Here is a 72,089-nt window from a genome sequence, read left to right as displayed (position 1 = left end):
CCTTAAAGGATGAGCTATATGTAGAGAATGCATAGTTTTCCATTGAAACACAATTATTTTCTTATGGACTTTCCCACCTCAGATCAAAAATAATCTCAAAAGAATATTCTTGATCATAAAATAAGAAGGATGTCATTAAACTTGGCCTCATTATTTACATCTGTGCAGCATATAGGCCATCTTAAGTTTGCTTTGTTGAAAGTTTTCATAAGGAATTTCAGATTGGACTTTTAAAAGACTCATTATTTGCTACCCTTATTATTTACTTGTTCAGAAGCCAAGAACTTGCCACCAGATTTCACCTGCAGTACCTATAAATTTGAGTGAATACCTCTCTTCTCAAGATCCCCCAAATATTTTCAGTTTCCTGGGCCTACTAGAAAGTGTCCTTCCACATTCACCTATAAGGGCTAGGAACCCTGCAAGCTAGGTATCAGGACAGTTTTTAGGCGATTGCTTTGTAAGTCTCCATAAGGTCAACCTTACTTTCTTAAAAATGTGTGGTTACATCTGATCAAATGATAATCATTTTCAAATATGACATTTTAGGCAAAGCCTTAGTTGCATAATCACTATTTCTGATTATGTTCCAGTGAAAAGGAGGACAGATTCTTTATAGAACTTATGCAAATATTTATATTGCCATGAAAATAAGAATACCCAATAAGAGTTTTCCCAATTCTGGAGGGGTCAGGTAGGGACAATAAGACATTTACAAAGGTTTTGTTTTAGTTTACAATAGCAAAGCCTACTAAATTGTTTTGAGTAGACTGCTTATAAGATAGATAGTTCAAGAGGAGAGAGAAAGGGCTTCTTTATATTTCCAGAAAATAGAACATTAAGTAAGTTCACGCAATCCTGTGAGGTTAATTCTTGTCCTACTAGATCTTAAGTTATCAGTTGTAAAGGTAAATGAAAATGATATTCTCTATTTATATAAGGTAAAGTGCTCACCCCCCTACCCCCTTCATAGAGTATGTTCTTGGAGATATAGTGAGTCTGAGTCCTTACTCTAATCTTCAGAATAGAGATAAGTATTTTTATTAAAAAATTAAACTCAGTCTATAGTTTTATCAATGTAGGCCTATTTCTAAGGTTGTGGACAAAATAAACTTTAGATATGTATAAATGTACCCCTAGATCAGCTCAGGGGTGTCTCACATATGTGTGAGAGATTGCCATGAGGAGCAGTTCTTGACTTCTTCAGGAGTTAAGAGAAGTTATTGTTTTTTTCTTCAGTTTTTCTACATGAGTGAGATTTTGTTCTAATTTTGTCATCACTTTTGGGCTTCCTTATAAATACCGTATGTAAATCTGATAATGCTTACTCAATATAATGTCTTCTTTCTTCTATTGACATGGAAGGATCTTTTTATTGGCAGGACTGTTTTCTTTCCTCACAACAGTCGCATGAATCCATTTGTTTATTGACAAGCATTCTGGAAATGCTGGCTTAGTAAACACTTTAAAGTTGTTTAGGGATGCCATCAGAAGCCTCTACCCAAAATACCTGGCATAGTCTTTTTTCATGAGGCTTTAGTCCTTTGTTGAAGACGAAGCACTCTGGCCTGTAGCTGATTGCAAGGGATTTCAGGTAAGTATCAAAGTAAAACAAAAGAGATGACAAAAAATTTAAAATACTTGTAGTTAATTTATTATTTATAATTTTCAAAAGCAAAAGATCTGATGAGAGTTTGTGGCAAGAATAATGACACTTACTAAGGGATTTTGGTTTTTCTGTGGCATGTAAAACAAGATAATGAAGCCAATCCAAAATAAACTTTAGACAAAATATAATAGTTATGAATATGGTGATTAACCATATTTTCAAAGAAGATAGTAAACACTGCATTTAATTTATAAAAGTGGCTGAACATAATCTTTTTTTTTTTTTTTTGAGACAGAGTCTCACTCTGTTGCCAGGGCTAGAGTGCCGTGGCATCAGCCTAGCTCCCAGCAACCTCAAACTCCTGGGTTCAAGCGATCCTACTGCCTCAGCCTCCCGAGTAGCTGGGACTACAGGCATGTGCCACCATGCCCGGCTAATTTTTTTCTATATATTTTTAGTTGGCCAATTAATTTGTTTCTATTTTTAGTAGAGGCGGGTCTTGCTCTTGCTCAGGCTGGTCTCGAACTCCTGAGCACAAATGATCCGCCCACCTAGGCCTCCCAGAGTGCTAGGATTACAGGAGTTATCCACTGCGCCAAGCCTGAACATAATCTTTATATCGAAATAATTCTTGAGATATAACAATTCTGTAACATAATATACCACAAACATATAAACTATATAATAAGAATATGTCAAGAATATATCAGGCCGGGCGCTGTGGCTCACGCCTGTAATCCTAGCTCTTGGGAGGCCAAGGCGGGCGGATTGCTCAAGGTCAGGAGTTCAAAACCAGCCTGAGCAAGAGCGAGACCCCGTCTCTACTATAAATAGAAAGAAATTAATTGGCCAACTGATATATATAAAAAAAAAATTAGCTGGGCATGGTGGCGCATGCCTGTAGTCCCAGCTACCCGGGAGGCTGAGGCAGAAGGATCACTCGAGCCCAGGAGTTTGAGGTTGCTGTGAGCTAGGCTGATGCCACGGCACTCACTCTAGCCTGGGCAACAAAGCGAGACTCTGTCTCAAAAAAAAAAAAAAAAAAAAAAAAAGAATATATCAATAATGTCAAGTAGAGTGATTCAGTAAGTCTAGAGTAGGTCTCACACATTTTTATATTAATAAAACTCCATATGTAAGTAACATAAATCCCCAATGTAAACTACTAGCCTAGAAGATTCTAATTCAAATTAAAAAAGCAAAATTGTGACTAAGTTAATATTTAGAAAAAATGACTGAAATTATAACTTATTACACTCTACTGCTGTTGTCTAATATCAGGAAAAGTCTAATATCAGGATTATGATAAATAGAAACATGTCATGGACAGTAAGAATAGTGATAAATCTCTAGGAAGTTCCTATTCAGTATATAATTTCTGGAATATTTATATTAGAGTAATAACATTTTAACCATGCAAATTTATCCTAAAGAAGACTAAGCATTTCTCCCCCTCCTTCTCCTTTTCGTCTTTCTTCTCTTCCTCCTTTTGGCATCTTTTCTAATTTGATAACTCTTCTATGCAACTCATTGGTAGTAATATATCAAATAGGCCTAATTCTTCCTAGCACTTCTCTTTTTATAAAGTGAAAAAAGAAATCTTTATGATTTTCTGGAGGCCTTCTGGGAAATATTAAAGACACTTTTAGGTGCAAAAGATATCCTGAGTGTTTTATTTTACATTTAGGATTTGATTTGTGGAATGCAAATATTAAAATATATCAGGACTTTGGAACACTGATCACTGAAATTGGATCATGGATGCTTGAGAAAATACTTGGCCACTTCAAAGTGACAATAAAACATTAAAAAATAACATAGAAGTTAACATGATTGTAAAGAACTTTAGCTTATTCCTGAGAATCATTTGCTTTCTTAAATAATCAAGGACATCATAAAGTCTGCATAAACCATAAAAGATTATTCTGTTAAAACACAGAATATTTGATATGTAAGCAGATTACATAGGCAAAAAATAAACAGATACCTTTTATATTGTGGGTGAGGACAATAAACAGTGAGCCCAGAAAACAGGTTTATCAAAATTGAGTAAATTTCCCTATATTTTAACATATTTCATAGCTTTTCAAACCCAGATATTATAAACAAAGGTAAATACAATTCATTTCTAAATTTTGATCTTCATTAAGCTCTTTCACATTTTGGAACAATCTGACACTTTACTATTGCTCTCAAGAGTCCACAAGGTCAGAACTAATCCCCCCCCCTTTTTTTCTATTTTTTTTCTTTTTGGAGATAGGGTCTTGCTCTGTTGCCCAGGCTGGAGTACAGTAGCATGATCATAGCTCACTGAAGCCTTTAACTCCTGAGCTCAAGGTCAGAACTGATTTCATACTGTTACTAAGATGTATATCCCAATTACCTTGATTTGATCATTACATATTATATACATATAACAAAATATCACAAGTACCCTCAAATATGCATAAATATTATATATCAAATAAAAAATTTAAAAAATTATTAACATGTAATATATTCATTATTGTTATGTTCAAATAAATTAGTAAGTATTTAAAAAGTTTGTGTTGGAATTGTTCACTAACAGAACACGCATTCCAAGTTTGTATTTCTAGATACTTAAATCGTGAGGATATAATTTAATCAATCACTTATGCTTTTCAACAGCAGCATTCTAATTCAGAGTCCTTTAAATACCAGTCTTATGACAACTGAATTCTTGGGTCCATAGGAGAATTAAAGCAAGGAGCAGGAAGCTCTTGAGATGAAATGGTCTATTTGAAGAATGTTCTGCCTGTTCTAGTGTGCAAAAAAATTTTTGTCATTAAAAAATATTTCAAGATCTGACTTATAAATCCATCTCTTTAAAAACAAAGCAACTGCTAGTAAACTGTCAGACCTTTCATTTTTAAATGTTTTCCCTTTTGCTTTGTTTCCTTTGTTTATTTTGGTTTGTCCATCTTGCTTTCTTGAATTTGTTTTAATCATTATCTAAGAACATTTTTTTTTTTTCTTTTTTGAGACAGAGTCTCACTTTGTTGCCCAGGCTAGAGTGAGTGCCGTGGCATCAGCCTAGCTCACAGCAACCTCAAACTCCTGGGCTCAAGCGATCCTCCTGCCTCAGCCTCTCGAGTGGCTGGGACTACAGGCATGCACCACCATGCCCGGCTTAATTTTTTCTACATATATTAGTTGACCAATTAATTTTTTTCTATTTATAGTAGAGACGGGGGTCTCGCTCTTCCTCAGGCTGGTTTCGAACTCCTGACCTCGAGCAATACTCCTGCCTCGGCCTCCCAGAGTGCTAGGATTACAGGCGTGAGCCACTACACCCAGCCTATCTAAGAACATTTCATATCACTTGTCTATAAAAATTCTTCACCGAATCCCTGTTATTTTGCAAAACTTGAAATAATGTTGACACCATGTATTCTGTCTCATCTTCTGTCATTCCTATTAATTTACTTCTCCTTTCTTTCCTAAATATAAAAAGAGAGGAGGGAGGATTCCACTTCCTCATCCTTCAACCAGGCTGTGAGGTAGTCTATGAATATATTAATAATGGAGGAAGCCTCCCTTCAATGCAGGCTGAGTTTGGGGTAACAGGTTAGTTAGGAAATCAGAGTTTGGCTCTTGATTTATGTTTCACACAGGGATCATTTGGTGCCACTTAACTGACATGTACCCAAGAACACATATGTCCCTCTCTGACTGAATTTTTTATAAATATAGGGCAGAAATTACACTTTAATATAATATGTAAATCTAGGGATATTTTCAGCCTTCACTGGATTTAGTTTGCAAGAAGGAGAGAGTATTACAGTATTAAAGTTTGCTTACATTCCTCTGGAAATAAAGGTGGAGAATTGCTATGAATAAAATGAAGAAGCAGAAATCAGGTTTACTTTGCAGTATAAGCAGGATTTCAGGCATAGTGCAGGGCTACCTTTAATGAAGTGAAAAGACAATGACTGGTGGAACTCCAATCATAACCTTTGAAATCTCTTTAGATAAAACTAAGAAGCCTGATGTATAGGCCAGCACTATACAGAGTACACTTTACTTTGTGGACTACATTGCCACTTAATAGTCAAGAAAGTGATAATCTATTTGTGATTTATTTCCTCAAAATATCATTGAGCTCCATTTTCTCCCCCTCACACTTATTAGATTCTAGTGATACATACATATTACAATTCTTAGGGTTATACAAAACTGAAATGGTAAGAATCTAAATTTTACCAGTGTTCTCTTACTTGTTCTCAAAAATAAAAATGAATCTGACTCCAAACCACATGCCATGGCTTATTAATTCTCTATCTGACATTGTTCATCAAAATCTATCATTTAGCTGAAGATATTAACTATCACAGGTTAAAAGATGGGAGACCTGGCCAGGCGCTGTGGCTCACACCTGTAATCCTAGCACTCTGGGAGGCCAAGGCAGGGGGATTGCTCCAGGTCAGGAGTTTGAAACCAGTCTGAGCAAGAGCGAGACCTACTAAAAATAGAAATAAATTAATTGGCCAACTAATATATATAGAAAAAATTCCTAGCTACTCGGGAGGCTGAGGTAGAAGGATTGCTTGAGCCCAGGAGTTTGAGGTTGCTGTGAGCTAGGCTGATGCCACAGCACTCTAGCCTGGGCAACAAAGTGAGACTCTGTCTCAAAAAAAAAAAAAAGAGAGATTGGAGACTTAACTTCTAAGACAGAATTTGAAGTGTTATTGTGCACTACAAACCACAAGATAAGTTTTTATACAACTCATATATCCCAATTTAGCAGTCATAAGCAAACTCATTGTTTTCTACCAATTACAGAAACCGTATACATTTTCCCCTTCATCCTAACCCTTATAGTGATGCAATTTTCTGGCAAGAGACTCTCTGTAATTGAAATAATGACTAATATAGAGTCCGCCCCTATAAATTGCTCAGTGCATCTTCAACGTATTTATTGATAACACACTGTTGAAAATGCAAAATTCAACAAGCAAGGCCCCGCTGGGATTCGAACCCAGGATCTCCTGTTTACTAGACAGGCGCTTTGACCAGCTAAGCCACAGGGCCCCTGTTAGACATGTGCTCAGATATATCATATTTATAACTTTTTGTGAAATGTAGTAATTTGCCAGAAGCTCACTTGTTTTTGTGACAAAGAAAACACATCTGTGTTTCTGAATTTGTAATAAAGCAGGAACTATAACATTGAAAAAATACTTTTACTGCAAGGTTTTAAAATTGATTTCAAATTAAAAATGAATTATATTTCTATTTCATGGTGACTACCTCCCCCTAGAGGAAATATTGGATATTGCAACATATTTTTAATTTATTTCTCTGTTAATTCATTTTGTCTGCAAATGTTGAGTCACTACTGTGTTTCAGGTCCTTTTCTAGCTATTGGAGATAGAACAGTGAACAAAACAGCAGAAATTTCTTCCATTACAGAATTTCTATTCCATAGGGAGATAAAAAAGCAAGTTTTAAAATTTGCTAAAACAAAAAACCAATCATGCTTTATTCCATTTTGTCCATCCTGGCACAAGAAAGCAAGCCCAGATGAGGACACACTGACACAGAGGAGACTCATGGTCCCCCAGTTTCCCACTATCACAAACCAGGTACGGTGAGACCTTTTCTTTCAAAGATATTATTAATAGCTTTGGCCTCAACAGGAGATTTGCTGTTAGAAGCAACGAGTTAGGTGTTCACAGAGAGCTCAGCAGGATGTATATTTTCGCTTCTGTCACAGTCTTGTTCTGCTCATTGGCCTGTTGGCCAATTTGATTCCTCTCCTCCTAGACTACAAAACTGAGTAGGGGATACAGAGACGTATGGATACAGAGGCAAAAGTAGAGTACAATGTGATATCAACATAGGATGCTGGGAACCTCTAACTTGGGCATGAGGGAGTCACATGACCTCTTGCCTCAGGCTTCAGGTCAGTTTGACCATGTAGAAGGGGTTGTAGCATGTTTACCTGAATACAGCTTCGCATAGGGAAAAGCAGAAGCGACCAAAATCCTGAAATGTTTAAAGAACTGCTTTGTGCTTTATGGGGAGGGATGAGGGTGTATGCGTTCACTGAGCACCCACTAAATGAAAGGCCATGGAGAGATAAGAAATCATTTAGATTGAGGTTGAGTTTTTATTTCTTAACCAAGGGTGGGGTTGCTTCTGATTTATTTCAATGTGGGCCATAGATTTCTACTTACTAGGCCAGGATTTATAAATTTTTCAGCTCTCTTGGCTGAGGTTCTTTGTAAAGTTTAGTTATTATCTGAATTCTGTTTCTCCCTGGCAACAAAATGTTTCAAAAGTTTTGCTAAGGCCTAAGGCCCTAGAGGAAAAGCCCTCTGCTTCTCCTTTTGGAAAGCTTCCCAAGATATGAGTAGACATTTTAAAATAAAGTAGGGGCTAGGGTGTTGTGGCTTTAGACAGGTTGCTGTACACTTGAGAGAAATTAACACTCCCAACTCCCTTCATACAACACTCCATCTGGGTTTCTGCTGCTATTAGAAGTAAAGTTCTTTTCCCGATTCTCAATTCCACAATTCGATGACTGTTGGGGCCGTTCTTCCTAGGATCTACCTTTCTCTCCACAACCTCTGTACCTTTCCTCAATTTTATGGCCTATTATAGCAAACATTTTGGCCAACATCAGCCTTATAACAAGCCTAGCTCAAATCTTCAAATAAACCTGAGGACAGACAAAACCCTTCCTGTCATGGTTGGAATTATCCTAGCTTTCTTATCAACATCAAAAAAACAGAGGGTTGCAGTCAATTTAAAAAGATGTTGAGGCTGGTACCAGTGTTTGCAATATCACCACTGCATAAAAGCCTTCTGTCTCCTAAGTAACAATGCTATTTATTTATTTAATAATAAAAATGGCTTAATTTGTTTTTAGTTTGTACCTCACTGAGTTAGTGTCATCATACGTTTAATATCCTTAAATCTTTAGAACAACTGTGGAAGGTGGTAATGCTTATTAACTTCCATTGAGAGATGAGGATGACAAGGCAAAGAAATGTTAAAAATCCAGTTCAAGACCATGAGTGCCATAGATAGAGTTAGGCAATTTTCTTTCTGCAAATGTAGTTAGCAGGTTGTGTAAGATGTTCCCACTTCTTCATAAAAGAACACCTGGAAAATGCAAACTTTTTATCTCATAATGCCCCTGTTTAGTTTGTACAAGATTTCTAGTAACACCTACTCAAAGCTATGAAACAGTATTGTGAACCAGAGAACCTGACATATTTAATACTAACACATACTTTGTACCAAGTACCATATGGACCTTGCCAAGCAAGCTCCCTACTTTTTGAGCAAATCACATAGCATGGGTCTTATTTATCCCTATTACTCTCCTGGCACTACAAGTTGATTCTGTGCCAGATCTAGTATCCTAGCTTTCTCCCTGAGAGGTAGCCTCTGAGCCAGATTACATGAATTTCTTCTACTCAGGCCAGTAACACCTGGAGAAAATGTATTCTAGAGAATTGCAAGATCAAGGTGTTTGTCTTTGCCCTAATTCTGAATTTCATCATTCATTTGTGGCACAAGAATAGACAAGAGCAGGTCCTTTGGGGTCAATACATAGTTGGACCCTGTCCTCACTCATGTAAAACTGAGTAGAGATAAGATGCAGAAAAGAGAAAATTGAGGTAGACTATGGTATAAGTGAACATGGATAACCGCTGTGAATGATGTTCGATTACTAGCAGGAAGCCTTGAACCTGGGCTGCTGGAAGGAAGACATCCTAAAGTAAAAGACATTTCAGCTCAGTTATAATATCTTTTAAGCTTTGTTAGTATGAATTTCAGGTGGATAGTTAGAGAAGCAATGGGGTGCATTTTAGCCCCAAGAAGGAAAGGCTCAAGAAGGAAATAAAAAGAAGATACTCTTATGCTGAAACTTTTAACAAACTTCTGATAAGCTGCTAAAAATATGCATAAGGAGACAGAAAGTATTTTTTGAGCACTAACAATTCAGGAGAGCCAGGAGAGATGAGGTTCCATTTGTGTGTTCTCAGAGTGCTGTGCTACTCATGAGAACCGAGCTCATGGAATCTCCTCCAGGTATCTACTTGTCTCCAGTCACCTGGCACGGGTTCCCTAGGTAGCATCAAGTACTTTTTCTTTCCTGCCAGATCCCCATCTCAGATCAACTCTTCTCCACTTCTACCTCTCTCCATCTACTTGTCTTTTCACTCTGGAAACTGGATGGTCTAGAGCAGGGGTCCTCAAACTTTTTAAACAGGGGGCCAGTTCACTGTCCCTCAGACCATTGGAGGGCCTTTAGAGAGTCCACATGCGCACTGTGAGCTGCTAAACAGGACAGGCAGCAAAAACACCCAGAGGGCCAGATAAATGTCCTTAGCTGGCCACATGTGGCCCGCAGGCCATAGTTTGAGGATGCCTTGTCTAGAGATAGGGGCTATTCTTTTGGTCCATGATTTTTTTCTCCCTCAAATTCTTCCAGTGTTCTCCAGATTATCAAAGTTTACAGTTTCTCAGCATTGGCCCAGACAAGATATTTAGAAATTTAGATTTGAACTGAGGCTACGACGCAGAGTACTAACTGTTATACAATTATTTCATGGCACCGAAGGCCACCAAATGCAGGTTTCTTCCTTCAGTCATTTCTCAGGAATATCTATACAGTTTTTGGTTGTCTAAAGAAACTTGCACTTTGTCTTTGTCAGGACGGCCTTGAATCTCCTAATTTTCTAATAACAGCTAAAAATCAATCTTGAGCTCTCCTACTCTCTTTGGTGATTCTCTCCCAAGGTAGCAGGCAATCTGCTGGGAAAGACAATGACATCTGCTTGCCAGTCTTTCCAATTTTTAATTTTTTTCCTTTCTCATACCTTGCCCTTCCTTTTCTTACATGTATATATATAATAAAAAGGGTGGAATGTTAGGCTTAAAGAATTCATCTTCCCCAAACTTCCATCCAAATCTCCTATAAAACCCACCCCTCTCCCCTTCCTAGGGGTGTATTAGCCTTTGCCAGGCCCCTAGGGAGATAAAGGACTGAAATGCAAAAGGGTAACTTACTTTCCTTATCCCTCCCTCTTGTTCCTCAGGGAGATAAAGAGTTAAAGGAATGGAATGGAAGAGGGGAACTCCCTTATACCCTCCCAGTTGTTTGAAAAGCATTTATTTATTTATTTATTTATTTATTTATTTATTTATTTATTTATTTATTTATTTATTTTTGAGACAGAGTCTCGCTTTGTTGCCCGGGCTAGAGTGAGTGCCGTGGCGTCAGCCTAGCTCACAGCAACCTCAAACTCCTGGGCTCGAGTGATCCTTCTGCCTCAGCCTCCCGGGTAGCTGGGACTACAGGCATGCGCCACCATGCCCGGCTAATTTTTTATATATATATATCAGTTGGCCAATTAATTTCTTTCTATTTATAGTAGAGACGGGGTCTCGCTCTTGCTCAGGCTGGTTTTGAACTCCTGACCTCGAGCAATCCGCCCGCCTCGGCCTCCCAAGAGCTAGGATTACAGGTGTGAGCCACAGCGCCCGGCCTGAAAAGCATTTATTTACTCCCCCAAGAAAAAACATCTGTAAAACATGAGGCTCTCCCCTTTTCTTTCACAGATGGTTTTTTTGGCCTCCACCCAACTGCACCCAGATGCTCAAAATAAACGGCATTTTGTTACACATGAGGCTTTCTCTCTCTCTCTCTCTTCCAGACCTAACAGTCTTCCGTCCTCATTTAGAATGACCTATCTAGTTTATTCCTTTAACCATGCCCCGTCCCTGATAGTTTGCTTATGGCAAACCAAAGGAAATGGAAATTAGGGTTGGTACTTCCTCAGTTTTAAAAGTGTGGTCCACAGACCTTTGGCAACAAAAGGGAGAGGACACTGCTTTGAAGGGGACCTGCTTGGATGGCATTTTCAGCCAACCTGGTCAGAATCTCCAGGTGGCATCTAGCATCTCAACAGGTGCTGAGAGTGAGTCTCTAGTTCCCTGGAAACTACGTGGCCTCACTCTGACCCACCAGGAAGGCATGCCCCAGACTCAGCTTGGAACCTGTGACCTCAAGGCCACATGTGGCCCCTCAGCTCAACCCAAACTTCACAGAACAAATCCTATAAGGCTGGTGGCGGCCCCCTCCCTTCCCTAGATCTAAAAAGAAAAGGCTCAGGAGACCAGACCTGCCAAGGACAAACTTCTAGGCCTTGCTGAGAGGAGCCACACCCAGATGTTCATCCTGATGAGAACTTTTCTGCTTCTGGATTCCACAAATACTTCCAGCCCCTCCTATTTCTCAACGACCACCCAAGGTCACAATGGAAAATCCCAGCTCTTCCCGCCAAAAGTCCCTAGCCAGGTCCAAAGGGTATAAAAGGCCTCAGCCCCTTCAAACAGAGGCGACTTCTGGGGCCCCCTTCTCTTGGGGCCCCAGAACCTCGTCCAGAAGTGTATAATAAAGCCACATGGTTTGGCCCCCACTCTTTCTCTCTTTCTGTTTCTTTTCTCCACCACCGAAAAACCTTACAAGTTCCTTTATTAAAAGGACTTGTTCTGTAAAATACAGATTTAGTCAAAAGGCTGCACTTGAGGATCCAGAAGGTCACATGTGACCCCGAGGCTGCAGGTTCCCCACCCCTGCAGCTATCAGAAAATGCTCAGTGTCTTGGGGCACTCAGACTTCATAGTGAAACTTCTTTCTTCCTATCTACCTAGGTTACTAGAAGGGGGACGCAACAACATGCTTCTTGTGTGGCTCTAAAGCTCTATGGGACTTCCCTTCCTCCCTGGTTGATGTTCTACAAACATGCCTTCTACAGTCAAGGTCCTAGATGTGCTTTTCCCTTGACATGGAATGATATCTTCTCTGTACCTGGTTAAATTTGATTCATGCTTCAGCTGCAATAATCAGGGAAGTGTTTCCTGACCTCCCTCCCCTCTCCACATAACATATTCCTCCCAGTCTAGGTCAAATTTCATTGTTCTCTCTGTTCCTTGATTCTTTTTTACTTTTCCTTCAGAGCCCCTATATCAGTTTATGATGATGTACAAGTTACTAGAGTTATTTCATTAATGTCAGTCTCTCTTCTTGTACAGTATACTCCAAGAGGAAGTATTTTGTTCAATAGTCTATCATGAGGGCTCCCCATTTAGTAGGTTCTTTATCAATATTGTTTGATTGCAGAATGAATGAATGGGTAGAGATTATAATCCAATGCTCTATGAAAGCAACTTCCCCCAACGGCATCTGACCTGGCAGGATAGGCATGGCTTTATTATGAGTAGAGGCTGATACTCACATTTGGATGTTTGGTGGGAAAGAACTGATAAAAATCTAAAGAAAGGAGCTCAAAATTATCCCAGCAACTGTCCATAATAAAGCTTCTCAGCAGAGCCAAAGCAATGTTTTAAATTTTCTGAGATTTTCTTCATCTCCTTTCCTCTAGATTATACAAAACCATCCAAATTATTAGCAGGTTTGGTCAATGAAGAATTATCTGCTTCCCAACATTAATTCTTTTGATCAGGGAAGAGACCTGAAGGCTTTCTCAGTCTCAAGGGCATGAGCTCAAAGAAAGGAAATGCAACCAGTAAGCAGGCTGCCCCTCTCAGTCTCAGGTCTCTTTAAATTGGATATCTCCTTCCTCTCCTTTCCTTAGGGACTTCCCCGACTCAGTTTAGAAAGCTGCTGTGAATGGAAGTGCTTTTCAGCATTTTCTGCTGTGGTGTTTTTGGCATTAGGGTTTATCTGAATACAATTCTCTATAAGGAGAGGCAAAAGCTGTGTCTTTGGTGTCATAGGCAGGGTGGTTCTTGCAATCCCAGCATTTTGGGAGGCCAAGGTGGGAAGATAACTTGAGCCAGGAGTTCAAGATTAGCCTAGGCAATGCAGTGAGACCCCCACCAACCTCCACCAACTCTACAAAAAAAAAAAAAAAATTACAAAATTAATGGGGCATGGTGGTGCATGCCTGTAGTCCTAGCTATGCAGGAGGATTACTTGAGCCCAGGACTTTGACATTACAGTGAACTATGATCCAGCCACTGCATTATAGGCTAGGTGACAGATGGAGACTTTGTCTCTAAAATAAATAAAGCCTCTTTTCTTGTGCATTCTGGGGATTTTGTCTGACACATTAACTACAGTGACTCGGAGAAAGATAAGAGACAGGCTGGCATACTGTGACCTATCAACTCTACATTTACCAATGTCATGCACTCTTCTGTTACCAGGCCAAATCAGAGGAACAAGGACAAGTGATTTGGGGAGGAGGAAAGATAAGTTTTATAGCCTTGCCGCCAAAGGAGGAAAAATGGTAGACCTTCTCATCTCAAAATCCAAATTTTCTGAACATTCACAGAGATACAGAGCTTTTAAAGGATGGGGCCTCAGCTTCTGGCAATTACTGTTCAACTACTGCTGCTGATTCCGATCATCCCATCTCAGCTGAAGACAATCTCCTGACCTCTGCCCAGGACTTCCCTTTATCAGGTGAGGGTGGGTCATCTCCTGTTGCACAAATAAACTAAAGACTTACCATGCCCCTCCCAACCCCTGGCCTGAGGCAGGGATACAGGCTTTAGTTCTCGAAAAGGAGTGGAGAATGTTTTAAAGAGAGAAAACATTTTTGCCATTATTTTCCAGGCCATTACCTCTGTTACGTATTCTCCACTCTCAATATTTCTCTTCCATATCTATAGGAGGAGGGGTGACTACTCTGTTACACTTCCACTTCTGAATTTCTAAATTTTCTATAAGAAATAAATTAAAAACTCTCTCTCCTACTCAGGGGCGTAATTCCAGCAATATTTTTCTCTTTCTCCTGTGTAATAAAAAACCTTATTTCACCTCTATAGGATCTTTCTTATCAGCATCCAGCTTTTATTTCTTCCATCTGAAATGTTCTCTTGCTTTTATTTTTTTCCTTCAGCTACTGATAGTTCTGCCCTTCATTTTGCAGCTATATTTCTCCCAAGTGTCATCAAACTCATATTTCTTTCATCTCATTCCTTTAATCTCCTTCATCTTGCCTTCTCAAACACTCCACTTAAACTGATCTTTTAAATTTCACTCATTGAAATGGCTATATCTAATATTTGTTAGTCCTCATCTTACATGACTTCTCAGCAGCATTTGACACAGTTGATCTCTCCTTCCTCTTGAAAATTGTTATGGTCTAAATATGTTCCCCCAAATCCATGTTGATACTTAATTACCACTGTGATGGTATTAAAAAGTATTATTAATAAAACAGTTACCAAAATATTGTTAGGGACCGACCTTCCACAGCCCCACCGGACAGAAAAGCAGAGACATTGAGGATGCAATCACACAAGAGGAGGTTTATTTTCTGGCTAGCCAGGGTCCAAGCCCCAGAGAACCAACGCAGTGGCCACTCTCGCAGGCAAGGACCCCGACCGGAAAAACGACATGCCTTTTATCCCCATGGTGCACAAGCCGCGCACATGCCTACTACGCATGGATCATGCGTTGACCTTTAAAGTGATTGATTGCCCACTATTGCCTTTTGAAATAATTGGCGGGTTGGTTGCCCTCTATTGCCTGATGGGCCAGTCGCCTGTGCTTCAATGACCTCACCCCATAATTCCCCTTACAGCGGTGTAGCAAGCAAGCAATGACCAGAAGCAAAGGTTTGCGGTTAGCTCATTGCCCCACCCAAGTAAATTCCCGACAATTGGAAAAACTCCTCTGCCCTTCCTCTGTCCTACAAATTCCTCCGCCCTACAATATAAAGACATATCCCCCATATCCAGAATGCACATATCTGTGAATCAAAGAGTAGAGGTGGGAATAACTCTTCTCATATTACTCAGTAATCCATTTGGAGAATTTTATATCTTATCCTTTTGACCTTAATCTCTGAGAGATTGAGGGTTCTTGTGCCCATTGGACAAATGTTTCCACTAGGAAGCATTGCCACCTTTTAAATCAATTGAAATTTGAGAACTGCTTTTGGTCATTTTAGTCCTTTCATGCCACTGAACCAATAGGCAGAGAAAAATGTCCTTCTCGCTGGAATGATGGGTCCCAGTATCCAGGAGATAATTGAGTGTCTGCTGTCTAGTAGAAGTAAACATACTACTAACCCAGGGAAGCCTCTAAATATTTTTGCCCACAAGCCCTGGTCAATTAAAAGTTGTAGCAAAACCATCAAGAAAAGATCACAAGGACAGATACCATAGGAATAAAGGCATACTTTATATTGTCATGTAAAGAATCCTGACAAAGATCAGGATAATGAGGAATGAATTTTAGGAGGAGGAAACTGTGATTACTTTTTTTCTTTTTCAAACAGTCTCACTTTGTCACCCAGGCTGGAATGCAACTGCAGTTGTGTGATCATAGCTGACTGCAACCTGGAACTTCAGGGTTCAAACCATCCTCCCACCTTGGCTTTTCCCAAGTGCTGGGAGTATAGGCATGGGCCACCATGCCCAGTTTGCGATTACTAATTTAAACCTCATGATAATCTACAGAAGAATTCATAGCAGCTTGTTGCATTGCTAACTAATTATACCTTACTTTGTATCTGAGTACCTTCTAAGAGGGTGATAACATTTTAGGTTTAACGTAGGATTATGAACAAACTGATATAACCCTATGAGCTGGCTGTGATTTCACACATGCTATGCTGGAATATAGATTTTTGACTTGAGCAATGTCAAAGGACAAAAGGAATGGACCGTGCCAGGGATTTACTGTTGGTCTAGATTTTCTCTCCCCTTGCTTTACCCCATGTCCCCAGGACACTGACCTATATATGAATTTAGTCCTTGCCTTTTGGCTTCAAGTTGGATTTGGCCAATGGCCAATTTTCCTACTAATTGAGAATTGGATTGGATAAGTAATAACACCATACTTTCTTTTCTAAATTTGAATCCACCTCAGAGAGTTGTGAGAATTGAACACATTCATGTTACATAGTAGTCCATAAGTGGTGGGACAAAATATCTCTTTCGTGTTTCCTCTAAAGGTTCACTCTGTTTCTTTGGGCCTCACATATTCATTTTGAAGCTTCCATATTATGGGGCAAAGCTGGATTATTTCCCAGTATTGGAAAAATGAAAGGATTTGTTCGATCTGGAGGAAAAACTCTCGCATATACGCATATACCTTATAATTGTTTTATATTACCTTCTATTTGCAATGACTGAGGCATTTAAAACTCTTACTGGAGTATGTCAAATTAATAGATTTTGTAGACAGTCCAAATTTTCTCATTTCTCTAAAAATAAAATGCATCTCCCTTGAATTCCATGATGAAAGTAAAACAATACCAGCTATGTATTCTAAAGTTAGTCTCACAGACACCATCATAGACATTACTCAACAGTGGTATTTACAATTATGTTACAGTATGTCATAGACATGGAAATGCATTGCCCAGGTCCTCCTTCAAGGAAGGACTTGCTGTCAAACTGCAGAGAGCAGAGTTAGTAGATAGGCACCAGCTGTCAGCTCCTGCAGTGTGTGCCTCAGTTGCAGAGTTCCACCCTATGTAAGGCCATACCCTTCTCCAGGGCAGTCCTCTTCCAGTGGAGCAATGTGGGGATAAGAAGCATGGTCCAAAAAAAACCAAACATTTATCGGGTGTTGGGCAGGTGGGAGGGGGATGGAGGGAATGGGTATATACTTACATGAATGCTGTGTGCACCATCTGGAGGGTGGACACGCTTAAAGCTGACTCAAGGGGAGAGGGGAGGCAAGGGCAATATATGTAACCATAACATTTGTACCCCCATAATGAAATGGGGGTACAAATGATGAAATAAAAATGAAATAAAAATTAATTAAAAAAAAAAAAAAGAAGCTTGGGCCAGAGCCCTGTTGGCCAAAAGTGGGGCAACTCTCCCTGGCAGTATTGGCTTTAGAGCTCTCCATTGAGTTGGTTGAGCATTTATCTGGTCTGTACCGTTGGACATTGTCCTCTGCCCAATCCTAGTTCTTCTGCCTTTCACAGATGTTGATCCCTAATAAACACCTTGTACTCCAAGATATAATCATCTCTCTCAGCATCTGCATATCAAGAACCCAATATGTGTCACCATATCGTAAATTTTTCTTTCTGGATCTCTTCCATTTTATCATTTTTCTATACAATGCTTCTTCAGGCAAAGATGGGGTAAGCAAATCTGTATTGAATTATAAACTGTCCTCTTAAATCTTTTAAGTTTGTGAACCATACAAAATTATATTTTTATGCTGTCTTTTTTAAAAAAGTGGCTTAGGTTCCACAGCTTTTTCTACCTAGCTACTTTGTGTTATCAAGCTTATCTCAGATCAGGATTGCTATTGCTTTTGATTACTTTTTCACATTAATTTACATATCCTACAAAGCCCTATTATTATGGTTTTTCTCCTCCCCATTCCCCTAAAACTCCCCCTTCCCCTCATGTATTACTTGCTTTTACTTAGCCTCATAGGCCTTCTGGTTATTCTCACAAAATGCCAAACATTTTGTCTTAAGGCCTTTGCACTTCCAGTTGCCTTTTCATGAGAGCTGTCTCATTTTCTAAATTCAAGTAAGCTCTCTGATCAAGTAACACTTTCAAAGAGGTTATTTTTGCTAATCTCTATCTAAAATAGTTCCCATTATGTGTTAGTTTACCTCCTTAGTATTTTTGCTCATAGGATATATATTACTTGACATATTACATATATATTACTTGACATATTTTCTAATAGGATATATATCACATATTACACGTTTACATGCTTGTTTCTCCAATCTAGAAGTAACTTACGTGGTGGTAGATTTTCTAGGTGACATTCACTGTTGTATCCTAAGTTACTGGAAGAGTGCATTAAGTGAATACATGTGTTTCAAATAAATAGGGCCAAAGATTTAACGAGATCCAAGAAGTTCTGCATATTTTTAACCAATTTAACCAACAAATCAAATTCTCGTAACTGCTATTAGAAACCAATCCTAAGGAACGGAAATGGTTACTAAGAGTATTTTAAGAATTCCATCACCTGTGACTCTTTTTGAGACAGTCTCGCCTTGTTGCCCAGGCTAGAGTGAGTGTCATGGTATCAGCCTAGCTCACAGCAACCCCAAACTCCTGGGCTCAAGTGATCCTCCTGCCTCAGCCTCCCGAGTAGCTAGGACTACAGGCACGCGCCACCATGCCCGGCTAATTTCCCCTATGTATATTAGTTGGCCAATTAATTTGTTTCTATTTATAGTAGAGACGGGTCTCGCTCGGGCTGGTTTCAAACTCCTGACCTGGAGCAATCCGTCCGCCTCGGCATCCCAGTGTTAGAATTACAGGCGTGAGCCACCGCGCCCGGCCCACCTGTGACTCTGGTTTATTCCTGTGGACTCGACCAGTGTAGTACCCAAAAGCGCCAAAGTTGCTTTTGAAGGGTCATCGGTCTATTGCACTCAGGGTTACTAACATTATTAGGCAAGAACTAAAAAGCAGGTTTCACAGATTGGCGGTTAACTTCACCTGTTATTCCTACTAAGCCTCAACATACTAACCCTGTCAGCCCCTACTGCCTTCTAGTAGACCCATTTATGTACACTTAAGAATTGCTTCACTTCCCTCGCCTTGAGAAGGAACATTTTACAATGTGACAGTCAAAATCGTTATAACAGAAGGTGTGTTCAGCTTCTTCTAAGATAATTTAAGTGGCTCTGAAAAGAGCCTTTGTTTTTCGGTTTTCCTAACCTCGCTCCTCACTTGGCTTTGTGGTGGCTCTCGGTCTTCTTGGGCAGCAGCACGGCCTGGATGTTGGGCAGGACGCCGCCCTGAGCGATGGTGACTTTGCCCAGCAGCTTGTTGAGCTCCTCGTCGTTGCGGATGGCCAGCTGCAGGTGGCGCGGGATGATGCGCGTCTTCTTGTTGTCGCGAGCCGCGTTGCCCGCCAGCTCCAGGATCTCGGCGGTCAGGTACTCCAGCACCGCCGCCAGGTACACCGGGGCGCCGGCTCCGACCCGCTCGGCATAGTTGCCCTTGCGGAGCAGACGGTGCACTCGACCCACGGGGAACTGAAGGCCGGCCCGGGAAGAGCGGGTCTTGGCCTTGGCGCGAGCTTTGCCTCCCTGCTTGCCGCGTCCAGACATAGTGGCTCCAGTAAACTCCTGGTGGCAAGTAAAGCGAAAGCGTAAGGGAAGCACTTTTTATAACCAATATTGGGCGCGAAAAAGAAGACGTGTCATAGGTCAAGAGTGCAGCTTCATTTTAACCAATGGGAATGCGACTTCGAGATTTGCAGCTCCTGATTGGGCAAAACTAACCTCTGACGTTGCCATACATTACCACCAATCAGACACAGGACTTTAACTCTACACCTTATTTGCATAAGACGTTCTATATAAGAACGACTCGCCGCACTTTCGTTTCGCTATTTTTGTCTCTGTTTTAACTTCGGTGTTTTCTTTCACGATGCCTGAGCCAGCGAAGTCAGCTCCCGCTCCTAAGAAGGGCTCCAAGAAGGCCGTTACTAAAGCCCAAAAGAAGGACGGGAAGAAACGCAAGCGCAGCCGCAAGGAGAGCTACTCCGTGTACGTGTACAAGGTGCTGAAGCAGGTCCACCCCGACACCGGCATCTCCTCGAAGGCCATGGGCATCATGAACTCGTTCGTCAACGACATCTTCGAGCGCATCGCGGGCGAGGCCTCTCGCCTGGCGCATTACAACAAGCGCTCGACCATCACCTCCAGGGAGATCCAGACGGCGGTGCGCCTGCTGCTGCCGGGAGAGCTGGCCAAGCACGCTGTTTCAGAGGGTACTAAGGCCGTCACCAAGTACACCAGCGCCAAGTAAACTTCTCAAGTAAGCGTCTTAAAGTTCGATCCCAAAGGCTCTTTTAAGAGCCACCTACATTGTCAGTAATTAGAGCTGCAAATACTTTGCCTAAAGTCTGAATTTAAGCTTGGGTAGTCTATAGTCACTATAGTGGCTTCTAAGGAGTATAATCCTTGTTACAGTCTGGCTAAAAGGAAGCCAGGCAACGTAGTTAAGTGTCCTATGTACGTCCCTTAGACAAAATGCTTCCTGGTTCTCGGCTCTAAGGGAGATCCTTAGGCTGTGTTAAGTGTTGTGGCTTCCTGTTTAGATCCTAACCGACTATTGTGTCGTGTCTTCCTTTCTACACCACTGGACAGATAAGCAAATGTGGGCTTCGGTAATCTGAAGCCCACATTTAGCTCAGCACTTACCTTAGGCTCTTCAAGGCTGTACGCTGTAAAAATTCTAAAATTAGGGGAACAGAGTCACCCGGTTTGCGTTTTTTTCTTTTCTATTCCTACCTCTCCTGCTCACTTGGGGTGGAGATGTCGGACAACTAGGCAGGATAAAGTCTCTTTAAGAGGGCGATGAGAAGCATGGCTTTTCACATGAGTAAAGAAAGAAAACATGAGGGTTCAGTGAAAAGGTTTTATGTGACCTGCATATTAGTTTTTAAGACAGCATTTTCAATCTTTGCTGATTCAATAATTTCTTCACTCGGCACGTACAAGAAAACTTACAGGACATTGGGAGGAAAAACTTGACTGGAATTCAGTGCAGACAACAGACTGAGAACAGGACTAGACCACCCGGAAGTGGGGGAGAGTAGGGAGGAAACTGCCCCGGGCCGGGCTCAGTCTGAGCCCTGTCAGGTTGGGGAGTTTTGTTGTGTGACTGGAGGCTTGAATGGCTATTTATCCTAGTAATAAGTAGCATGAGACTTTTTTTTACTAAGAATAATGGAGGCTGAAAGGAAGGGTCGACAAAATTTAGGTTGTGGACTGGCTAAATTTGTGATTTAGAGATGTAGGCCAATTGACCTACAGGAAAATTATTTCTTCTGATTAACTCAATATAAACGACTTTACGTATATAAATGCATATGTATACATATATGTATTTTTTGGTCACGGACTGTTAGTCTTTAAGGAAACAGTAAGTGAACATATGTAAAGAATTGCCTGCCCTTCTTAGAAGTGTATTTGGAGATTGTAAGGGTCAAACTGGAGCAATTCACATATGCAAAACATATGATTAGTGTTCTAAATCTTATCCTACTAGTGGTTTATGGATTACATTAGTATTCTAAGAAATACGTCAAGTGATTTTTAGTGTTTTATCAGTGTGCAGGGCACTGATCTATACACTCGTTGAGTCTTCACATATATCTATGAGGTAGGTATTATACACATTTTCAAATGTGAAAAGTAAAGTACAAAGTACTACTTTAATATTTAATTTTCGAAGAGAAGAGAGCAAAGGAGAAGGGAATAAGTCTGATGTAAAGGTAGAGGATAGTGTAATTTGAACTTTTTGTAGTGGTTTCCCAAGCAGGACCTTCTTCACTTCCCCATCTGCTCCTGACCTCATTTTCATAACAAAATATTCATAGCAAAAATAAGCATAATCCCTAGGCTGATCTCACGTAGCTGACAGGAGTAAATTGTACCAGTATAGTGCCTCTGCCTATTTAGATTTCTTTGGGAAAAAAAAAAAAGTTTAAGAAAAACAACATACATTATTTATTATTAGCGTGTTTTCTCCAATAAGTATTCTAGGCTCCAGCTACACAAGACTTTTGGTAGTTTGTCTAGAATACACCACTTGGATGATGACTACTACCTTCAGGTATACCTGACTCCTCTTTTTTGATTTTTACCCTGGAGCTATTTATTGTATGCTACTGAAGGAAATTAGAAATATTTTTACCCCACAGTATGGCATTTTGACATTTTTAAAATTTTATTATTTTTTGCATTTTGACATTTTGGACTGACTGAAGCCTTAAGATATCTCAGACTTTCCCCCCACCCCTCCCCACCACCACCTACTCTCCCCAAATCGTTGAAGTTTCTTTATTGAGAAACTTTATTGAGATCCAGACCCACCAAGGAGAACAATTGTTTTCTTCCCCTCCCTGTAATCTTATTAAGTATGGCCGAAAAGAAGAACAAAAATGTAACCACACCTGAACAGGCTCTTTTACAAGATAATGTCTATCTCTCAGATTCATTCAGATTTCAAAGAGAACTATTTACCAGTTAATCCCATCCATTTATCCTTTCCTGTGGTCCTTTATTGCTTCTCAACAGAACTCCTCCTTCCCCCTCTCCTGTAACCCATTTTACCAGAAAGTGCCTAAATTTCTGAACCCCACTGGGGCCTTGAATCCTCATTTTCTGTGGTTCCCAGTGAATATACTTTAGAATAAACAAGCTTCCTCTTACTAATCTGCTTTATTATGAGTATTTTTCAGTGATCCTTCAGAGGGTGAAGGAGTTTTGCCTTACAGCTGTTTCAGAAAAGCTTTACTATCCAAATCATGAGATAAGCAGCCTCAATTGTCTTGCAGATTGATCCTGTAGTTCTCTGGGGGAAGTTGGGGGTGGGGAAGGGAAGGATAACTCCTATATGAAAAGGCAGCATTCAAAAACTATGAAAATATGTCTAACATTATTAAAATTGTTTTTATACATCCAAAGATACCACATTTAAAAACAAATCCACAAGGTGACAATAAATTTGCCACATGCTGACAAAGGGTTATTAAAAGTAAAATATATAAAAAATACAAATCATAAAAATCGTAGAAAATAAGAAAAATGGCCAAAGAATCTCAACAGAACATTTCCAGAAGAGAGGGAAATCTTCAAATAGACAAAAATCCCATTAAAAATATGCATTTTTATTATAATTAGAAAAATGCAACTTAATGAGATACCATTTAACAAATCTTTATACTCTCAAAATTTTTTACGGACATCAGCAGATGCTGATGAAGATATGGAATAACAAAAACTCTCAAGCACTACTGGTGGAGTGTGACAGTGTAAACTAAAAAATACTACCCTAGAAAGCAAATTGTTTACCTCTATTCGTGTTGAATATGCACATATTAGCAAGCATTTGGTTATTAAGCAATTCCACTCCTAATAATGTAACTATAGAGGGTACAGCTATGCATAGCAATGCCCATTGCAGCCCTGTAAAGGGGGGAAAATAAAACAATTTAAATATCTACCAATAGAGAAATGAATGTATATTTTGTATTGACACATTAGAAAACTTTATTAATGATAGAAATTAGAACTGCACATTCCAACAGGGCTATATTTTCAAACCAAATGTAGAAAGTTTTTAAAACGTGTAAAGTGATACATACATTGATTAGGGGTATGTGCATCCAAAAGCATGGGAGCAATAAACACCAAATTCAGAATACTAGTTAACTCTCAGTAGGGAAAAAGGAAGCTTATGCTACTCAGAATGGACATACTAAGACATTTTACTGTATTGGTTAAATGAGTATGATGTTCACCTAGTCTTTTGTGGAAATACCTGGTACATTTTCAGCACTTAAAAATACTACCAGAAGGCAAACATAGTAAAGAAGTTAAATGTATACCAACGATAGGTGGGGAACCTGCAGCCTTTTGATTTCAAGATTGTTCTTTTTTAAGCACCAAAGGAGACAAGAAAAGCTTCATCTTTTTTCTTCTGCATCCGTTTTAAGGATTTAGTCTGTAAAAACTGGATTCAGTCAAAAGGCCACTCAAAGATCCAGAAGGCCACAATATGGCCCCAAGACCACAGGTAACCCACAACTGTGTTCCACTGTAGTGAGAAGATAGGGAGAAGATACATTTTCTCCAAGACTCCCAGTAGAGATCTCAGGGACAATTTCTACTTAAAACCAGTGACTACAGCTACTCTCGAGACTCCTCCCCTTTGTGGAACATAAGGCAGTTCTTCCCAAGACCTCTCACTGTGAGACATCGTGTAAGTCAAAGGAACAGGGTAAGGTTAAGTGTCCAGCAAAAACCTATTTAGATCCTTGGCTTCATGGACTTTACTCGCTGATCAACCCTACCATAATTTCAATCTGCTGCCGTAAGCGACTAGCTATCGGAGACTTCATCCCAGCCTCGGAAAATCTCGGTCCACGGTCGCCTGCTGGTTTTCAACACTCCCATTTAACTTAGCAAGTAGCATGGAGAAATCCAGTGATAACGGTTCTAAGACCTGACTTGTAGTCATTACAACTCTTTTGCTGAAAGATTGGGGGCCCTAAAAAGGGCTTTTTAGAAAATATGGCTACAAAATGCTATTTAGCCACCGAAGCCATACAGGGTTCGGCCCTGCCGTTTAAGCGCGTAGACCACGTCCATAGCCGTGACCGTCTTGCGCTTTGCGTGCTCCGTGTAGGTGACGGCGTCCCGGATCACGTTCTCCAGGAACACCTTGAGCACGCCACGGGTTTCTTCATAAATGAGGCCGGAAATGCGCTTGACTCCGCCACGGCGGGCCAGGCGCCGGATGGCAGGCTTTGTGATGCCCTGGATGTTGTCCCGCAGAACCTTCCGGTGGCGCTTGGCACCTCCTTTTCCCAAGCCCTTACCTCCCTTGCCACGTCCAGACATAGTCAAGCAGGCAGAGAGCAAAAATGGAGGGTTTTTTTTGGCAGCTTCCTTTTATAGATAATGTTTGCGGACCTGACTGAAAACCGAGAGAGCTGTGGCGGGAAGGTCCTCTGGGTTGGGGGAGGGGCCCTAAAAGGGAAACAAGCCTGCCGCACTTTGGTCGCTTTTTTTCTCTTTCAGTTCTTTTTAATCTACAAGACCTAGGATATTTTTTCTCCTTTTTTCATTTAATGTGTTTCCTACCTATCTTCATTAAATAGAAAAATTTTAATTTTTATTTATAGAAGATACAGAAAAAGCAAAAGAATAAAATATGGTTTGAATATCTATGTGTATATATGTATTTTCTTTATCTAACACTACCAGCATAAGATTATGCTATTTTGTGACATTTTTCTCCTTAATATGTGGTGGAAATATGCTCAGTATGCTAAATTCCTAGAAACAGAAGAAGATGGACTAATACAGAATTTTAAGATCTTTCAGGTATGTTAAATCCTCTTCCATCAAAGGTTATAAATATTAATATTTTCATTTCCAATGTTGGAGTGCAGAATGATTCCCCAAAATATGGCTCTTGGACATGCTGAATGCTTTTCAAATTTAAGGGGCCTCAAGACATAGGCTTCAGATTAAAGTTCCTTCTAACCTTGTCTTGTTTCTCTTCTCTTCCCCAAGCACAGGGGGGGACTTCCTCTGGAATTTCCTGATCTGATCAAGAAAGCTTCCTACCAAAAAAAACCCACAGTTGCCTTCTATCCCCTCTCGGTTTACCTCAAGGTCTATGGTGGAAAAGAAGAAAGAAGAATGCCACTCCACCTGGATGGACTTTTGCATTAGATAATACCTGCTTGCCTGCCTCTGGGGTTTATTCAAATTCCAAAGAGAATCGTTTGTAAGTTAATTTGTGTCTCCCTGGCCCATTCCTTGTCCCTAATAATCATTTACTGCTTCTCAAAAGAATTGTCTACATTAACTGTCTCCTCCTTTCTCTCTGAAAAAGGGTAGACCAGCTTCTGTACCCCATTGGGGGGTTGGGTAATCAGTGATGCCTGTCCCCATACCTTAATAAATTTGTATGCCTTTCTCCTGTTTGCTTTTTGTCAGTTGATTGGTGAGTGAACCTGAGGGCTAAAAGGAAGTTTTCCTTTGACCTCTACACCACTAGCAGTTCCTGTTATGCCAACAACCTAATACTGGGTAGAACCATTTTGCATAATTTTACTGTGTAATAATATAGATTTGATTTCTTGTATAGAGAATTAATTTCTAAAAAAGTTAACTAGATTGTTAATCAATACAATATACTGTACTAAATATTTCCCCCACTGACTTGAGGAACTTTATTATATACTAAATATTTTTTTAGTTTCTGTTGTTCCACCAGTCTATATATATTGCCAAAGTATTATAATTATTTGTGATGAGGCTCAGAAAACAGTACTCCAAAATGAAGGCCTCAAAGGCAAATTTTTCTTTGTCCTCCATGACTCTCAGTCCTGTTCTTCCCTGAGACGATCCACAGAAATTAGAACTGCTCTTCCCCAAGGCAGGTCATAAAAGCCAGAACCCCTTTTCCCCCAAAAGCCAGCCATATAACCTAAAATTATTCTGTGTAAAAGCTGGCCATAAAGAAATTATCTGACCAACCTTGTTTGTCTTTAGATATTAAGACCCCCATTCCAGAGAGGGCCCTGCCCCATACCCAGAAGGAAGAAATGTGTTTCTGCCCAACAAGGTTCATTTGCGCGCTGCATAGAGAAGAGCCAATGTACTGGGACAGTTGAGGTTGTAATGGAGAGTTTAAAAATTCTGCATAGCACTAAGCAGGGAGTAGGGAGAAATTTCTCAAATCCACCTCCTGGAGAATTTGGGGAGACGATTTTTATGGATAGTTTGGCAGACAAAAGATTAGGCAATTAGGTTTGTTAATTGTGGCAAATTATAGGGGTGTAGAAATCTTGTGTTGCTCCAGTCCCTGGGGTTACAATTCCAGTTGAGTAGGTTTCTTGATATGGGCCCCTGGTCTGAGTGGGTCAACCAATCCACTGGAATGGGGGGGTCTGGAAGATATCTTAAAAACTACCTTTTAGGTTTCAAAAAGGTGATGTTATCTACGGAGAAAGTTAAGAATCTTTATGGACACCAGCTATAGGGAGACTTTAAGAATCTTTATAAATCCTTATGAGCACCAGCTGCGTAGCTCTGGAGTGGCAATTAAAGAGATGCAAATGAGAGTAGTGACTAATATATTTATCGAGGCCTTTACCGCAGTTCTTGCCTTGCACCCCTTTTTATTAATTTGTAAGGGCGGTTTCAAATTCATGCTCAAAGAAACCAAGAGGAATCTAGACAGATGGACCTTGCTGGCTTTCCCCACTCAATCCATTAGCATTAAATCATATCTTTTTTGTCCAGTCATATTTCTATGTAGCTGTCCATACCTTGATGATCCCACCGATGAAAAGGGAAAATTTCCCCTACATCTTTGGGCCTTCATTCTAAAGGCTCCCATGTATACATGCTAAATAAATTTGTATGTCTTTCCTCCTAATTATCAATCTGTCTCATGTCAGTGATTTTTCAGTGAACGTTTAGGGGGCTAGAGACCTTGCTCTGTACTTTGCACTTTGAAGACTATTTTATTATTTGATAGTGTAATTACTACCTCATACTTAATTTTCCAAAAATTTTCTATTATCACCATTCTTCTTGAAATTACAAATCATCTTTGTAAAAAAAATTTTTTTAAGAGACAGAGTCTTTTTCTATTCTTTTTCTATTGCCTGGTTGGAATGCAGTGGCATAATCATAGCTCACTTTTGTAGAAACAATGTCTTGCTATGTTACCCAGGCTGATCTTGAACTTCTGGCCTCACGTAATCCTCCAGCCTCAGCCTTCCAAAGGGCTGGAATTACAGCATGAGCCACCACACTTGGCTACAAATCATTTTATTAAGGTACAAGAAAGGAATTATTTTAGGACTTTGATCAAAATACACTCTAGTTTAATATTTACTCAGTTAATTGTTTTCTTTCTCTTCTTTGGGAGATTTTGTTTTTAATTATATTTCCCCAACATTAGTTATATGAAATATATTTTAAAGATCTTTCTCTACTTTAAAAATGAGTAAAATTCCCACGAATCAGAATCCTCCCTCCCTATCTGATTTCATGAGGTTTTGCATAGCAGTTAGTGATAATAAGGATAGCAATGGATGGTAGAGGGTGGCAAAATATGCTACCCCCAAATAGGCTACTTTGGTTTAAGGATGATTTTGAGCTATAATCAACTAAAAAAAAAAAAAAAGGTACAAGAAAGGCACTCTGGCCTTTCCCTTCCTGAAAATAGGAGATAAAACCTCCATCTGTAAGATGTCCTCCGTATACCAAAAGAACATCCTCCTTATCACATTAAGTGAAAACCAAGAGAATTCTGTGCAAATGGACCTCGTTAAAATAATTATCTTCCGGCTGGGCGCGGTGGCTCACGCCTGTAATCCTAGCTCTCTGGGAGGCCAAGGCAGGCGGATTGCTCGAGGTCAGGAGTTCGAAACCAGCCTGAGCAAGAGCGAGACCCCGTCTCTACTATAAATAGAAAGAAATTAATTGGCCAACTAATATATACAAAAAATTAGCCGGGCATGGTGGCGAATGCCTGTAGTCCCAGCTACTTGGGAGGCTGAGGCAGGAGGATTGCTTGAGCCAGGAGTTTGAGGTTGCTGTGAGCTAGGCTGACGCCACGGCACTCACTCTAGCCTGGGCAACAAAGCGGGACTCTGTCTCAAAAAAAAAAAAAAAAAAAATTATCTTCCTTTGGCCTCCCCACATAGTAAATTGGGGGAAAGTAACAAACTATGTTCATCGTAGTATAAAAGCGTTTAAGTTTTGCCACTTCTTTGGGTCTTTATTTCCTTATGAGAGCTTGCATGTTACATAAAATGTATATTAAATAAATTTATATGCTTTTTTCCTGTTAATCTTTTTTATGTCAGTTTAATTCTCATACCTACCCAGAAAAGGATAGAGGTAAAATGTTGTCTTCTCTACAGTGGCTATCTGAAAAGTTTATCAGGCTCTTTAGTTTCTGAAATTGGTAGCCAGAGGTGTTTAATTTTCTGTAAACATACACATTGTGTATCATTTAAAAAATGTGATGTTAATCAGGCTCTTTTCTAATATGGTAACTGACTCTCAAGATAAATTTAGTTCAAATCAGGGTATATTTCCTTGCATTCTCACATTCTTTCACACTGCACAACAAATCTAGCATCAAATTTTGTTAGTCACACTTGCAAAATGTATCCTATACCTAAGCATTGTCTATTATAAAATTAATAAATTAATTTAAATTGGAAGACAATAAATTAATTTAAATTTAAAGACAGAACAATTGAATAATAAATAAAATGAAATAATTAAAATAATAAATTGAATAAAATAATAATTTGAGTTACACATATTCTAAAAATCCTATCAAACGTCATATTTTACTATTTTGGGGGGAGCATTTGAGTGCCTATCTTTGACAACATTGTTGTCAGCACATTTTTATTCCAAAAAATAATATTTATATAAGAATTGGAAGTAGTTATAAGTACAAGAAATAAAAACAATAAGAGTGTGAATGTTTATATGTGATGTCAATAAATTAAGAGCTAAAAAAATTCCAGATAGGAATAAGAGGTTTCAGGGAAAACTTATAATTAAGCTGAAAAGGAATGAATAGAGTAGGTCTACCAAATTTTTAGAGCAAGGGTTTTTAACCAGAGGTCCATCATAATGTCACAATGCTCCTAAGGATAAATTCAGCAGTTTGGTGGTGGTGGGATGAGGGGGAAGTCTGTGAGTTTGTGTAGTAAAATATATATATTTTTATTAAACTTTAGCATTTCACTTTATTATGAACTTAGGCTACAAACCTCAGTACTTGTTACTCAAAAGAAATTCCAGTTGTCTCTTTTCTCATTACAAATGCTGGTTATGTAATATGTTTACTATTTAATAGAGTGATGAAATCACTTAATTTTTTTTTGCATTTTATACACTTAAAACATTGTTCTGAGATTTCCTTAAATGTCACCAGAAAGCCAAAGGTGTTCACAACATACAAGACAAAAAGCTAAGAACGACTTTTGTTGTTGTTGTGTTTGTTTTTGTTTTTTAGAGATTACATCAGAGATTCAGTGAACAGAGGTAGGAGGGCAGATTCTGCAACCTAGGCAAGGAAAACAATGGGCATGGTAGTCCTTATTTGCTTACACCATCACCAAAAGTTCTTCCAATTTCACATTAAATAACCCTCCTTCACCGGTAACTGTCAACCTTGCGAGGAGGCCTGGGTTTCTGTCAGGAGCCCCCAAAACCTTTGAGTTTTGGTAATACTCACAGACAGCCCTTTGTCAAACCACATCATAATCCTCTTTTATTTTCCTTTCCCCACACAAAGTTGTATGATTAGCAATAATTATGGAAAACATTTCCTCAAACTTTCGATTTGGTTTTAGAAATAACCATCCTGTCAAGTTCTTGAGGCCACTGCACTTGAGATTTTAAGCGTTTTCAGAATATGAGAAACTTTTCTTGGGCTTTCACATCTCCAGACATCATCCTAATATTTTACTCACTTCAATTTAAAGGCATATTTTGCAACATAGGGCTGGCTGGGTAAGGCTATGCTTCATAGCGTTTCTGTCAGGAGAACTTTGTGTGACTCTTGACAGTTTGCTACAAAACTCCTTAGGCCTCGCACTTCCTGCACCGGCGCCACAGCCAAGTTCTTGAGCAACACCTTGATAATCAGCTCTGTGGACTTACGGTAGATGGTAGCTGCAGATCTCGCACAGAGCCATGTCCCGGGTCAGTAATGGCGGGGCTTCCTCAAGCCTCCAGTGGCCTGCAAGGACCGATCTGCTAAAGACAGGGCAGTTAATTTTTTACCAAACTGTTGCAAGAAGTGATGGTGTTAATGGCTGCCTGCGGACACATAGTGGTTTAGCAAGTCTGCTCGCAAACTTATAAAATGTAAAATCTTGCGAACTAAAGTTTCATCTTTGTAAATATGGGGCGTTCGCTGCTATTTTGCTTTTCAACGAGGGTCAGACAGGTTTACTGACTACATTTTTCCTGTGCTTCGCTTTTCGTCACTGGAGAATAAATGTTAAGTTCTTTTTCAAGAAAATATGGGTGGCTCTGAAAAGAGCCTTTGGTTTAGACTCGACTGCTGGTTTTTATTCGAGCTGCTGCAAACTCATCCGAGTTGTTACTTGCCCTTGGCTTTGTGGTGACTCTCGGTCTTCTTGGGCAGCAGCACGGCCTGGATGTTGGGCAGGACGCCGCCCTGAGCGATGGTGACTTTGCCCAGCAGCTTGTTGAGCTCCTCGTCGTTGCGGATGGCCAGCTGCAGGTGGCGCGGGATGATGCGCGTCTTCTTGTTGTCGCGAGCCGCGTTGCCCGCCAGCTCCAGGATCTCGGCGGTCAGATACTCCAGCACCGCCGCCAGGTACACCGGGGCGCCGGCTCCGACCCGCTCGGCATAGTTGCCCTTGCGGAGCAGACGGTGCACTCGGCCCACGGGGAACTGAAGGCCGGCCCGGGAAGAGCGGGTCTTGGCTTTGGCGCGAGCTTTGCCTCCCTGCTTGCCGCGTCCAGACATACTGACCTGGATCAGTTCCCTACCTGTTACAAGTAAAGCCAAAATCTACGGGTGGCGCTTTTTATAACCATATTGGGCGCGAAAAAGCAGACATGTCATAGGTTAAGAGTGCAGCTTCATTTCAACCAATGGAGATGCGACTTCAGGATTTGCGGATCCTGATTGGGCAAAACTAGTCTCGACCAACTACCAATCAGACATAAGACTTTAACTTCTCCTTATTTGCATAAGCCGTCCTATATAAAGAGGACACATCGTGCATTGCTCACATTGGCTCAGCTTTTTTCAGGGTGATTTGTCGGCGTTTCAATCATGCCTGAGCCAGCGAAATCCGCCCCTGCGCCTAAGAAGGGCTCTAAGAAGGCTGTGACTAAAGCCCAGAAAAAAGATGGCAAAAAGCGTAAGCGCAGTCGCAAGGAGAGCTACTCCATCTATGTTTACAAAGTGCTGAAACAGGTTCATCCGGACACCGGCATCTCCTCGAAGGCCATGGGCATCATGAACTCGTTCGTCAACGACATCTTCGAGCGCATCGCGGGCGAGGCCTCTCGCCTGGCGCATTACAACAAGCGCTCGACCATCACCTCCAGGGAGATCCAGACGGCGGTGCGCCTGCTGCTGCCGGGAGAGCTGGCCAAGCACGCCGTGTCCGAGGGCACCAAGGCCGTCACCAAGTACACCAGTGCCAAGTAAACAGTGAGTTGATTATAAACTCTCTACCCTAACGGCTCTTTTAAGAGCCACCCACATTCTCAGAGAGAGAGCTGACGCTTATGTTCTTTGCCACGACTCTTACCGAGGCTTTTTATTCTGAAGTAACACAATTGTTGAGTAATGGACCCAGGTCTTCCCTGCCAAGGTAAACCCTGCTAACCTCTAAAAGTTAAGTTATCCCCTGGGACTCTGTGGAATATAACTTTAGACCCGAGTTTTTCGTTACTAGGAACTCAACTTAAAAGTCGTCAGCCACCAGTTCTGATGACCGTTAGGATAAATAACGAGTTGGAAGAGAATCAAGGTCTGAGCAAGTTTAACTACTCCGGTCCCCTGTTGGGTAATGAATTGGACCAGTGTCCGGTTGCAGAGGTTGCGCGGGCAGTTTGAATTCGCCCGGGCACCGCCCGCCCTCGGTGTCGGCATCCCGAGTGGCTGGCGGTGTCCCAGCAGTCATGGCGGTTTGTGCGCGCAGCTGGAATCCAGGTCTAGCTGCTGCGCGGACCCTGTACACAAACCAACTGTTTAAATTTTCGGTGTCTCTTAAAAGTATTAAAGAAATGTAATTTTAATTCGGGGAAATCAATGCTTTTTTAAAATTGGGATGCTGTTTTCCCTTTAGCGTATATCCGCATAATCGAAAGTTTACAAAATTTAAGCCGGACTAAGTATGTAATGAAGGCAGGAAACTTAATATTTAGCAAAATCAGTTTCACTTTTAAAGCTCCTTTCGCTGTTATTTTAAATACTGTTTTTGACTTTGCTTGGAAATCAGTAAGGAAATACAAGTCCGCGTCATTCAGGTTGCCACAAATGAGAACCAGTCACCCAACAAATGACGATGTTTCTTTAGGTTATGACTATACAAAATTGTGTGTCTCTGAGATAAAAATGCAAGGTTTATGAAGTATTTGGAAGCTTCCACTATGATTGGTTTTTGTTTGAAAGGTAGTAATTCTACATAAACTTTAATTTATCTAGAATGGATCTAAATTTAACCACAATAATGTCTAAAGCAATTAGTATTTTGTTAAGTCTACTGTCAAATATACTTTTCTTCGTCCTTGACTCAAGTCCTACCCATTTTTCAAAGCCCATTCACGTTTACCTGTTCTCTGAAATTTCTTCCCTTCTTTGAGCTTTTTCTTTACCGCTTATCCAGCCTTTGGAAACGCCATAAAGTATCTTGCATATATCATAGCTGAATTGCATATGTATATATATAGTTGAATTGTTCTCTACCGGGTTTGTTGCATGTATTTCTAAGTAGAGAATGTACACTCATGACATGGAAAGAGGGAAAGGAAAAAAGAAAGCAAATTCTTTTTCTTTGTTATCATCATCCCACACTAATGATAACTGAGTCCTGTGAATAAACAGAACTTAAATGACTTTTATGTCATTACTTGTTGTGTCACATGATCCTCTGATCCTCTGTTAATCCAAATAATCAGATGATAATTTCCAAGGAAAATACGTTTTGTTGTTGGTTCTGTCTTATATGATACAGGAATCAGAATAAAGAGCAGAATTTGTGGGAAAAGGACAGGAATTGGGACAGAAGATGACTCATGGACAATATTGTCTAGCCACAGGTGAAAATTTGCAAAGACTAAATTTTTTAAAACTATACAGAACCAACTAATTCTGTAACTCAAAACTAGATTGCCTAAGAGATAAATAAACTGAACAGTCATCTTTTGGGTTATTTGCATCTTGGTAAAGTTCCCTTAGGAATAAGGGTGAGAGTTTAATTCTTTGCTTGAAAAACTAAATGCTACCAATTAACCCATTGCTAATCAGTTACAGAAGAATTGGTTCAGAACTAAACTATCATTTTGCTATTTAAAAGAGTGTACATTGTGATATATATCCTCTAACAAAATAAATAGATACTTATTGCTTAAAATGCTTGTAACTAATTGGCAGCGCTTCCCCAGAGATCACAAACAAGAATGATGAGTGGAGCATAGCCTTAGATGAAATAGAACTAGTTGTTTTTAAAAGATTTTTTTTTCCAAGCCATATCAAATGATTATATTTATTTTTTTCTACTGTGCACATATTTCTTTTTAAACTAATCTACAATAGTTATTGAAATCAAGGTACCCATTCCTCTGGGCAGATACAGATACAGCCACAAAGGTCCTATATCCTGATATCATGTAGATATCTATTCTTCAATTAAAGCATTGTGTTTATATGTTAAAGTTAGTTTTATAATATAAATTTTTCTTAACTTTATTTTCAATTTTTGATGACATATGGAAAACATAATATACTTACAAACTATCCATTGATTCGAATGACTTATTTCATGCTTTAATTTTGGAGTATCACTCTTCCTGATATTGTCCCAAATGTTGAATATGCAACCCTGTTTAGAGTCCACAATACATAAAGGCATTGTTTGCATTCTACACATGAAAAGTAGAGTAGAATTTTTGAATTTTATTTAAAAAAAATATGGATTCCTGCAGAACTTTTTTTATTAGTATTTGTCTTTGCAAACGTATCTGTATTCATTTACTAAGGAAACTGCAGTATGCACTTGACATTGGGAAACCAGATGAATGTGTGTGCTTCCCACTATTACTTGCATACTATTACATCTACAAAACTATGAAGTTACACTTCAGCATTTGATCATCATGTAGAAGTGATACGCAAGACCCAGCCTGAGCCAAGTACTAAAGTAAGAAAATAAGCTAGAGCAAGTGAGTGATTCCATTCCAAATATTTTTACTTAGGAAATATAGTTGTGCTTTTAATTTCTTAATAATATGAGTTTTATATAAGTTATTGAAAAAGACCATCTAGGTTTGAAATATGGCCCTGCCACTTACTATGAAGCATTGCCAAATTATTTTCTGAGGCTCTTTTCCTCATTTCAAAAATGGGGATGTAATAATGCCTCTCATGACTTAATACTACTGACACCAATAGTAACAGTAGTATTAAAGCAGTAATAATGTTGCCCCACTCGGGAGTGTCCATGAATGACGATAGGAAAGAAAATTGCTGCCACTGGGCAGAATTTGGAGAATTGTATCTCATTTACTTTTTCTGGAAAGACAATAAAGATACTGATCTAAACTGATTGATGTGCACGACTAATGATTTGTCTATGGACAAGGATTTTAAGTTGTCAAAAGTGGAGGTTTTGTTGACATGTTTGGGGAAGAGTGTGATGTGGATGAATTTCCCAGAATGGTCCCAGAGTATAAGAATAATGTTGTCCCATGTGAATTTTAACCTAAAGTCCCACTCTCAGAGGAGAGGCTGTTAATAATCAAGTATACAACCTCAACCATATGAATGTCACATAGTCTTTTTTCCTATCCAGTGTACTGCTCAAGCAATTTGTAAAGGTGGCCAGGATGGCAATGGTAGAGATTATACTCCAGAGCTGTAGTATAGACTTAGCTCAGCCAGGCTGACCCTGTATACTGACACTGCTAAGTGTCTCATATGTCAGGGGAAGAATTCTCGTATTTTTGCAAACATTTTGTCATGAATGAGGCAGGGACTTGTCTTCATTGGGATAGACACTTTAGATTTATTTATTTATTTATTTTTGAGACAGAGTCTCACTCTGTTGCCCAGGCTAGAATGCTGTGGCGTCAGCCTAGCTCACAGCAACCTCAAACTCTTGGGCTCAAGCAATCCTGCTGCCTCAGCCTCCCGAGTAGCAGGGACTACAGGCATGCACCACCATGCCTGGCTAATTTCTATATATATTAGTTGGCCAATTAATTACTTTCTATTTATAGTAGAGACAGGGTCTTGCTCTTGCTGAGGCTGGTTTTGAACTCCTGACCTTGAGCAATCTTCCCGCCTCAGCCTCCCAGAGTGCTAGGATTATAGGCGTGAGTCACTGCACTGACACTTTAGATTTAGACGTGCTTCACTTTCTTTTATGCTGTTGCTAGCAAGACCATCTATGACCTTATTGAATACTTTATACCTCATGTCTCACATCTTTTTTGGGATCCATTCCTATACAAAAAAGTACAGCAAAGCATAGACAACCGTGAAACTCAGTAGTTTATCACATCCCTCATAAGTAGAAATCTCTCAATTTTTGCAAGACTAAAATCAGTTATAAAGTGGCATCTAGTAATTCAGCACTGTATTGGAGTGCTGTTCAATTTTGTATGTTGTATATGTGTTGAATAGTGACTAAGAATGGTCATAATTTCTCCTATAGCCAGAATGCATTGATTAAGAACTGAGAGGTAGAAATGGAGTGGTACCTCTCATATTATACTTAACAACCAACTCAAAAACATTTTGCCTTCCATATTTGTGTCTCAGGGCTCTCTCTGCTGTTTTTTGTTTTAGAAAGGGAGGAATACATACTTCTACCAGTGGTTTCAGAGATGACTCAGTTTATTGATTTGCCAAAAATGATTTTTATATTAATAGTAAGTTTAAAGCAATTTTAATTATATTCATTAGCTGGCTTAAGAGAGCTGTGGGAAGTCTTGACTTATAGGAGTTGGGTTTTTGGACTCCTTTCTTTCCCAGTCGTCTTTCTGTCTGTTTTACCTCTTTTTTCCCCTTCTCTCTTGGTCTGTCTCTCTTTATGGGGATAGGTAAGGAGCTGTAACAGATAATTTGAATGTTTTTTAAAAATACTTTCATAAAAAATATGCATTGAAAGCTGGTGAACTAAACTGTCTCAGAAATCTTCAAATGCAATCTTTTTTTTTTTTTTTTTTTTTTTTTGAGACAGAGTCTCACTTTGTTGTCCAGGCTAGAGTGAGTGCCGTGGCGTCAGCCTAGCTCACAGCAACCTCAAACTCCTGGGCTCGAGTGATCCTTCTGCCTCAGCCTCCCGAGTAGCTGGGACTACAGGCATGCGCCACTATGCCCGGCTAATTTTTTATATATATATATATCAGTTGGCCAATTAATTTCTTTCTGTTTATAGTAGAGACGGGGTCTCGCTCTTGCTCAGGCTGGTTTTGAACTCCTGACCTTGAGCAATCCGCCCGCCTCGGCCTCCCAAGAGCTAGGATTACAGGCGTGAGCCACAGTGCCCGGCCTTCAAATGCAATTTATACTAACTAATGTAAATTACTGTAAATTTGTAAATATACAAATAAGATTTTAACAATTTTTAGAAATTGGTAACTTGTTGAAATGTTTTTTAGCTAACTGACTTGTAGAAAATTGTCCTATCTACATTTCCTCCTTTGATATTTCATATGTATATTTGTTATATGTATATATTTGTATATATTTGTCATATATATACTTAATCTACTCACCTCCTCCCTACCCACATCCCCTCCTATCTTTTAGCATTTTTAGCATTTTACATACAGTGTATTGGCTGTATAACTTTAGAAGTTGCAGAATATATGGATGGTCTCATAATAGAAGTAGAAGAAAAATATAGATTAGGAGCTGTTTTAAGACTGCATACTATCTCTTCAGAGAAAATGAGCTTATATTCAATTGTATGGCTGAGATGTGTTAGATGAGAAAATTATCATCATTATGATGGAGAAATACTATGTGAAAAGTTATTAAATATGTATGATACTGCCACATAATAGCTTCAGTAAATATAATAGACCTAGAAGAAATCCAATGATTCAAGATTCATATTTAAAGATAGTAAATGGAAATATATACAAGTTCATGGGAAGGAATATTCAATATCATAAAGATGTCAATCTTTCTAAAATTGGCATAATTATTCAAGATAATTCTAATCAGAACCTTAACAGGTTACTTTTGGAACTTGGAGATTAATTCTAACATTTTTTTGAATCAAAATGGAAAAATATCAAAGAAACTACTAATGAGATAGAACATTGATTTAGTGATTTAAAAAAAAAAACTCTTATTATAGCAATAATGTTGGGTGATTTTGCATAGAATTGATTACATTTACCAACTTCAATTGAATACATTTACCAAGGATTAGATCTAATTTTTTGTTTGGAACTTTAGAAATGAGAGAAGTAGAATTTCAGATTAGTGAGGAAAAGAGAGGCTGTTGGTAAATTTATCCCAGCAATTTGTCATCCACAAGGGGAAAAAAAGGTCCCTACATGTAAAAGGAAAACAACTAAGACCTTTTAGAAGGCCATCAATTAACCTATTACTACATGTTTTCCAGAATGAGAACTTTCTGGAGTAATGGATATGGTATCAGCTAACCTAAGAACCATAAATGCAGAAAGCATCCCATTTGCATGCAACTGGCACAAAATGTCCCTGCATTTGCTAAGGTCTGCATATTTGTTCAAATATGTAATATATGAAGAGACATAAATATGGTTATACCTATTTCCATTATAGGTATGTGACAAATTCCATGGACACAAGATTAAGAGTAAACCATGAAAATAAAAGAATAAGCCCAGAAAAAAAAAAAGCACCAAATCTGGTTGTTTTTTCTTAGAGACTAGGACGGGAATTCCAAACACGCCTTTGCTCTCTGGGGAGCCAGTGTGTTCCTTTTTGTTTTTCTGCTCCAATCTTGAATATTTTCCAACTCCAACAATCAAGTTCTAGTGTTGGCAAAGTATAATTCCTTGGCAAAAGTCACCCTTCTAATGAAAAAGTCATCCTGTGGTTAACATACTAAACAGCCCCATATATATGTTTTAAGTATTAAAAATGCAGCCTTTCTCTACACAGAGAAGGCAATACTGATGGGGACCTCTGCATGTGTAGGAAAGGAATTGGGAAAAATTATTAATATAATTAATATAATTTCCTAGGTTGATTGGCTTGTCTAGGTCATAGTTTCAAAGTACATGTTTCTTTCTACATGAAAAATAAGGATTACTGTTAGTCATAGAGAGAATTCAAAATACTGCATTTCTGCAAGACAGTTTTTATTTTTACATAGAAAGAGACTCATCTCATTCTTCCTTTTCTCTTTCCCTCTGGTTCCTAATTCAGATTATGAAATTAAATAAGAAAAGTGGGAAGATGTCTTTTACTATTTTGTCTATAGATATAGAAAAAAATTACTGTAGATGGAACTAAGATACTTAGATTAAAATAGTTTCAATTATAAACTCAAAGATGTTAAGTAGAAACTCTTCTAACTTACATGTGAATGGAAAATATCAGTACTGCTTTGTTTTTTGCTTTTTAGTAAACAAAGATTGCTTTTTTTCATCGCAACACTTTTCAGATAAATGATCTAAAAGCAATCGCAATCCGTGATCAATGAAAATTTCCACCCAAATTATAGTCTCTCATTCCTATTCCAAAATGCAGATATGGCTACTTGGAGACTTGGGTAAATTTTATAGATTAAAATAGATTTAAGAGGAATAGAAGTCCAGTGCTTTGTGTGAATCTGATGGGATCTCCATTCAGACAAAAGCACTGTAAAAAAATATTTGAGGCAATTGGGGATTTTTTTTAAGGACAAGGTATTGGATAATGTAAATCATTTTAAATTTTCTTAGGTGTGAAATGTTACTTTTTTTTTTTTACGTCCATATCTGTTAGAATGTTTGTGAAAATATTCATGATTGAATCGCGTTTGAGATTTCTGTAGATTCCGTCCCTCAGGCTGGATAATGAAACATCGCGGGCAAGATGTTGACGCATGCGTGACGGGCACTTGGTGGGGAGGCCTGGGGGGGGAGCACAGTATTCTCATCTCTGTATTTTTATGTGTACTTCACTATGTTCATGACCACTCCCTTTCCCCCCACAGAAAAAGTTAAAGAAAAAGAAAAGGCCGGCTCAATCAATGAACCGCTTTCTCTTTTGGTCAACAAAGGGCTACTCTGAGAATCTGGCGCCGGCGCAGAAAAATTCCGGTGACTAAAGTAAGGGAACGTCAAGAAGAGAGGCGGCCTCCGAAAGCTGGCCATTGGCACCTTGGTATCCGGACAAGCTCGCGGGGCGGTCCCCTCTTTTCATGCCGCTGGAGAGTTTACAAACTGTATCGCCATCTTGTGGCCCTTCCGGATAATGTGGCTAAAACTTCGTTTTATGGTTTCGATTAGGCCTTTCATTGCTAGGGTTTAATTATTGCACATACAAAGAATACAGTAAATAATCCAATCTCCAACAGCTCCTAAACACCTAGTTCCCCCCTCAACCTTGCCCTATAAAGACCTGAACAAACACTAACAGTTTCTAATAGTTTATGCCCACAGCCCCAAGGATGATCCTAGTCCCCTCCAGTGCCTTCCTGAGAAAACTCAATTGAGGCTGCCAAAAGAATTTACTATTTGTTTCAATCAACATCTGAAGATAGGGCCCCTGTCTCCCAGTCTCTGTGGTAGAATAGGAGCCTAACTTAGATACCCAGCAGTTAGCAATTGCACCCAGATGGGTTTCACATGGACCAACTCTCCCCACCCTTCCCAGTTTTCATAATTTTTCACTTCCCTGCTGTTCCCCCCTATCTACTCCCTCATTCTTTCAAAAGGCCCAATCACCTGTGCACAAATCTGAATGGAGTTTGGCTCTTTTCCCTACTGTCAAAGGTTGCCAAATAAAATCCGTTTTCACCACTTTAACCAATGTCTGGCTGTGCTTATCTTGGACATACTACAATGAACCACATTTATTAGTTTCCTGTGTGCCTGTCTGAGATCTCTTTATACAAACACAAATATACAAATGTGGTATGTCATTGTCTCCTCTAATTAAAATGGAAGAGGTCACATGTTCCTCACACAGTTCTGTCCTTGGCTTTTCTCATTAACTTGTCTTTCTTTCTATTAGTAAGTAGAGTGGCTGAAACTTCTTAGCAGGTGCACCTGTGCTACTGATGAGGTGAAACCCCAACCACATGACTGCATTGTTCCTCACAGGCTCATCTTTGAGGTGAAGGGCAGGTGTGGGTTTCTCTGTGGAGCTGCCCAGGAACTGAACCCTGTTAGGACCTCTGTGGGGTGGCTGAACTGTTATTGCTTTCCTGAGGTGGTGGGACTCCATTCCTTGTAAGGAAGGACACTGGGGTCCTAACATTGGGACCTCATCTTGTCACCGAGGCCTTCCTTGACTGCCATTTTGTAATTAAGCCACACCATCTGCATTCCCTATCCCTGTTTACTACTCTATTCTTTGTTATAGCATGTACCAAGATCTGACATGTATGCTTTACTTATTCATTCTCTTGTTATCTTAAACTCCCCACCCTTCCCATAGAATGTAAACTTCTTGAGAGCTGGATTTGGGGGTGGGGGGAGATATTTTGATCACTTGTATTTCCTAGCTTCTAGTACAGTGCCTAGCATAGAGTATATCTCTGAATAAATGAAGACAGTAATATATCTCTGCTCTGCTGTTACCAACTGGGAGACCCTTAAAAAACTTTCTTTAATTTCTCCAGGGGATAATCCAGATCAAAGACAAATTATCATTCCTTACAGCCATTCTGGCTGAATTCCTAGTTTTTGCACCTGAAAAACATCCAAGAAACCCCAAACAACTTCGGTTTTGTGAAAACAGAGTTCTTCCTTGCTCAAGTTGGAGTGCAGTGGCTATTAACAAGTGCGAGATTTTTGGGGCAGCTGCTAACTACTGGACTCAAGTGATCCTTACACTTCAGCTCCCTCGCCCCCCATACCCCCTGTCGCCCCCAGTAGCTAAGACTATAGGTGCTCACCACCACACCCAGCTTTTAATATTATTAGTGATTATTAGCACATACAGGTATTTTCTTTTTATATGCCAAATAAGGCAATTGACACATTGTGTCACTTGAAAATATATCTTCCCTCTTTGAGGCGCCAACAGAGGACCTTTCAATTAGGAAAGACTCATAGCTTAGTTGGCTTCAGGGGCTGTGGCTCACAAGAAATCATACCTAATGTCCCTTCTCTAAGAGCACAGCTTTCTGGATTTCCGTTTCTCCCAGAAGAGAAAAATTGGTTTCTAAACAACTTCTTCACATGAATCAACTGGGCGGGAACAGTTGTGCTTATCTTCCTGCACTGCCCCTTTCTTTTGTTCCGATTATCTCTGTCTTCCTGCCTTCAGAAATATCAATGACTCTTTCACCGTTGATAGTCTCATTTCTGGCTATAGTATAGATAGGCGACCTAGTACAACTGAAAAGATGACTTTTTGGCAAACCTGTCTCCAGCCTACACTTCACCTTATTTTATTGATTGATTGAGACAGAGTCTCACTTTGTTGCCCAGGCTAGAGTGAGTGCCTTGGCGTCAGCCTAGCTCACAACAACCTCAAACTCCTGGGCTCAAGCAATCTTTGCTCAGGCTGGTTTTGAACTCCTGACCTCAAGGAATCCGCCCGCCTCGGCCTCCTAGAGTGCTAGGATTACAGGTGTGAGCCACCGTGCCTGGCCTCATAGCTATTTTTTAAAATCTGTTTTACGTTTTTCTTCTTCCACCATGAGCTTTATGTAGTAGCTTCTTTTCTGAATGTCTCCATCTCCTCAAGAGAAGTAACTACCACATCATAACCTAGCACACTGTCAACACCAAGCATATACACTTCAGAATTTGTTGACTTGTACTGGAAAGAGCTGGTTCTTTCTCTTTAGAACAACTTTTTATAGATGTCAAATCACTGCTGCTCTCCCTTCTGTAAACTGCTTGCAGCAACTTCCTGCTATAAGAAGATGAAAGAGAAAGAAACCCGTAATCAGGCACTCAGACTTTGGTGGCAAGTGTCCTCTGAGCCCGCTGGCGCTGGCGTAATAAAACCTGATTCTCTCCACCTTTCTTGTGCAGCTCGCTTTGTTCTCTGTTAGTTCTGCTGTAACAAGGCCTTGACAATGCCTTGTACCAAAGAGGTTTGTCTTACTTAATATGTTTTCTGCCCAAGACAAATCAAAATCTGAAATTCTGGCATGTTTTTAAATGTCTTCATTAGGCACATCAAATAAATTAATTTTAAGATAGGGACTTGTTGCTTTGTCATTCATCCTTCTTGTCTGATAAGCAAAAGGTCTTGAGTTCAATTCCTTACTGAAGTTTGTTTTTGCATTGTGTAGTCTTCTCTGATACTCATTTATTTCCACGAAATTGTCACCCTTGATAAAAGCCTCATTTGCTTCATCTGGTAGGTGCCACAGCTGACATAAAAACACTTGGATAGTTAAGAGTAACTATAATGGTATATTTTTTGTTTTATAACAATAAATAAGACTGATATTAGAGCAAGTCAATACATTCCACATTGTGTTTAGGCTTTCCAGCAATGTTCTATTTTTATACTTAAAAAAGTCCATTTTATGTAAAAAGTTATATTGGAGTTATAGTTATATTGAAAGTTATATTTCATTTTATTTTTAAATTATGTTACAAAGTCAATACTTTAAAGTTTGTAGATTTGGATTCTAAAATGTCTTTGTTTTATTGTGATTAAAAGTAATAAGTACATGGTAAAATATTTGATTGACTCATGATGGCCATGATATGATATGTCATAAATAATGACATCTTATTAGGGCTAAATTGTTAATCTGAATTTTAAGAATTAAAAGAAGCAAGTTGTCTTAGAAGACAATTTCAGGAAATATTAACAATTTAAAATTTGATGCCCATGTTTACTTTTCAGTTGCTTTTAAGTTATTTTTTTTTTTGCTATTACAAATAAAAGCTCTACGAATATTTTTGTGTATGTCTTTTGTTGAACATATGTATTCATTTGAGCATATAACTAGGACTGCAATTGACAGTTTTAAGGTAACCATATATTTAGGTTTTGTAAACAAAACAAATATTTTTCCAAACAAATATTTCCTGACAAATATTTTTCCAAAATGGATAAACCAATTCAAATTCCTATGAGCAGTATAAGACAATTTTAATTGCTTCATATATTTGCCTTTATTTTGTCAAGCTTTAAAATCTTTGTCCTTCTGGGAGGATGTCTAGTGTGATATTTCATAGTTGTTTCAATTTTGAGCTTCCTGATGAGTAATGTGTTTCATATGCTTCCTGTACACTGAATATCATTTAGTGGAATAGAGTGTTCATGTCTTTGCCCACGTTTAATGGGTTGCTTATTCTTTACCTAATGATTTGTAAGTCTTTTCTATATGGATATTTCCATATGGACATGCCATTGACTCAGCACAATTTATTACAAAGACAACTCTACATTGATTGCACTGCAGTGTTACCTTTGTCATGGATCAGGTGACTATACACATTTTTCTTGCTCAATTGCAATTATCCTTATTATCATAGCTTAAGATAGGGATTGATATCTCACAGTGTAAATCCTCCAATTGTATTTGTCTTCTTTATAATTGTCTTTAAATTTTCATAAAAGTTTTAGAATCAGGAATAAATACTTCCTAACTCAGAGGTCAGCAAACCATGGCCTTTAAACCAAATATGGTCCACCACCTGATTTTGAAAATAAAGTATTATTGGAACACAGCCACACCAACTTATATGTATCTATGATTACTTTTTCACTATATCTATCTATTTTTCACTTATCTATGATTACTTTTTCACTATAACAGCAAAGTTGAGCAGTTCTAACAAGACCTTATGGTCTATACAGACTAAAATGTTTACTATATGGTCCCTTAAAGAAAATGTTTGCCAACTTCCATCCTAACTTGTTCTATGGGATGAGTATCATCTTGATACTAAAACCAGACAGATATAAACAAAGAAAAATACTGGCCAATATTATTCATGACTGTAAATGCAAAAATTTTTGAAAATTAAATTCAATAATATATTAACGAATACATTATGTGCAAGTGTTCTTAGTTTATCCAAAAAATGCAGAGCTGGTTAAACATTAGAAAAATCAATCAATGTAATATACCATATTAACAAACTAAAAAAGAAAAACCATATGATGGTTTCAATAGATGGAGAAAAAGTATTTGACAAAATCCAACAATCATTCCTGATAAAAATTCTCAGAAAACTAGGAATAGAGGAGAACTTCCTCACCCTGATAAAGGGCATCTATAAAAAAACCTACATTTTACTTAAGGGGGAAATACTGAATGTTTTTCCCCTAGGTTCCCTTAAGCCTGTAAACAAGATAGTTATGGCTTTTGCTATTCAATGTTGTAGTGGAAATTCTAGCTAGTGCAATCAGGAGAAATAAAAAAAAAAAAAAAGAAAAAGGAAGGGAAGGAAAGAATGAAGAAAGGAAGAAAAAATCATCCAAATTGGAAAGATAGCACCTATACTGTCTTTATTCTCAAATAACATGATCATCTATGCATAAAATGAGATGGAATCTGCCAAAAGCCACTAGAACTAATGATTTGAGTTCAGAAAGGCTGCAGGATGCAAGATCAATATACAAAACTCAACTGTATTTTTATATACTAGTACCAATCATAAATAGAAATTTTATAAAATGTTATTTAGTATAAAAATTACAACATGAAATAGTGATAAATTTGACAGCAAATATGAAATATATGTATACTGAAAACAATAAAATATTCCTGAGGGAGGCCAGGCGGTGGCTCACACCTGTAATCCTAGCACTCTGGGAGGCAGAGGCCAGCAGATTGCTAGAGGTCAGGAGTTCGAAAGCAGCCTGAGCAAGAGGGAGATCCCGTCTCTACTATAAATATAGAAAGAAACTAATTGGCCAACTAATATATATAGAAAAAAAATTAGCCGGGCAAGGTGGCGCATGCCTGTAGTCCCAGCTACTCGGTAGGCTGAGGCAGAAGGATTGCTTGAGCCCAGGAGTTTGAGGTTGCTGTGAGCTGGGTTGACGCCACGGCACTCACTCTAGCCTGGGCAACAAAGTGAGACTCTGTCTCAAAAAAAAAAATTCCTGAGGGAAATAAAAGAAGACTTTAATAAACAGGGAACTATGACTTGCTCATAGGTCAGAAGACTTAATGTCGTTAGGGTATCAGTTATCCCCAAACTGATGTATAAATTCAACACAAAAGCAATCAAAACCCAGGAGGTTTCTTTGTAGAAATTGACAATCTGATTGTAAAATTCACGTGGAAATGAAAGGATCTAGAGTAGCCAAAACTCTGAAAAAGAACAAAGCTGGATGGCTCTCAACTACTTGATTTCAAACAATTATTATAAAGCTACAGAAAGCCAGACAGCATGATACGGTTTTACGATAGGCAAATAGGCCAATGGAACAGACTAGAGAGTCCAATAATAAACCAACATATACACGAACAACTTAGGTTTAAAAGAAGTTGGATGCCATTTGAGAAAAACAACTGACAGAAACTTCTGGCAGTGGCTTGGAAACTAACCAATCAGAACTCATATTTCTCAGCCAATCAGAGCTCAGTTATATCAACCAATTAGAACGCAACAGTGTCAACCAACCAGAAGTAAGCAAATTTCAAGCCTTCATCTGCATAAACGGACCTGTTTGGGAACCTGGACAGGAACTTTTGCTATCCCCCTACACTCTTTCTTTTCCTCTCTCTCATCTCTCCTTTAGTCCTCTTGACTGGAATACACCTTCCTTATTATACACCCAAAGGCTGGATATCCTGGTTTGCAAACTATTCACCGGAATAAACTCTTTTTTCTAAATTCCTCTTTATGGAACTTATGTTCACACCATTACAGTGACCCATGTATGAAGGCATTTATGCTTAGGGTAGGGAAAAGACAGGCTTAAAAATAAACCCTAAAAATAAAATCTAATTCAATTCTGAATTTGATTAATCTGTCCATAGTCTATCTAACAGAAACAAAAATTGGCTCTCAATCAAGGTAGAACACTAATCCAGAAATTTCAACTTAATCCAAAATTATGTACAAATGAGGCCTGATACTGAATATATTTGAATAATTACAGAATGTAGATTTTGCAGAGAAATGGGATCTGTAAGTTAAATTGGAAAATTTAGAAAATACACAAAGTTAAGATTTCAAAGAAAGTTTTATTACATAAAGTAATAAATGAATACAAATGTAGGCCTTATAAAATGTATGTACACATTTTTTTTTTTGAGACAGAGTCTCGCTTTGTTGTCCAGGCTAGAGTGAGTGCCATGGCGTCAACCCAGCTCACAGCAACCTCAAACTCCTGGGCTCAAGCAATCCTTCTGCCTCAGCCTACAGAGTAGCTGGGACTACAGGCATGCGCCACCTTGCCTGGCTAATTTTATATATATATATCAGTTGGCCAATTAATTTCTTTCTATTTATAGTAGAGACGGGGTCTCGCTCTTGCTCAGGCTGGTTTTGAACTCCTGACCTTGAGCAATCCGCCCACCTCGGCCTCCCAAGAGCTAGGATTACAGGCGTGAGCCACAGCGCCCGGCCTATGTACACATTTTTAAGATAAAACGAGTACATATCTTCAGCTGACTAGTACTAAATGATTAAAGCTTTTTTTCGGGCCAAGATGAAACTAAGTGTAGAAATGCACATATATGATTGGACATTGGCAAAGAGATGCAAATGATATATAGAAATGTTGACTATAAATAACAATTCCAATGTCTTGCAGGGTTTTAATATAGGGAGAGAATTAAAATACAAAAGTATTAACAGAATGTCGGTAATGTGTGTTTAAAAGGGAATATGAATTAATTTTAAGAAACTTACATTTCCCAGGATGTGGTAAAATATTAAATTACAGAGCTGAAGAAGTGCTATTGGAGATTTTAAATTGCTTATTGTTAATAATAAATGAATAAGTAAGCTAATAGACAGGAAATAGAAAAATATAACTTCTATAGGAAGGCAAGAACGATTAAAAAATAAATGAATACATTGGACAAATAAATTAAAAAATTATCACACATATTAGTTAATATATTTAATAATGGATTAAATACTACAACTAGAACAAAATGTTCAAATTTGATCATCGAAACAAAATTTAATTATATTTTGCTTATAAGAGACAACACTTAAATATAAGGAAACAAATGTAGAAAATAAAAGGATAGAAAATAAATATCCTAAGGAAGCTATCCACCCTTCCCCCCAACAAAGCTCAGTAATGTATAATTTAAAGTAATATGTTTTTCTGGAAATAAGGAAGAATATTTTATAATGACAATCTGGTTAGATTGTCAGCTTAAAATTTGTTTGTACCTAATAGCCTAATTCCAAAAATAGATAATGCAACAATTTATAGGATTTTAAAAGATTAGGGGAATACATATTTATTAAAAGATATTTTTTAACACAAGTCATACATAGATTAAAAAAACAGCAATACAACATAAAAATGGCACTGAGAATATAAATGATTGGAAAATAAATGTTTTATAAAATGTGCTAATGTTAACATGTGTCTCATGGATATTTATTAAAGTTGAATTCTCATTGGTTCACAAAGCACTAACACATTTTTAAAATGTGAAATTTAAAGGATACTTTTTTCATAATTCAAAAGATTTCCTTTCTACAGACATAAGGCATAAAAGGCCATATTCTTAATCAAATAAAGGTTTCTGCCTATACCTACAGCAAATACCATAGTTAATGGCAAAATATTAAATATTTTTCCACAGAGATTGGGCATAAAAGAAGATACCCCATCACCACTGCCATAACCACTTTCTCAGAGAACCTAGCCAGTGCAATAACACAGGCAAATTAGTAACATAATTGAAAAGAAGTCATACTGTACTTCTCTCTTTTCTTTTTCTTTTTCCTTTTCTTTTCTCTTTTCTCTTTTCCCTTTCCTTTCCCTTCCCTTCCCTTTCCCTTCCCTTTCCCTTCTCTTTCCCTTCCCTTCCCTTTCCCTTCCCTTTCCCTCCCTTTCCTTTCCCTTTCCCTTTTTCCCTTCCCTTCCTTTCCCTTCCCTTTCCCTTTCCCTTTTTCTTTTCTTTTCTTTTTTCTCTTTCTTTTTTTAGGCTAGTCAAGTGAAGCAGTGGGAGTGGAAAAGGAACAAAAGAAACTGTAGCTGGTTATGATCAATTAGTTGTAAACAGCACTGCACTCAGAGCAGCCTACTAATTTCTTAATGATGTTGTTATATATGCAGAAAATGCATACATATCTCTAGAGAGAATCTCAGAAGTAATAAATGAATTTGGAAAGGTTAATAAACATAAAACAATGTACAAACATCAATTTTATTTCTTCATAACAGTAACAAATATTTAGAAATTTAAACGAAATCATTTGTAATAGATAAAAAATAATTGACAATTAGGGAAACATCTAATAAGGATGCTCGAAACTTTTTTGCAGAAAGCACTAAAATAGTACAATGAAAAATTAAAAATACCTGAAAAGAAATGGCATATATTATGATCCTGGATTGAAAATCTCAACATTTTAAGATCATTTCTCCCCAATTTAATCAGTGGAATTAATTACATGCCTATTAAGTTACCAGCATTTTATCTCTTTCTTTTTTTCTTTTTTGAAAATGAGAAGATAAATATAAAATTGATGTCCAAGTGGAAAGGGTCCAGAAATGTCAAGACTAATATGAAATAGAAAACAAAAAACTTGAGGAATTGCACTAAAAATATCAGATTCTATATAAAGCTACCCTAATTAAAGCCACATGGTAATGTCCAAAAGATAGATAGACAATGAATCCATGAAAAACAAAATTTCAAACAAGATAGAAACTTGATGAAAAACATAATTGGCACTGAGAGCAGGTTAGAAGGGATAGCCTTTTCAGTAAAAAAAAATTCTGGGAAAATTGGATATGAGAGAAAGAAAATTTGAAAATGACTCTCTATTACACTTTAAAATTTTCAATTCAAAATGGAATGTATATTAAATGTGAAGTGAGAATGAGAGAATCTTCTATAAGATATCTTACATGAAAATTGGAGGACTTTGAGGAGAGGATTTTTAAACGGGACATGTGTTAAGCTCCACAAAATATGGTCCATGTGTCTGTCTTTCCATATTAGCCCAGGGGCTAACAAATAATATTTGACATAAAATTAAGTGGTTCCACAATGTGGCACAAGCATTTATATTTTTAAGGGAGATTCCCCAAAGTACTTATTGATGTTTTCTCCAAAATTTTAAAGTTGAGGGGGTAGAGAAATTTCATTAAAAAAGGCATGGTATGAGAAAATTCTTACACCTTCCAATCCATTTGCTTACTCTTTTTTTTAAACAAATATCCCCAATAGTAAACACACATCCCTCTTTGAAGTTACTTCTAGCAAAACATAGAAAGAATGCAAGAATTAAAACTCACCTTTTACAATGAGAAGCTCTCGGTGTCCAACTCTGAAGCCTTACAGCTGCATCCGGAGAGCTCTGGTCTGATGTTGCAGTTTTATTGGGACAGGTGACATCACACTTTACCCTCACTCATTCATTCTCACCTTAAAGTCACATTCTGCCACACCCATCTCAACTGCTTTCTCCTTTGATTGGATTTCCATTTTTAAAAACCAATCAAAATAAAGCAGGAAATTCACCAGTTTATATAGGACTCCAGGATTTGTGGATGGCATTTTTGCAGGTTACATGTATATTTCATCACTCCAAATTTTTCTTGGCAACTATTTTGTACAGGAAGTATACAAACAGAAACAGTATACTTAATAATGAGTAGGAAAGACTTTATGTATGCAACGGTATGGTATTCTTCAGGACGAAAAATACAGAAAATTATTTCCTTTAATTTGGTTCATGAATTTCATTCTGAACATAAAAAACGAAAAGAAAATATTAACATGTATGCATTTAAAATGTTTTAACACAGCAGCCCCCAGCCTTTTTGACACCAGGGACCAATTTCATGGAAGACAATTTTTCCATGGACTGGAGTGGGTGGGGATGGTTTCAGAATGATTCAAGTGCATTACATTTATTGTGTACTTTATTTCTATTATTATTACACTGCAATTTATAATGGAATATATAATTATACAACTCACCATAATGCAGAATCAGTGGGAGCCCTGAGCTTGTTTTCCTGCAACTAGACAGGTCCCATTTGGGGGTGATAGGGACAGTGACTGTAAATACAGATGAAGCTTCTCTAGCTTGCCCGCCACTCCCCTCCTGCTGTGTGGCCAGATTCCTATTAGGCCACAGACCAGTACCAGTCTGTGACCTGGGGTTTGGCGAATGCCGTTTAATACATATCAACAAACAAGGATAGAAAAGTAATGACAAATTAGAAAAATATTTCTATTACATAAAACTGGAAAGGCAAATAATTATTCATAACAAATCTTTTCAAAAAATATCCTAATACCATGTAGCCATAAAAATTTGTGAATTTATGGGTTCATTCACAAAGGAAAAATAAATTACAATTGTGACTCCTGATAAAATAGAGGCTTCTCAAGAGTAGGGACTTAATCCTATCAGATGTTGATCAAAAAGTGTTGAATATTTAAGTCCCTGTGTTCTCTCACTTCTTCAGTCTATGGCTTTCATGCCACCTACTCTGGGACATTTTTTCTGACACCCTGTTTAGATATTCATAGGCTCATTTGGTTCTTAACAACACACAGTAAAATATCAGATAATTCTCTAATTAATTCTTTAGTATTTGTTTCCCAAAAGAATATGTAACTTCCAAAGAGTCATAGACTCTGTTCCTGACTCAGTAACAGCCCCCAGTATCAGGGAAGCAGATGCCTGGGCCTATAAACTATTCTATGTATATCACCACCCTTAGGAAACAAATCAGGGGAGTTGTAGAGGTGAGTTCCCAAAACATTTCCTCTTATCATTATCACATCTGATTGTAGGGGATATACTTATTTTATGGATATAGATTTTCCTGGGTCTGTACCAATGTAATTGAATTCCAAAACCTATTAGTCCTATTAATACCTTCAAATTTTATTCAGCACTTGGTGCCTTATTATGCTATGCATCTGTTTCTGAATATGTGTGCATATTAAATAATAGCAATTAGTGGCATTTCTTTTGCTTTTGAGAGCCTACAAATAATTTTATATCCATTATTTCACTTATTGCTTCAAGAATCTGAAAGGTGTATAATATTTTGGAAGTGAGAAAAATGAGGAATTAGAAGCCTGAAATGAAAAGAGAATGAAGACACAGTGGGTGGTGAGTCAACCATGAGCACTGATGTCTTCAGACTCCTAGCAGAAACACATTGACTCCCTGTGTCTTTCTCCCTCTTTCTTCCTTTTTCTCCCTCTTTGTATATAAGGCAAAGAGAGTTAAGAAGATTTGTGGAGGAATAGCTGGGGAATTAACAAATCTTAGAAAATTCTAAGGAAAAGTCCTATATAAAAAGGAGGTGCTTATTTGGTGAGAGAGCAAAGGTAAAAAGCCTTGATCCATTTGTTTATCTAAAAATATCTATGAACACCCTTCCTAGAAATCTGTAAAAATAACAATTCCTTTTCACAATTCATTCACTTACATAGATTTCCTGAACTGCAACCATAGAAACACTTATTGTATTTCTATATTGAATGCATACACTTAAAACAACTATATGCAAGACCTCAGAGTATAGAGTTAACCATGATGAAGGTAGGGTAGCCAGATAAAATGTAGGATGCCTTGTTAAATTTGAATTTCAAATAAATAACGAATAATTTATAAAACATAAGTATGACCCCAATATTGCATGAGATATACTAAAAAATAATACAAAACAAAACAAAATCCCTGAAGCTCAAATTTAAGTGTGGGCTTTCTATGTTTTTGTTTAGTATATCTGACAATCCTGGTTGGAGGATCTCTATCTTGCCTAACACCAAGAAGGACAAGAAGCTATACACAAGTAAAGGACAGTAAATAATTTCGAATATTCTTAAAGATGATGAAGCAAGGCAATGTTGGATCTTTATGTAAGCACTCTTGAAAGGCTTCTTAGACCTGAGACCTGAAGGAAGAGCAGGAATGGGTCTCATCATAGCTGAGGAAGGGGACACTTTAGAATTGTGGTTAAGGTAAAAAAAAAAAAAACAAAAAACACTAGATTCAAACCAGATAGGTAAAAATTCTACCCACACCCCAATTAGTCATCTGGTGACCTTGAGAACATTATTTATATTTTTGTGCCTTGGATTTATTCACTTTTAAGTGGGGATTATAATTGTCCTTGTCTTGTATTTTTTATGAGAATATTATGTGAATTTGATTAGAAAGTGTTTATCACACCGTCTGGCACATTTTGGGCCTCCATGCCTTACTGTAAAGTGTGGGTATGTGATTGTGTCTGTTTCATTGCATGTCTGTTTCTCACATATATGTCTCTGGGTGTTGATCTGTTTGTGTCATACTAAGCGTCTGTTTGTGTTTTTCAAATACCCTGTTAGTGACTACTGTATATTATTCAAGTTGTGCCTGATAGTGTAAGGTTGTGCCTGTGTTACGATCTCTGGGTTTGACCGTCTGTATCGCCTACCAGAATGGAGTTCCTTAAGCAGACCTGGGCCACTCTTGGTCACTGCATGGTGCCCAGGATCTCCCAGCACAGAGCTATGAATAGAGAAGACTTAATGATTGTGCAATAAATAAATAAACTAATGAGTGAGTTGCTATTGTGTGTCTCTCTCTTATTGTGACACTGTTTCTGTTATTTTATCAGAGAAAATCTCTGTGGAGGCTCTGGATTAGGTGAATGTCTGATATATGTCTGGGCATCACTGTTTAGCAGTATCTTTGTTCTGTCTTTATCTGAATATGTGGCTTTTCAGTATCAGTGTGTTTGGAAGTCGTTTACCCTGGCTCTATGTTTGACTTCCTATGAACCCCAAGAACCCTGCAAAGGTCACTGCTTCCTGATGTCCTGGGTTTCAATATTCAAGGACTATTACGAGAACCAAGTTCTGTTCCCTGAACTTGAGTAGACCCCAGACCCAGACTCATGTACATTTATACCCAGACCCAATATATGAAAATTCTATTCTGGATTCTAGAATAAATTTTCTCATTAATATTTCTTAAGAAGTCCATTATGAACCCATCTTGATGTCATACACATAGTACAGAGTGGACAAATAGGTTTTATGGAAAACAATATTATGAAAGACAGATACTGAACAAATAATTGGGAACATTTAACTATAATTTTTTTATGTACTATAAACTATTCAAGGCTCTGAAAACTTAAAAGGATATGCTTTAGTCTTGGAGACTAGGAAAGGCCTTGCACAATAGTTTGCTTTAGAGCTCTGTAGTGAAGAATGAGTAGAAAAGAAAGAGAGCACTACAGGGTGTAAATATACAATTAACTTTGGCATATGTTGCAGTCAGTTTTGGCTGCTATAACAAAGTGCCATAGATTGGGTGGTTTATGAAATCAGGAATTTATTTCTTTCACTTCTGCAGACTGGAAGTCTGAGATCAGGGTGCCAGCATGGCCGGGTTCTGGTGAGGGTCCTCTTCCAGGTTGCATACTGCTGTCTCCGCGTTATATTTTCACACGGCAGAAAGAGGGCAAGAGAGCTCTCTGGGGTCCATTTTATAAGGGCTAATCTCATTCATGAGGGCTCCACCCTCATGACCTAATTACTTCCCAAAGGCCTCACTTCCTTATACCATCATATTGAGGGGTTAGGATTTCAGTATATAAATTTAGGGGAAACACAAACATTCAATCTAAAACAGCATATTTTCTGTTTAAAAAAATTCCTTGAGGAGTTCTCATGCTATCAGGAGATACCACATTGTGAACAAATTATTATTCAGTGATACAATATGCTAGGAAAAGAAATCTACATGTTTCTGCATATGTTTGATGGAAACATATCAATTGTACCCAAGTGAGTGGGGTAGTTTGAGAAATATCACCCAAAAGAAGGTACACTTGGGCAGATGTTTTATTAGTTGAGTACATGAGAATACATCACGTATCAGAGCTGGGAGAAGAAAATAATCACTTTTCTTTATAGTCTATCTAGAAGGGGTAGATATAGACATAGTCTTTGAAAAAATATAACTTAGTCAAAGCAAGAGGAGCACAGTAGATTACATAAACATTCTAGGAAATGCATTGGAGATTGTAATTCACATGACACAGGTGAAAGAGACTGAATCTTCACCTCAAGGAGCAGTAAGGTAAATAAAAAGCATGAAGGGTCTTCACTGTCAGCAAAAGAGTTGGGTATTAATCTAAGATACAGAGTAAAGTGTGGCCACTTGCTATATCTTCTATATATATGTATGTATGTGTGTATATATAAAAATATATATTAATGTCTATCACAATATATCAAGGTTTCTTAACCTTGGTGCTATTGACATTTCGGAATGGACAACTATTTGTTGGGGGGGACTGTCTTGCATTGTAGGATGTTTGGCAGCATCCCTGAGTTTTAAACACTAGATGCCAGTAGCATCTCCTCTCCAGCTGTGACAACCAAAATGTCTCCAGACATTTCCCAGACAATGTCTCCAGACAATGTCCCTTGATGGGACAAATCACCCTTCATTGACAACCACTGCTATAGATTCTTTTTTCATGAAAGAGTCATGTTGGTTAAGCAGGAGAAGCCTCAGCCATAACTTAGAAGAACAGACAGAAGGGCCAGAGGCTAGAAACTCCTTAGGCTTTTGTTCTGCTAAAGATATAAGGAGTTTGGAGTGACTTTGGGGGAATAAGTATCACTATAAAACACGATGCTATGTGTTTATATTGTAGCAGTAATGAGAGTCTGCTGATTAAAGCATAAGGCTCATGTCATATGATACTTTCAATATTCAATATTCATAAAGACTTTCTAATGAATTTTATTTCTGCCATAAAGTATATAAATCACAGAAAATTTTGCCTAAAGCGACTGGATTGTTGTGTCTTTAAGGTGGAGAGATTGCTCTATAATGTTATCAACACATTCACTCAGAAGAAAGCTTGGATGTGTAGAGCAAAGGGGGTTCCCTCATTGTGTAGCAATAATCTTCCCTCCCTAGCACCCATTCATTCCATAATGCTGGAAATTAGCTAATGATTTATTCCTGTCCAAAATGTTCACAGATACATAAAAGAATGATTTCAGTAGAATATTTTCTTTCTGTGATACAAATACAGTTTTAGCTTACCCCACACAACTGTTTATGTCTCTAAAATTATGTGGAATAGTTTTGTGGTGAAGTGTTTGGGTTATGTTCCTCCTCACATTGTTAGTATGGGAAAGTGTCCAGTTCAGACTGAGCTTTCCCCCTGGTCCATTGTCTTGTCCACATATGCATATCCTGCATCACCTGATGTGAGGTTAACTTTTCCTAATACAGCATTTCTGATAACAGATCTCCTTCTCTTCGTATCAACATCTATGTGATGAATGAATATCAGGCTTTCTATAATTGATATAAAAACTGAATTGGATTTTAATGTACTAATAAACAATTTTTCAAAAATAATACCATATCTAATAACACTAAAAGCAACAAATATCTAAAATATATCTAGTAAAATGTGAGCCAAATTTCTATGTAGAAAAATAATATTAAAATATTGAGATAAATTAGAAAAGACCTAAATAATTAAAAGGTATAATATGCATTTTAAACTCAATATTTTAAACATATCTATTATATTCAAAGTGATCTATGGATTCAGGCACTGTTAGCCAAAATCATAGCAGCTTTCCTTTTTGCAGAAATTTACAAAATGGATTCTACAATGTATGCGGAAATACAAAAGGCAATACAGAACAAGCAAATGTTGAAGGGGAATAAGAGGTCAAGTTTCATATTATAAAGTTTGTGTTATAAAGTATAATAAATAAGAGTGTGGGGTATTATAAAGTTGGATAAATAAACAAATGGAAGAGACTAGAGAATGGAAAAGCACCACACATATGTATATGGTAAAGATGATTCTGCAGAGCAAAGAGGGAAGAGATGGTCTTTTCAACAAATGGCACTTGGTCATTTGAATATCAAAATGAATATATTTATCTCTAGGTAGATGATAGCTAGCTAGCTAGATACATAGACACATAGATATTCCAATTAATTTCCCCCCACTATAAATAAATACCAGTTCTGGGTGCACTGTAGCTCTAAATGGAAAATATAGAACAATATACCCTCTAAAATGTTATTAAAGGGAAATATCTTTATGACTTCTAGGGAGTAGAAGATTTTTAAAATAAAACTCACAAAATGCTAACACATATATAGATATATAATACATATTACACAAACATATATAAAATTTGGATTCATTAAAACAAAAATTTTTTGTTCCTCAAGTTATCATTAAGAGGTTATGAGGTTCAAATGGCAAGTTACAAAGTAGGGGGATGTGTTTATAACACACATAATCAGCAAACAGCTTGTAGACAAAATATAGAAAGGACTACTACACATCAATAAGAATAGAAGAGAGAAACAAAAAATGGTCAAGTGATTTAAAGACACATTTCACAAACAAAATAAGTGTAATAATGATATGAAAAGGTACTTAACTGCATTAGTAATAAAGTATTTACTGAATAAATAAGCAATCTAGACCCATTAACACCCAGGAATATAGTAAAATTATAAAGCCTGACCATATCAAATTTTGGAGAAAATCTGAAACAACAGGAACTTTATATATGCTACAGGTGTGCTGATACTATACCTATGAAAAATTTGTTGGATTATCTAATAAAATTATCTAATAAATCATGCATACCCAGGATCAACATTTCACTTCTGCACATATACATACAGTGTAAATGTGCATGAAAAGATGTATAAAAATCTCTAAAAATGTATTTTGTAATAGCCAAAACTTAAAAAAAACGCCAAGAGTAGAATGGATGAATAAATTATGGGTTTCCAAACCATGGAACAGTATAGCACAATGGAAATGAACTATAATTACAAGGATCTATCTTATCAGCATAATATTGTACAAAGCCACACACATGACTTAGTTACTGTTAAAAAACACTTCTGTAAAATTTAATTATAGAAAAAACCAATATGGTGCTAGAAGTCAGAGTAAATGTTGCATCTGTGGAGAAGTGAAGTATTAATTATATGACTATAACACAGCAGCTCTTGGGGTGCAAGCAGTGGTCTAATGTTTGGCATTGGTTAAATGGGTATAATGATATAATTCATTGAGCTGTATACTTACAATTTATTCAAATTCTTGCATGTATATTATATCACAAAAAGAACAATAACTGTCATATACTGCGTATACAAAATGTTTAAAATTTATAGGTGTATAAAGCTACTTAAAAAAAAGACTCTTTAAAGATTTCTTTTGCTAGGACACCAAATCATCCTTTTGGGTTTTTTTCTTTCTTTCTATTTTTAGTAGAGATAGGTCTGGCTCTTGTTCAAGCTGGTCTTGAATTACTGAGCTTAAGCAATCCTCCTGCCTCAGCCTCCTGGAGTGCTAGGATTACAGGCGTGAGCCACCACACCTGGCCCAGGACACCAAATTATTCTGAAAATCAGCAAATAAATAGTAAGAGTCAAGCATTCATCTTGCCTTTTCTATATAAAATGCATTTCAGAGTAACATGATTTTTTAACATTATCATATGATTCCATTTATATGACATTTCAGAAAAGGCAAAACTATGGAATCAATGAGTAGTTGCCATGAGCCAGAGTAAGGGGATAGGTTGTCTACAAAGGGGAATCATAAAGTAACATTCTTCTTCTTCTTCTTCTTTTTTTGAGACAGAGTCTTACTCTGTTGCCTGGGCAATAGTGCCCGTGCCATCAGCCTAGCTCACAGCAACCTCAGACCCCTGGGCTCAAGCAATCCTCCTGCCTCAGCCTCCTGAGTAGCTGGGACTACAGGCATGTGCCACCATGCTAGGATAATATATATATATATATATTTGGCCAATTAATTTCTTTCTATTTTTAGTAGAGATGGGGTGTCATTCTTGCTCAGGCTGGTTTTGAACTCCTGACCTTGAGTGATTCTCCCGCCTAGGCCTCCCAGAGTGCTAGGATTACAGGTGTGAGCCACTGTGCCCGGCCAAAAATTATTCTTCTTAGAAGGATTCCAAGTGCTATATGCAGAAGGAATTAGAAATTCACAATGTTGCAATATTTGATGAAATAAAGGATCTAGGAGACAATAATGTAATTACTTGTGTATGCTAAAAGTATTATGTGACAAAAGTTGTCCCAGAACATTACAATGAATAGATTAGACTATAAATGGGTGAACTCTTAGATCAAATTTAATGTTAATAAAAGTGGGACATTCATACTTTATATGGCTCCTTATGGATGGACTTGGAGGCACAGAGCCTCAGAGAGAGAGAGAGAGAGAGAGAGAGAGATTGAAAGAGAGAGAGAGATAAACCTGTGTCTAAATCTCATCAAGCTATTTGATTTAATTACTAGTTTTCAGAAAGCGATGGCATTGATAAACATGGTCAATGACATCATAAGGTTTCTGACACCTTGACTGAGCAATCAGCCAAATCCAAAATGCAGAAAATCCTACAGGATCAATTACCCAGTTATATCAATAAATAAATAGCATGAAGGAAAAATTAGGGAGGATGTCTTTCTTTTAAATAAAGCAGTTCTAAGAGATATATAAATCAATTATAATATATGAATCTTATTGGTACATTAGTTTGAACAAACTATCCTATAAAAAGCATTGTTAAAGGCTTTATTGTTTTAGAGTAGTTTTAGGTTCACAGTAAAATTAAGAGAGAAATACAGAGATTTTCCATACACCCATTGCCTCCACCCATATGCAGCCTCCCCCATTATCAACATCCCCCAGCAAAGTGGTATATTTGTTAAAACTGTTGAACCTGCATTATCATATCATAATCATCTAAAGTTCATAGTTAACACTAAAGTTTATTCTTGGTATTGTATCTTCTATGGGCTTGGACAAATGTATAATGACATATATCCACCATTGTAATATCATACAAAATATTTTCACTTCTCCCATATCCTCTGTGGTCTACCTGCTCGACCCTCCCTGCACCCCCAACATCTGGCAACCACTGATGTTTTTACTCTATAGGTTTGTCTCCATAAGTTTGCCTTTTCCGGAACGTTACATAGTTGGAATCTTACAGTCTATAACATTTTTTTCAGATTGGATTTTATTCACTTAGTAATATGCACTTAAGTTTCCTTCATGTCTTTACATGGCTTGATAGCTCATTTCTTTTTTTTTTTTTTTTAGCACTAAATAATATTTAATTCTTTGTACATACCACACTGTATTTATTCATTCACCTACGAAGGACGTTTTGGTTGCTTCTAAGTTCGGGCATTTATGAATAAAGCTGCTACATCCATGTGCAGGTTTTTGTGTAGATATAAGTTTTTAACTCCTTTAGGTAAATAAAAAGGAGTGCAGCTGCGGGATCATATAGTAAGAAACTGCCACATTGTCTTCCTAAGTGGCTGTAACACTTTGCATTCTTTCCAGCAATAAAGGAGGGTTTCTGTTGATCCACATCCTCATCAGCATTTGGTGGTGTTGATGTAAAAAGCATTTTTAAACAATTGGTGAAATTTGAACTAGTCTGAGTTTCAGATAATATTGAAAAATTATCACTACCCATGTTAGATGTAATTATCATAATGTCCTTATTTGTTAGAGACACAGGACAATTATTTTAAAGAATAATATGATGTTAGGGTTTTTTTTTTTTTTTTTTGGAGACAGAGTCTCGCTTTGTTGTCCAGGCTAGAGTGAGTGCCGTGGCGTCAGCCTAGCTCACAGCAACCTCAAACTCCTGGGCTCCAGTGATCCTTCTGCCTCAGCCTCCCGAGTAGCTGGGACTACAGGCATGCGCCACCATGCCCGGCTAATTTTATATATATATATCAGTTGGCCAATTAATTTCTTTCTATTTATAGTAGAGACGGGGTCTCGCTCCTGCTCAGGCTGGTTTCGAACTCCTGACCTTGAGTAATCCGCCCGCCTCGGCCTCCCAGAGAGCTAGGACTACAGGCGTGAGCCACCGCGTCCGGCCTAGGGTTTTTTATTGATAAAATATCGGTGATTATTTGAAGTTGGGCGACAAGAATGAAATTCATGGATGCTTTATACTGTCATTTTCACTTTTTTGTATGTTGGACATTTCCATCATAGAAAATTAAACAAACACAATAGTAAAACACCACACAACTACCAAATAGCTAACGTTACAAAGAATGACAATGCAAATGTGGAGGTGAGGATGTGGGCCAACAGGAAAGCCTTTCACTGCTGGTGGGATATAAACCAGTGTTAACACTTTAGAAAAAAGTAGCATCATCTTTTTACTAAAATTAAACAGATTCATTATTTATGACTAAGACATTTATGCCAGTATGCATCAGAAGAAATGTACATGAATAGCTCTAGTAGTAAAGTGCAACAAATATCCATCAACATAAAAAGTGTGGTAGGCAGCTTTCTAAGATGGTCATGTCCTGACTCCCAGGTTTTGTTAGTCATGCCCCTGTGTAATTTCATCCCCCTGAATGTCCGCTGGACCTACTTAATAACCTTCAATGAATAGAATACAGCAAAAGTGATGGAATGTCACTTCCAAAATTAGGTTATAAAAGTTTGTGCCTTTTGTCTTGTTCATATGCTCTCTGGCTCTTCTAGCTTGCTTGCTCTGATGAAACAAGCGGCTATGTTGTGAGTTGTCTTGTGGAGAGTTCAAATGGCAAGAAACTGAAAGTGGTCTCCAGACAACAGTTGATGAGTAATTAGATCCTCAGTCTAACTTTCTATCAACAACCACGTCAGTGATCATGAAAGCTAATCCTTTTCCACTGTGCTTTTGTCATGACTGAAGCTCCTGGCAACACCTTAGTTGCAGCTTTGTAAGGGACCCTGAGCCAGAGAACCCAGTTAAGCCAGTCCCAGAATCCTGACACACAGAAATTGGAAGACATTGTTTTAAACAACTTAGTTTTAGGGTAATTTGTTACACAGCAATGAATAATGAATACAAAGGATAAATAAGCTGTAGTATGTTTATATTACGGCATACTATACAGAAGTGGAAATAGATAAACTACTTCTACAGCAAAAAGAATAAAAATTATAGAATATTAAGAAAAAAGTAAGATAAATATTGTATATATGATTCTATTTATATAAAGTTTAAACATAGGTAAACAATAGTGGTTCAGAATGAAACAACTGGTGGTAAAATAATTTTTAAAATGCAAGGAAGTAATAAAAGTCAGGTTGGTAGTTACCTTTGAATAGAAGAAAGGACAGTGGTTTGCAGGGGACATTTATGATATACTTGCCATGTTCTACTTCTTGACTTTTGTCACAATTATGCAGATGCTTGCTTTATAATTACTTAAGTTGGCATATATGTTTTAAGTAGTTTTCTATATGGGTGATAATTTTTACAAAAAAAGTTTAAAAATTAAAAAAACACTTTTGTAAAACAAAAATTTCAAAAATGTGATAAAATGGAAGTTCTGAGGTAGATATGTGACTATGTTTATACTAATATAAGTTTCAGGCATTTAAAAAATTTCTATGATTAAATTGTTTTAAAAACTTACTTGAAAATTAACAGAAAAAAAGATACTGGTGGCAAATAATTCTAAGGACTGATAGATTCACAGCAAATAAAATCATAATGAAATAACAGAATTTGGGGAAATTCTGGCCATTCTACTTACCGGATATATCCAAAATATATATGAATGCACAATGTTTTATTTTCTATACACTATATAAAGAATTGTAATTTCAGTGTGTCAAGTGTCTGTGGGGAAAGTGGGTCCCTCCTGAGCTGGTGATTGCATTGTAAAGAGAAAGGAACATTAGTTGAAATAGAATTGACTAATTACTAACAACAGCCATTTTGACCTATTTCTGCAACAAACAATCCTTTGAATCATTCATTCTCCTAATAGAAAATAAATTTCAATAACAGAAGAATTGCTTAAGTAGATTATGGTATGTGAACTCCTTTGACTATAATGCAGCTATTAAAATGATCATGAGGAAGACAGAGTTTAAAAATGTGTATGAGGAACTTAATCAGAAGGTGAATTTTTATTTCTGCGTGGTTGTTATGAGGGCAAGTAAAGGATGCATGAAGATAGCCAAGCACTAGAAAAGAGTGAGCATTACAAAATTTAATTTGTGTGATTGTCACTTGAAAATAACTTGGAATTTCTTAAACACACACACACACACACACACACACACACATACACACACACACACACACACACACAACTCTGTGGTTGTCTTTTCAGTGCTACACGTTTCTTCAATTTCGGCCCCTCCATGTGTTCTTGAGAATCTAAGTAATTGAATTTCTGCCTTGGTGTGTTTGTCCTGCTGTGTTTTTTGTTATCTTATGTTTTTGATGAATTTATTTTACTGCTCACAGTAGTAACGGTTTCTAACAGAAGGGACTGGAACAACCAGATCCCAGTTTCTTCCCCCTTTTGGTCAGCTTCATCTCTTTCCTTTTCTCCCCCCATTCCCCCTCCTCAGACTGTAAGGCTTCTTTCAGTCCTCAGGTAGGAAGCCTACCAGAAGGAATTTCATCAGATTGGTCACGCGAATACTGACAATCAGTACCCAATCAACCACAAAAGTGAAAAACCCAAGAATACCGTTGTAATACTTACAGGAAACACTGCAGAATTAGGAGAACAGTTTTCTCCTCCCCAAATGGAGATATCTGAATTCTAAGATAATTGAAAGGAAACAGACGAACACAGGGGGTTAGAATTAGGTGCAATTCTCTTCACACTAAAAGTTCTAGCACCCCGACGAAGGTGGGATTCGAACCCACGCGTGCAGAGCACAATGGATTAGCAGTCCATCGCCTTAACCACTCGGCCACCTCGTCACGGCACACATCTGTTTCTGGGTATTTTATTTCAGAGTTCATACTGGGGACCCCAAGGGCAACCATCTGAAGACATTTAGAATATGCGTTGGAGACGTCTGGTAGACACGGAAATGGGTCGTTTCCACACGAATGAACAAGAAACTGGAATGGAAAAACTGCGAGGGGGAAAAAACGAGCTTAGCTTTCGCCGTAAGCATACAAATGTTTGAGATGTGATAGAGATCATTGCCTGGGCGGGCTCTTCCTTTCTCTGGCTCCCTGGTCTGGCGGCAGGAGGGGCAGCAGCGGGCGGTGGCGAGGCCGGCCCGACAACTGACAAACAGGAGTTTGCCTTCACCCTCTGGCAGTGGGGGGAACCTGGCCAGCTCTTCTGTCCTCTCGCCGCGTCTGGAGAGCACACCCTGAAGCCTACACGAGACGCGTTCCCAGAATCGGTCCCACTGGAGTCGGCCTCAGGGGAGCTGGTGAATGCAGATTCCTGATTCGTGGTTAATAAAACAGTCTGGAAAACTAGACGATGGATCTGAGGAAGGTAATGCTCAATTTCTACTCAGTATTATTGATGCTCCTTCAATACTATAGGGTGCATTTGTACAGAGAATTCTTAATTTGTAGTGCTCTTATCCTGGGTCATCAGCATCCAACGAGGAACCCTGAATTTTGATTTCTGCCCAATTACTTGTGGGTTTCTTAGGGTGGTTTTCTAGAGATGAGGTTGCCTAAATTTCATTTGATTTTCCAAAGGATGCGGTGATAAAAATGTTTAAAAACAAACATCCCTAGCGAGAAAATGATGGGGGGAGGTATTTTTTTGTTGTTATTTTGGTTTTGGTTGAATGAACATGAGTAGGGATTAATTCTGACTAATCAGAGTAAATCATAAATACCTGGGGAAAGAAGGTAATATTCAAAGTGAGTCTTGAAGAGCGAGTTTTCTACAAGTGGCCGATAGAGGGTGTCCCAGGCCCAGGAAAGAGGCTGAGCAAAGTTGAAAAGACTGCAGTGTCTAGAAGGATGATGAGGAATCACTGTGGCTGGAGACTTGGGTCCTGAGGCATGTTAGTGGCCGTCAAGGAACATCCTTAAACCTGAAAATGGAAGGTGTTCACAAAGATTTCTCTTTTGAAGCCCAAGCAAATCATTCCCAGGTTGAACAACAGGGAACATGGGGGAAATCCTGTAGGAATGGACCCCTGCTGTATTTTCACACTCCCAGTGTCAGGACACTTTGCCTTAGGTTGCACTGACATCTTGAGTGAAAACCACCCTTTGCTTGTTTCTGTGTAGCCTTATATTGTAGCCTTATATTGTGTTCGCAGCATTGACCTGCCTGATTCTTCAACCTCAACACAACCCACTCTCCTCCACTTTGTTTTCCATGCTCAGTCCCATTCGGATTCTTTTTTTTAATCAAGAAGGAACTAGTTTCTCTCTCTTCTAACAGGTTATTTTTCCCTCATGGACTGCTCCTGCACTTTCTCACTTTAGCCCAGTTGAATTATTTATCCATAATACAGTTTACAGCTTATTTTTAATTAAAAATTTTTGATCAAAGTTAACCATATGTATTTTAATGACTCAATGACTTAAAAATTGTGTGTATGCACAACAGTTGTCCTCTTCCTCCTATCTTATTACTCCTTAGCAGAGGCAAACATTTTCAGTCAGTTGGCTTTTTGTTTGTACTATTTTTGTTTTTACTAGCTTATCTCCAAATTATCATGCTATGGTACAGATGACTAGATGTCCTTTATTATTTTTCTCTTCCAAGAAGTGGAAATTTATCTGAGTTCACAGTCACCCATGAAAAGATTGCAATGCACAACTTCCTTGACAGTAAGTGTTGTCACGTGACCATTTTCTAAATGAAGGCAGAAGAGAGGAAGCATATGTAAAACTTCCAGGTTACACCCATAGGAGAAAGAAATGCCCTCTACTTTTCTCTTCTCATTGTATCTGCTTTTGAGGATCAAGAAGACATGAAATAGAGATTGGAGCCAGCAACATTGTATGAAGGAGGCAGCCATGACATAGAAAACTAGAAACAACGCCATTCATCTAAAGCCTCACCCCAGCATTGTTTACAGCCTCAGATTGTCACATGAGGAATCAGTAAATTGGTCATACAAAGGAAAAGTATAAAGATACACACTCTTTCAGAATACCAATATGAGCAGGACAAGTTGAGCCTCTATAGCGCCCATGAAGCAAGAAAGAAATTGTGGGTGGTGGATAGGGTGTTGATTTTCAGTTTGGGCCACAAAAGCAAACAACACGGTTATTCTGAGGAAATATTTTAATTTAGCTAGTGCAAGCAAAATAACTGATTTTTCTTTCTCTCCATTCTTTTTCCTCTTTCAAGTTTCAGTGTTAATTCTCCTGGGCTTTTTCAACAATTCTGAATTGATAGCATTTCCTGGGGCAGAGGAGAAAGTACCCGCAAGTTTCCAGAGCCTGAGGTGTGAAAGCCCTTGAGCTTTCAATGTTAATGATCTTGATAATCTCTCTCTCCGGTTAGAGGAAACTTGACCAGCAATATTGCCAGTAGTCTGTAAGTCAGCTCTCGTGCTATATACTTCCATGGGAATCCCATACTTAGAACGCATGATAATTGTTAATGTTTAGGTACTTGTAATATTAAGTTCCATAGAAATAAAACCATTTTTTTTTCTCTCATCCATCACTGTCTCTCTAGCATTCAGCACTGAGGTAGACAGGCAGTATTCATTGACTGCTCATTCGTTGAATGAATAAAGGAATGCTGTCCAACCAGGTAAGGCAGATCTATGGCGAAGCACAGGGACAGACAGAGGCAGGAATTTCACATCCGAACAGTCGACCACAACGGGAGCGAAGGCAACAGCAGCTCTCGGGGTGACTTTTACTTTCCAGTGTGGTGGGGGTAGTAAACGCTGAGTCAGAGAAGTGATCACCGAAGCTGGAGTTAAAAGTAAAAATCAAAACTCTCCTCCGTATGAGAGGAGGGAACATAACCGTATGACTGCAACTGATGTTTCCGCAGCTGCACGCAGCCAAACACACACAGGCACGCACATGCTGCCGGAGGCTTTCCTTGGCATTTGAGACAAGATCGACAGAACTGGAAAAGCGCTACTGCAGCCACTTCAACCTTCCTGTGTCTGCCCCCAATCAAAGTATGGAATTAAGCGCCTGGTTGCTTCGAAGTGACGAAAGCACATCTTTCAGGGCACGAATAGTTTGGAAAATGCTTTTCATTAATTCTTCAAACCTTATTGGGTGAAAATAAGCCGGGCTCGTCCGGGATTTGAACCCGGGACCTCTCGCACCCGAAGCGAGAATCATACCCCTAGACCAACGAGCCACCTGGTCAAGTGTATTCCATATTGAGTATAAGAATTATGTTCAAATTATCATTTTTCTCTTTTGTTCTTCAAAAAATTTGTTAAATAATAAACATGGCATGAATCATTTACGTAAATGAAAGGTTTGAAAAGGTTGTTTCTGTGACTGGTCTGTTCATAACTTAAATTACTGTGCTATCACTCAGTTGTAAGACCAGTAACTTAGAGAAAAAATTCTTCTTTGTTCTACTCTGATAAACTAAATAATTTAACTCATTTTCATTTCACTTTTAATTAAATTCTGTTAGAAAAATTAGAATTCTGGAGTTTTTCGTATGTTTTATCCTTTTTAAAAGTTGGATATTACTATTACTGAGAGATTCCTAGACCATTTGCTCTAACAAGGAATATTTTTGGCTATCAGAAGTTCTTCAGAATGAATATTCCTAATCTCAGCAAAATTCTACTGATAAAAGTTAGATTTCTTAAAGTTAATTTTTCAGAGATACCAAGACAAAAAGATATTTGGTTAGTTTACCAACATAAAAACTTAAGAAAGTCATGAAAACTTCTGGGTAAACTCAAAGAAAGTTTTCACAACTAGTCATTAACTGACAAATCTAAACCACATTTTACATCCATACTAAAATGTATGAATTGGACTAATACCTATTTCTATTTTCAATTTCATTTTGCTGTATTAGATATGATACTTTGAAAATTAAAAAGTACTTCTCTTTTAGTTCATTCTTGCAATTATTCAATAATTATTTATAGAACACCTGTTTATTTATTTTACCAAAATTGGAATTCTTTTGCAAAGATAAGTAGAAATAATGATTTTCTTGAGTATGTGAGAAGATAAATCAATTTTTGTGAAAGGGGAATAGACTTAAACTAGCACTTAATTTGAGTTTTGATGTGGATTTACTAGGTGGATCCAAATAAGTATGAGGTTACTAGGCATTTCTATTTTTATCTCAGGCCCACTTTGCTAATGTATGAATAGGGAGATTCTTGTTGCAACCCAGGTGCTTTCTTTGTACTTTGGAAGCTTAAAAAATCTTGACTGATTCCTCTGAAACATACACCTAGGAATAATAATTCCTAATAACCTTCAAACTCAATTGTGCCTATGGTTTGGACTGGGCATTCCATTTCCATGAAAACATGTTCTTCTCAAGAAATATTAATAGCATCTTATGTTCATGTATAAATGAGGCCTGGACATAGAACTATACTGAGATGTTAAATCAACGGTTAAATATATAGTATGGAAAATAATTATTCAATCTGAACTCAAAGATTTCTCAAAGAATTGGTCCTTTGATGTACCACCTAGAGCACATTCCTTTTTCTTGACGGACACTCCCAACTGCAAACTCTCATTCTTTCTTTATTTTCATAGTGTAATATACTTTTGTTACTGAAAGTTAAAAGTTCAGCACTTGTGCCTGAGGCCACATCAGAAGAACAAGGACAAGTGGTTTGAGAAGGAAAGGGAGGTTTATTAATATGCTGGCAAATAAGGAGGATGGAGACTATCATCTTAAAGTGCCATCATCCTAACTATAAGCAGAAATATAGAGCTTTTAAAGGAAGGGTTTGCTGTTTAACTATAGTTGATGGTTCTGATCCATCCCATCTCCCACAAGACAATCTCAAGAGAATCTCATGACCTCCCAGACAATTCTGTTGGGCCACTTTTTGTGGTACAAAGAACAAAGGACACTCTGTTGCCCCTCTGATTGCTGTCCTTGGCAGTGATGTAGGTTTTAATTCCCAAAGTGGGAGAACATTTAAAGAGACAGAGGATGACACATTTTACTCTTTTTCAGGCCATTACCTCTCTTACACTTTTCCCTTTTCAATCCAACTTTTCTGAGAATAATAAAGAATTCATTTACTTTTATACCAGTGGGAACTCAGACTCCAAGCAAAGGTCATTATTTATTTAAAGATCACTGAATAGCAGCATCATTACACACAGCAGGGGCCCCATGTATAAGTTATATTCCAGTCATTTTGCTGAGCTATCTACTGCCCTTGTCTACGCCATGTAGATCATGTATAATAACATGCTTGGTTATGTTGGCAATTATTAATATGAATACATTAATAATTAAAATCAAGTTTCTTATAAAACAAAAAATGTAGCTTAAGGATATAATAGTTACAGAAGACAACTTAGAATAATGTATATAAAATTTCCCAACAAATGACAATGAGATGCATTCACCAAATTTCTATTGAATATTTTATTCCCTGTCAGATCTTGTGTTAGGCGCTGGATTATCAAATACAAATAAGAGTTTCTGTTCTTGAAGAGACTCACTCCACATATCTCTCATCAAAAAGACAACTTCCTAATATGAGTTTAAGTATTCTTTTTAGACTATTAAGATGGCAAGAATTGGGTTAATTGCCATAAAAATTCCTTGGGGATACCTAATGAATACTCTCTTGTAATGGTAGCTCATTTCAATCTTTATATTTGTCACTGAATACCATTTCTTTGGAAATATTACTGAATCATTAGGCATATCATTTATGGATAAGAAAAAGCAGAAATAATGTCACAAAATAAATAAGGCTTACAGGGTATTTTTTTTTTCTCTACAGTTTTAGAGTCAAACAGATAAGCCATTGTTTTCTTGGTTCTTTAATCAATATAATTATACTTACATGGCAACTAATATACATTTGGGGCTTTGTGATGATTTTTTAATATTAGGCTCAAGTTACCAAATTTATCATCCTCCTTTACATGAATTACATGATCACCACTCCTAAGTGAGTTCCATTTGTAGACTAATCTGTGACTCAATTAACAAGATAAAGGTTACATTAGGACATTCAGTCTTTTAGTCTTCTTTGCCTGTGTATGTTCTCCCAGACCAAAAAAAGATAGTGCTATTTTTTTTCTTTTTCAATATGAGCTGATTTTTACTTTTTCAGTCCTGGACAGGTTTTTAATCTTTTATTTTTATTTATTTACTTATTTATTTTGAGAAGTCTCAGTTTGTTGCCTGGGCTAGAGTGCCGTGGCATCAGCCTACCGCACAGCAACCTCAAACTCCTAGGCTCAAGCGATCCTCCTGCCTCAGCCTCCCAAGTAGCTGGGACTACAGGCTTGCGCCACCATGCTTGGCTCACTTTTTCTATGTATTTTTAGTTGGTCAATTAATTTCTTTCTATTTTTTTTAGTAGAGACGGGGTCTCACTCTTACTCAGGCTGGTTTTGAACTCCTAACCTTGAGGGATCCTCCCGCCTTGGCCTCCCAGAGTGCTAGGATTACAGGCGTAAGCCACCGTGCCCGGCAGGTTTTTAATCTTTTAAACATCAAACATTGACATAATCCTTTCTAAATATTAAATAATATTAAATAATTCAATTTTACTATTATCAATTTAGAGATGAGAAAGCACTGAGAAAGTAAATAACTTCTCCAAGGTCTATCAGAGCTAGCAATTGATGGACAGAGACATCAAATTTAGGAAAAGTAACTCCAGAGACTATAGATGAAATCATCATTCTTCATTGCCTATGAATATTGTGTCAGATGAAACTAGATATTAACTGCTGTTTTCCTTTTCAAAAGACCTATCCAACACATAATGACAGATTAAGTTAAAAGAAAAATTATGGAATAAATTACTTTGCTTAATATTAAGCAAAAAGAATGTCAAAGAACCTATAGTAATATAAGACAAATAGTTGTTAAGGCAAAAAAGCATTATTATTACCAGAGAAGGTCATTATACATAACACACGTATTATGTATCTCCACAGAGACAGACCTCATAAGATAGATAGATAGATGGATAAGAGGGCATTTATTACAGGAATTGGGTCACACAATTACGGAGGCTAAGGAAATTCATGGCAGGCCATCTGCAAGCTGGAGATTTGAGATGCCAGTATCATGGCTCAGTTCAGGTCAGAAAACCTCAGAACCAGGGAAGCCAATGGTATAACTCTCAATTCAAGGCCTAAACCTGAGGGACCACTGGTGTAAGTCCTGGGGTCCCAGGCTGGAGAACCTGCAGTTCTGATGTCAAAGGGGGGGGGGGAGAATAAGAGTGCCCCAGCTCCAGGAGAGGGACAAAGAGAAAAATTCACCTTTCTTCTTCCTTTTTGTTCTATCCAGGCATCTATCAGATTGACTGGTGCTCACTTACATTGAGGTCACATCTTTTCTGTTCAGTCCACTGACTCATGCCAGTGTCTTCTGGAAACTCCCTCACAGATATACCCAGAATTAATGGTTAACCAGTTCTCTAGGTATTCCTGAATCCAGGCAAGGTAACACCTAAAATTAACCATCACACTACATAATACAAAAAGCTCCAACTCATATAATAAAACAATTCCCAACCTTATACATATTTGAAAACCCTCCAAATATATAAGGCACAAAGTGATAGAATTACATGGGGATTTTTACATATCCAATATCATAAAATTTCAGTATATCTTTTTTCACTTGGTAATAGGTAAACCATACCAGAAATAAGTAAAGATGATCAGAGAAACACAACCAATAATTTAAACATATATAAAATTTTATGTTTCAAAGTTTTAAAATATACGTATTCTTAAAGTATAGGCCATAAATTAAGTCTCAAAAGTGTTTTTAGAGTGTAATTAAAACTACATAATAGATCTGGAGGATCAATCCCACCATCTCTCACAAGCTAAGCAAGTGCTCTACCACTTGAACTAATCCCCCAGCTGTTTAGAGTTACATTATAGAAAAGTCCTACTAAATTAGAAATAAATCAGAAGATTTTA

At 37.9% G+C, this 72,089-nt stretch overlaps 5 protein-coding genes and 3 non-coding genes across 11 annotated transcripts; 2 read left to right on the top strand and 6 right to left on the bottom strand.

The window, feature by feature from the left end:
- Positions 1-6,587: 6,587 nt before the first annotated feature.
- Positions 6,588-6,661, bottom strand: TRNAT-AGU (transfer RNA threonine (anticodon AGU)). Its single transcript has one exon. It is a non-coding gene; the product is annotated as a tRNA-Thr (tRNA).
- A 12,605-nt stretch (positions 6,662-19,266) lies between these two features.
- On the bottom strand, positions 19,267-19,712 carry LOC105858690 (histone H2A type 1-H). The gene has a single exon (XM_076010532.1). The coding sequence runs from the start codon at positions 19,681-19,683 to the stop codon at positions 19,297-19,299; it is 387 nt and encodes a 128-aa protein (XP_075866647.1). The 5' UTR covers positions 19,684-19,712; the 3' UTR covers positions 19,267-19,296.
- A 208-nt stretch (positions 19,713-19,920) lies between these two features.
- Positions 19,921-26,077, top strand: LOC105858693 (histone H2B type 1-K). 4 transcript variants are annotated; one of them, XM_012742005.3, is made up of 2 exons: positions 19,921-20,395; positions 25,771-26,077. In XM_012742005.3, the coding sequence occupies exon 1, from the start codon at positions 20,006-20,008 to the stop codon at positions 20,384-20,386; it is 381 nt and encodes a 126-aa protein (XP_012597459.1). In that variant the 5' UTR covers positions 19,921-20,005; the 3' UTR covers positions 20,387-20,395; positions 25,771-26,077. The 4 variants fall into 4 exon arrangements, with proteins under 4 accessions (XP_012597459.1, XP_012597458.1, XP_012597454.1 ...); XM_012742004.3 differs by having other exon boundaries at positions 25,674-25,810; XM_012742000.3 differs by having other exon boundaries at positions 25,669-25,807.
- H4C9 (H4 clustered histone 9) lies at positions 24,625-25,012 on the bottom strand. Its single transcript, XM_076010531.1, has one exon. It carries the CDS (start codon positions 24,988-24,990, stop codon positions 24,679-24,681), a length of 312 nt encoding a protein of 103 aa, XP_075866646.1. The 5' UTR covers positions 24,991-25,012; the 3' UTR covers positions 24,625-24,678.
- A 5,103-nt stretch (positions 26,078-31,180) lies between the features above and the next one.
- H2AC11 (H2A clustered histone 11) lies at positions 31,181-31,688 on the bottom strand. Its single transcript, XM_076010529.1, has one exon. The coding sequence runs from the start codon at positions 31,643-31,645 to the stop codon at positions 31,253-31,255; it is 393 nt and encodes a 130-aa protein (XP_075866644.1). The 5' UTR covers positions 31,646-31,688; the 3' UTR covers positions 31,181-31,252.
- Positions 31,689-31,883: 195 nt separating this feature from the next.
- On the top strand, positions 31,884-40,872 carry LOC105858749 (histone H2B type 1-J). Its single transcript, XM_012742097.3, has 2 exons — positions 31,884-32,341; positions 40,059-40,872. The coding sequence occupies exon 1, from the start codon at positions 31,958-31,960 to the stop codon at positions 32,336-32,338; it is 381 nt and encodes a 126-aa protein (XP_012597551.2). The 5' UTR covers positions 31,884-31,957; the 3' UTR covers positions 32,339-32,341; positions 40,059-40,872.
- A 23,014-nt stretch (positions 40,873-63,886) lies between these two features.
- On the bottom strand, positions 63,887-63,968 carry TRNAS-GCU (transfer RNA serine (anticodon GCU)). The gene has a single exon. It is a non-coding gene; the product is annotated as a tRNA-Ser (tRNA).
- Positions 63,969-67,242: 3,274 nt separating this feature from the next.
- TRNAP-CGG (transfer RNA proline (anticodon CGG)) lies at positions 67,243-67,314 on the bottom strand. The gene has a single exon. It is a non-coding gene; the product is annotated as a tRNA-Pro (tRNA).
- Positions 67,315-72,089: the final 4,775 nt, after the last annotated feature.

This window comes from Microcebus murinus, chromosome 15, assembly GCF_040939455.1.
Source record: "Microcebus murinus isolate Inina chromosome 15, M.murinus_Inina_mat1.0, whole genome shotgun sequence".
NCBI classification, from domain to species: domain Eukaryota; kingdom Metazoa; phylum Chordata; class Mammalia; order Primates; family Cheirogaleidae; genus Microcebus; species Microcebus murinus.
The sequence above is the reverse complement of the archived record's forward strand: the minus strand, read 5'-3'. Positions and strand labels throughout refer to the sequence as shown.

What these genes read in the sequence shown, in the direction of transcription:
- LOC105858693 (XM_012742005.3), top strand. Translation starts at nt 20,006, where the DNA reads ATGCCTGAGCCAGCGAAGTCAGCTCCCGCTCCTAAGAAGGGCTCCAAG.
- LOC105858690 (XM_076010532.1), bottom strand. Translation starts at nt 19,683, where the DNA reads ATGTCTGGACGCGGCAAGCAGGGAGGCAAAGCTCGCGCCAAGGCCAAG.
- H4C9 (XM_076010531.1), bottom strand. Translation starts at nt 24,990, where the DNA reads ATGTCTGGACGTGGCAAGGGAGGTAAGGGCTTGGGAAAAGGAGGTGCC.
- H2AC11 (XM_076010529.1), bottom strand. Translation starts at nt 31,645, where the DNA reads ATGTCTGGACGCGGCAAGCAGGGAGGCAAAGCTCGCGCCAAAGCCAAG.
- LOC105858749 (XM_012742097.3), top strand. Translation starts at nt 31,958, where the DNA reads ATGCCTGAGCCAGCGAAATCCGCCCCTGCGCCTAAGAAGGGCTCTAAG.